The 62,421-nt window shown below is 52.0% G+C and overlaps 6 protein-coding genes across 6 annotated transcripts; 3 read left to right on the top strand and 3 right to left on the bottom strand.

Moving 5' to 3' along the window:
* Nucleotides 1-2,166: 2,166 nt before the first annotated feature.
* On the top strand, nt 2,167-3,024 carry NGA_2084000 (c2h2 zinc finger protein; the record flags this gene model as incomplete). The annotated part of the gene is made up of 1 exon (XM_005856280.1): nt 2,167-3,024. A coding segment is annotated over exon 1 (724 nt), but the record flags the coding sequence as incomplete, so codon positions are not given.
* An 18,955-nt stretch (nt 3,025-21,979) lies between these two features.
* NGA_2043200 (armadillo-like helical domain-containing protein) lies at nt 21,980-22,636 on the top strand (the record flags this gene model as incomplete). The annotated part of the gene is made up of 1 exon (XM_005856277.1): nt 21,980-22,636. A coding segment is annotated over one exon (657 nt), but the record flags the coding sequence as incomplete, so codon positions are not given.
* Nucleotides 22,637-26,433: 3,797 nt separating this feature from the next.
* UBE3C (ubiquitin-protein ligase E3 C) lies at nt 26,434-29,018 on the bottom strand (the record flags this gene model as incomplete). The annotated part of the gene is made up of 2 exons (XM_005856272.1): nt 26,434-28,558; nt 28,691-29,018. Coding segments are annotated over 2 exons (2,452 nt in total), but the record flags the coding sequence as incomplete, so codon positions are not given.
* Nucleotides 29,019-35,026: 6,008 nt separating this feature from the next.
* NGA_2014700 (uncharacterized protein) lies at nt 35,027-36,118 on the bottom strand. The gene has a single exon (XM_005856273.1). It carries the CDS (start codon nt 35,798-35,800, stop codon nt 35,090-35,092), a length of 711 nt encoding a protein of 236 aa, XP_005856335.1. The 5' UTR covers nt 35,801-36,118; the 3' UTR covers nt 35,027-35,089.
* An 8,647-nt stretch (nt 36,119-44,765) lies between these two features.
* On the top strand, nt 44,766-45,344 carry GCS1 (mannosyl-oligosaccharide glucosidase; the record flags this gene model as incomplete). The annotated part of the gene is made up of 2 exons (XM_005856283.1): nt 44,766-44,815; nt 44,958-45,344. Coding segments are annotated over 2 exons (331 nt in total), but the record flags the coding sequence as incomplete, so codon positions are not given.
* A 4,107-nt stretch (nt 45,345-49,451) lies between these two features.
* Nucleotides 49,452-50,409, bottom strand: NGA_2093900 (polycomb group ring finger protein 3; the record flags this gene model as incomplete). Its single annotated transcript, XM_005856281.1, has 1 exon — nt 49,452-50,409. A coding segment is annotated over one exon (914 nt), but the record flags the coding sequence as incomplete, so codon positions are not given.
* Nucleotides 50,410-62,421: the final 12,012 nt, after the last annotated feature.

Raw genomic sequence — 62,421 nt, 5'->3', positions numbered from 1 at the left:
TCCGCCCCCCCCTCCCCCCCCTCCTCCAGGAAGCCGAAGCCAGTAATTTTTGTGGGGTGGGGGAGAGCTGTTCCTGGCATGGCAGAGACCGTGGCCGTAAAGAAAAAACAGAGGGTCACTGGCCTCCGGATTCTGTCTTTAGAGTCTTCTCTCCTTCTTTGACATGCTTCCCTTACACCTCCCCCCTCTCCTCCCTAAGGACCCCTTTTCCCCCTCATCCCGCCTCGCGAGGCACCCCGGTCTCCAGCACGTCCGCCAACAGCGCGTCCACCTCTCCCAGGTCCTCCTCCAGCAGGCCTCTCTCCTCCCGCAGCCGCCGCCGGAGCCCGGGGCCTCTGCCCGCGAAGCTCTCGGTGATGTCTTCGACGAAGGGGCCCACCGCGGAGGTGCAGCCGATGAGAGAGACGGCGCTGCCCTTCTCTAGGCCCGTGGCGTCCTCAGCTTGTCCCAGGCCCGGGAGAGGCGGGGGGAGGGGGAGGGGGTCCGGTGAGACGAAGTTCAGGTGCGGCTGGAGCCAGTGGCAGTCCTTGAGCGCCTCTTCCAGGGAGGTGAGCACTGCCCACGGGGGCGATCGAAAGCCGTAGGCGCTGGCCAGCCCCGACAGCCGGCGCCTACGGACCGGATCCGCGACGAAAGCGGAGCTGCGGACGTGGGAGCGTGGCGCCAAGGAGACTAGGGAGGAGAGGAATTTGGCAGAGGGCGTGGCGGTGTCCTGGCTCTTGTCCCTTCCTTCCGGCCCGGGTCGCGCCTTCCACCAGGCGTCGGGCGCCTCGTCCCCGCGGCCGATCTCCACCGCCGCCAGGTCCCAGGCCCCCACCCTGATGCCCTGCGCCCACTCCCTCATGTGCACGCGCTCATCCTCCCGGTAGACGCCCGAGACGGCCTCCAGGGCTGTCGCCTGAACGGCGCTGGTGCGGTAAGCCTCCGAGGACCCCGCCAGTCCCTCAGGAAGGCCCGGGTCCCTGGAAGAGGGGATGAGGAGGCACCCTGCCTCCAACAGAGCCTTGACGCCCAGGGCGGCATCTGCCTTCCCCCAATCGTCCTGTCCGCGGGAAGGCGGGGAGTCGGGGGCCGCGAAGGCGTAGCAAGCCACCACCCCGCCGCGCACTTCCTCCGCGAACTCCTGTGCGGCGCTCACCCCCAAACTCGACGCCGGCCCCGCGAGGTCCAGCAGCAGGTGCAAGCCTTGCACTGCATCGCATTCCTCCAGTAGCCGATGCAGCTGGTCTGCTCCTCGGTCAGGACCCCAAGCCCCTGCGCCCAGGGCCATGTCGTGCGCCTTCCCCGCCTCCACGCAGTGTCGCTCTGGGTCCAGGGTCTCACCCCGCCAGGCCTGAGACCAGGACGCCGGGATCGGAGGAGACTGTCCGAGCGAGCCAATTCCATGGACTGCACGGGGTGGTCGGTCTCTCGCTACTGAGGCGCGGCCCATTTCATGGACTTGGGTTGCCCCGTCCCACAGCAAGGCCGCCTTTTCCTTTCCCAATCGCGCGGAGTATGACTCCTGCTGGTCATGACTCTCGTATTGTCGCGAACAAAAATAATTAATCTCCTCGCGGACATCAAAGAGAAGTAGTCGCGGGCGGCCTGCCTCGGTATAGACTTTACTGCGCCGATGGGCAAAGGGGCAAGTGTGGTTATCGAAGCTGACGACAGGGGTATCAGGTGCTTCTTTCAAACCAGAATCTGTCAATTGTAAGTTCCAAAAATGTGCCCCCACCCAGTTGGCATAAGAGCCCACTTGAATGGTCAGGACTTCTTTCATTTCGTAAATTGGATCACCGTCGAGTGATAACCTGCCATATAATGGCCGGAAATGAGACCGGCCCCAAAGCCTGACGAAGACAGCATAAGGTTGTGGAAGGGAAACCTGGGACCAGCACTTTACAGAAAGCTCTGCCTGTGCATGTGCGTAAGATGTGTCTGAGCCTCTCCTGATGCTTTGCTCTGCACGTGCCGGCACGCAGGGCAGGAGCAGCAGTAATTTACTACTCGCAAGCCCCCTGCCTGATCGGCGATGGCGGTGATCGTCGAGCATTTCCGGCCCTGGCCAAAGACAGGCAAAGCATCGTTAGAGTAGCGTCCTTACTCTTCCATTCCCCTTGAATGGATACAGACGGGTGGATGAATAGGCGGCTGTGTGGGTACTTTGTGATTCGTGAGGTTGAGTGAAATGCCGAGACGGCGGTGCGACCTCTCATATCGGAGCACACCTTCTACATCGGTGAAGCTGAACGCTCGAGTTGACAAAATCTCAATCTGAAAGAACTCATCCGTACTCTGCATGCGTAGCAGTCAGTATGGAAGATACTGGGCAGCCATCAATGGAGACTAACGGCGCAAATGGCAGCGGGCGGGCGCCCGTCACTGAGGCAGGCGGCGGACCCGACGCCCAGGACGGTCTTCGGAGGCCCGTGACGGCAGGACTTGAGCAGTCAGCTTGGACGCAACAAGAAAAACGAGTTATTAAATCTACTCGGTACAGGCAGCTTTGCGAGCTCGGTGGATCCGCCTCGTTTGAGCCTGCTTGCCTGGAGCGGCAAATAGTTGCGGCGGTTGCTCCTGACAGAGAGCTTCCCGCGGTGGTTGGGCGGATTCATGAAATATACGATGAAATTCGGCGCAACAAAAAGGATATGATAGACGGTGTTCCAGCACTGCGCGCGGTGAAGCAAAAGTGCACGAATACAAACTGCGACAATGATGACCCGAATGATTTCATTCCAAGCCGAGGGGGGGCCGTCGCTTGCATGCGGTGCGGGGACTGTCAGTCAGACTACGTGATCCATGAGGGCGAGATGTACCGGAATTTCGCGGGAGAGGAGGATCGCTCGCATCACGGTCCTGCTTTGAACCCTCTTTACTCGGCGTCATACAACCTGGGCACGCAATTTACGGGTCTGCGCGGTCAGAAACGCAACACAGGTCGGGAGACCGATTTCAGTGTCAGCAACATCGGGCGGGACGGGGCGGCGGTGGGGGGGACGATGGCTACACGTGTGGAGTACAAGGACGATCAGAAATCCAAGGCCTTCCGGATCATGCGTGAGCAAGGTGCCAACTTGGCTTTGCACGGGCTTGTCCGAAAGAAGGCTGCCGAGCTCTTCGCCGCCTACCGAGACGCTCGGGATCGCCTCTTTGATTTTGAGGCCGTGGTGGCTGCATGCTTGATAGCTGCGCATTTAGAGGTCCTGGTAGAGGAAGGCTCGGACGGCAGCGGCGTGACCTTCGCATTTGCGTGCCCGGGCTGCGGCCTAAGGGGCTTCACTGTCAAGCGCGACGCGGAGAAGCACTGCGTGGTGAGCACGGGGCCCGCGGGCAGCAGCGATAGCATGGAAGGCAGTTTGGAGCATTCGGCGGGGGCGGGAGGCAGGTCGCACGGCGGAGGCCGGCCTCAGAGCTGGCGAAAGGCAAGCTGCGAGGCGGCAGCAGACCCGGATGTGGCCAAGATGGGTCTGGCGGAGACGCGACGATTGCTTTTGTGGGTATCTGAAGGGGCGCCTTACCAGCAGGCGGCCGTGGACGGGGTTTGTGCTGGTTTGCAGGCCGAGATGCGGTCTCAGTCGGGCAAGGAGAGCGGCTCGGACGGTGAGGGCTCGGGGGACGGGCAGGCTCCGACAGAGGGGGAGGGGGACACGAGGGAGGTAGAGCGAGAGAGCGCCTTCAAGGCGGGGCAGTTGCTGGTCATGGCGAGCCTCAAGGTCCTGACACGCTGGTGCGGGGACGACTCGGAGGCCGGCCGCCTCTTCTTCGACTACCTCCAGGGCGTGAAGAAGCGCAAGATGGAGAGGGGCGCCCTGCTCGAGGAGGAGGAGCAGGATCGGAAGCGGCGGCGGCAATACGAAGAAAGGCCCATCTTCCAGGAGCTGTCTGTGTCGCTCAAGAGCGAGGGGGCAAGCAACAACAGTACAGACGCGACCACACCCGCAACAGTTTCATAGTGCAGCATGTTTCACGGGGCCGGCCCACGTGCAAAGCAATCCCAAATGTTTATAAATTTAATCAATAGCCCCGTGAGTCTAATCTGGAAAGGACTGTGGGTTTGACTTGTCACATTCCACTGATCCTCATGGCTTGCCTGGACCTGGGACGTCCGTCTTCTTGCTCGCCTTGCTTCTCGCCAACGATTGTATGTCGTCCACTTCCCGATTGCGCGGTGCCCTCATTTTTTATTTACATGCCCTGCACATGAGTCTCTTTTTCCTTTTCACGCTGCCATGCTAAATTTGCAAGCGTCTCCCATACATCTCTCAGTCCATCAACCTGCCAGGAGACAGTGTATGTCGGTCCGACCGCTTACACTACTACTGCACCCGGCCACCAAACCTTACGAGGCCCCCTACTTCCTTTTTGCCTCCATATGCCAAGGGACATGTCTGACAAGCATTTTTATCGCCCCATCCTCCTGTCCCGTCATATCAAGCCAAGCTTTGTGCCGGCACCGTAAAGAATCGTTACCTCCCAAGAGCGCTATCTCCAACCTCTCGTCATTAGGCCATGATCACACTCGTAAACAAAAATCAAACATCATTGCGCCAGCATTTTCCCATCACCATTCGCCGAGCGAGGCGTCGTCAGGGCCCCGACAGTCTTCACAGAGGGACTGGGCGTGAAAGATGCCTGCTGCTCGCCCCGCAACGGCTGAGGACGGAAGAAATCTTCAGGTGCCGCTCTCTCAAAAAAAGAATGAAATAATGGTGTAACAAGTGAGGGGACGATCTTCGAGACCACGCCTGCCGTGAGCAGGGACAAGAAGATGACGAGCGTGTAGGCGGACAAGAGCCCCATCCACAACGGGGCCGACATAGCTTTGATCGCCGCCTTATTTGTCCCAGGGGCCTCCCACACGAAGTCTTTCAGTGTTAAATGCTCAAGAAACAGCCCGCACAGCATGAGTTAAAGAGTAAATTATGTGCCGACTAACAATCGATAGATGGACCTTGGACTCAGTGTTGAAGTGGATCGTAGCACGTTCCTGTTGGTTTATAATCCAAGCTTTTTGCTTTACCTTTCGTATTGAGAATAGAAATGTTTGAGATAAATAAGAACAACAGGTGTTTATCATACTCTTGCTCTTAAACTAACTTGCGGCGCTCACGTGTGGTGAAAACGATAGTCCGTGAGGAGGCCCAACTTGCTTCAATGTTTGACATGTCACATCACGCACGTATCAAGGCACGTGCCGGGGAGAAAGTGACAAGTCTCGTCCCGCTTACATGCCTCTGAGTACTTTAAGGGACACCTTCGGCCTCAAATATAATTCTTTCTGACGGACGCACAGGTCCAATGTTTTGGAAACAGGCACAAGTGTTCTGTGGGATGGGAAAAGGAGATGTCGTTTCTCCGAGGAAAATTTCGCCTCGGCGAGGATCGCTACCAGTAGCGGCAATACGACGCACACAGCCCAATAGCGAAGCAATTTTCTACTGTCATGCACCTTGGGGATGACAATCGCGTTCCTTTTTACGTAGATCACAAATAGATTGTTTACTAATCAAGCATCATACTACTACTATCAACCTCCCGCCTCACTTCCCAAACCATGCTAGGGAGAAGGATACTTATCGCCCTAAGACACCCTTCGTAATGATTAGTAGCTGTTGGCCCTACGATTTATTCTTTGACCCACCTTCTTGATGACGGGGCCATCTACGCGAAATTCGTCCTCGCTCACGGCGGCGCACTGGCGGACCAGCGTCTTGAACGCTTTGAAGCAGCAAAACGATGTGGAGGTCGAGCCATTTCGTGGGATTATTCTAAGCTGTAAGTTCTACGCACTGATCAGTCACATTACCCTTGAATGTCTATAGGTTATATCATCATTTCGAAACATTGATGATGAAATTGCTGGGAAGTGTTCGGTTCATTGTAATTTACAGGGTGAAGCCACACAGCTGTCGCCTGCATTTCTAACTTCCTGTTGCCACTTGCTTATCATGTTGTCCACGGACTCACGCTGTACACGCTTGTACGCTTGCAAGTCACGTGCACGTGCATCTTTGGGCGGGTCGATGAAACTCTTTCCCTTTCTCTTTCCTTCGTCCCGACTACGCGCTATATGTCAGATACGGACCTTGCTCGGCAAAACCAAGTCCTCAAGGCCCATGTGGATCATCAGGAAAAAGAGTTGGTCACACTGCGACATGAAGCATTAGAGCAGAGGGACAGCAAGGGCCAAGGGGGGGCAGGTGCGTGCGGTGCCAAGGACGAGCAGACAAGGAAGCTGCAGAGCAAGGTCCAACGCTTGCAAGAAGAGCTTACCGACAAGTTGCGTCTGGAGGTGCAAGGGACAACTTCACAGCTCAATATGAGTAAGGAAATACAAGATTTGTTCCAAAAGTGGCAGCTTTCTCGAGCAGAAGCTGAAAAGTTGAGGACGGAGGTCGACGGGTTCCGGGCGCGAGAGGCTACGTTGGAGGCTCAGGCGGGTATGGCGACACGGGACCTGGAGATAGTCCAGGAGGAGTTGAAGCGTGTCCGGGCACGCTTGAACACTGTGGAAAAAGAGTACTTGGATGTACGTCGCCAGAACGAAGAGCTGGTGCGGCGGATGGTTGGGGAAAAGTCTCACAACGCGGAGGAAATGAATCGCATGACGGAGCTCGTTGAGCGGATGCGCGCACAGCTCAAGGCCCGAAACTTGGAGATTGAGAGCACTCAAGCAGTGGCCGCGGATGTAGAAATTGAGGCGGCACCATCTTCGGGGCTGAGGACTGACGAGCTACCCTCCCACTGCAACCAGCAGTTCCGAGCGCACGCTGCCGACGTGAACGACCTGGTCTACTGCGATACGGGCCAGTGGCTGGCGACGGCGGGCGGGGACGGCAAAGTGCGGGTGTGGGAGGCGGGAAGTGGGCGATTGAAAGCAACGCTGCATGGTCAGGACGTGATGCTCGGCTTAGACTTCCGCGGGGACTTTGTGGTTGGGGGGAGCAGCGATCATACGTGTAAGCTATGGAGTCTCGCCTCCGGGCGCTTGCACCGCACTTTCGTGGGCCATTCGGGCAACGTTTACGCGGTCAAGTTGATCGCTGGGGACTTGAGGGCGGTTCTGACAGGAGGAGCTGACCGCACGATTCGGCTGTGGGACGTAGGGCGGGCGAGTTGTCGGCAAATTCTGCGCTCTGGCTCGACCTGCAACGGTTTAGACATCGGAATGGACGGTCACGCGCCCGTGTCGGCGCATCAGGATGGCGGTCTCCGTTTCTGGGACCTGCGTGCTGGCAATCCCACTATGATCGTGCGCGCCTTCGAGACGCAAGCTACGTCGGTACAGTACGGACAAAACTTTACCGCCCTCGCAAACTCCCGTGACAACGCCTTGAAGATCATCGACACGAGGACATTCGAGACACTCCACGTGCTGCGCCACGAGGACTATCGAACCTTCTTAAATTGGTCCAGGGCTTGTTTCTCCCCGTCCAGTTCCTACGTCGCTGCAGGATCGGCCACTGGCCAGCTTTTTGTCTGGGAAACAGCTTCAGGCGAAATGAAATCGATCCTTTCTCACGCGCCGGACTCGAGGCATTCCTTTTCTTCTTCGCCAGAACATGATGAGCTGAGATGTCAAGGCATGTCCCTCTCGGCTTCGGGAGACAGGATCAGAACGAGCAGTGAGGCTTTGGACGGGAGTACAAGTGGCGCTGGTCAAAGGGGTGGAGGAGGAGGTATCATAAGCTGTGCCTGGAAGGCGTCGCGTTTGTCTGCGTGTACAAGAAGCGGTAACGTTTGTATCTGGAGTTAAGAGAATATTTCTCTGGTAACGAATCAAAGCACCTAATATGGACATTTCTGGCTAATTCTTTCTCGAGCCTTTTTCCTCAATCTCAAATTTCTCTAAAATATGTGTACGACATCCTTCACCGTGTCGCATGGTGTTATCCCGACAGCAACGCATTTAAAGCGGCTTGCAAGTCTCCTTGATGCTGAGCCAATGCTTGCTTTGCGGCAGTTTCTTGGAACCCCATTTGTGTAAGCTGTACTATCTTGACCTGATCAGTGTAAGGTGGGGCGACGGGCAACGCCTGAGCTTGCTCATAAGAAGGTGGTGGACCCGCAGGTGTCGGAGCTGAGAGACATGCAGGAGGGGGTGGGAGATTAGGAGGTGGCGGAGGTGGAGCTCCGCTTTGAGTGTTTCCATACTGCTGCTGGTAAGGTGGGGGGGGGCCGGGCGGAGGAGCGCTCGCATTGCCTTCTACCTGATGCTGTATGTTCAATTGGTCAAAAAGCTTTTTTGCAACATCTTGGTCCGCGCTCTCCTGTTGCTTTCGATGCGCTGCCCGTCCGAGCTCTATCTCAAAATCCCGACGCTGGATGTCTTGCGTGTAGACTTGGTCCTCCGCCACCAGGAGCAGTTGTTGTATACGTTTGCTCACCGAAGCGTAGAACTCCCGGCCTTCTGCCAGCTGGGCATGAAGCTCGTGACACTGCAATACCCCTGTTTCCAGTTGCTGCACCAGTCGGTCCCTCTCCAACAGAGACGGGTCGTCCTTTCGCCCTGCTTGAAACCGCTCGTTCTCTTGCAAAATCTCTCGCAGCAAGGGCTCTTGCCCCGCCGTCGAGACGGCCAACTCGCTTTTTAGGGCCTCCAACGACGCCATCTCCTCAGGAAGGGCCTCATCTGCGGCATCGCCTGCCACCAGGCGGCCCTTCAGCCTCAGGCAAACTGCCTCCGGTGCTGCCTTGGCCTTTTGTAAGATGGAATCTCTCTCATCCAAGAGCTTTGCCAAGCGCAACATGAGTGCGGACAGGCGCGACGTATCTACAACCACCGCGGAAGAAGAGCTGGCCGGCTGGACCAGGCGTGAATCCAGATCCCCGCGCGAGGCTCTCAACAGGGCAGAGACTTCCTCGAGCTCGTTGGACTGCAGCCGGGAGGCCAGGTACTCGTCGCTTTTCTGCGCCGCAGAGAACAGTGTCTGGAAATGTCGCACCTCCTTCCATGTGTCTGCCATCAGCTGAGCTGAGGATGTCCCCACCTCGTCCCAGGCGGCACCGTATTTGGCACGAAAGCCCTCACTTTTCGATTCCTCCTCTTTGAGCGTCTTCTCGATCTGCAAAAACGTCTCCGCAACCTGGCCGGCCGCCCTTTGGAGCTCGTCCACCTGGCCCTGCAAGTCTGGTATAGTTGAGTGCTTTTCTCTTAAGCCTTGCAGCTTCTTCCACGTTGCCTCCGGGAGCCCCGCGGGGCTCTCATGCGCCTGGAGGGAACCCGGCAATCCCACCTTCGCCAGCTGCTGCCGGGCGCTCTTGGAGGCCTCACGGCCCGCATGCTCCATCTCCGCAGCCAAGCTGCTGCATCGCCTCTCGACCCTTGTCAAGGTTTCCTTGACGGCCTTGGGCAAAATGTTCACAAAAAGAAGGGGCTGGGAGTCGCCTGTCGCAGCGAAAGGAAATTCCGGCTCCAATATTTTAACCATGCAAACTTTGCTGACAGGTTTCAAGGACGCCTCTGCTGGTATTGGCTCCAAATAAATTGTCGCGTTGTCTTTTTCCGCTACTGCTAGATTTCTGATGATCTTACTCTTCAGGAGCTCGGCCTTCCCGATGATGGCGGGGCCCATTTGCTGCCGCATGGCGGTCTCCAGCACACTCTCCACAGACCTGCGGGCCTGGCGGAGGCGGACGACTTCCTCCCCGTACCCCTTTCCGTTTTCCAAGGCATTTTCCTTGACCGCTTCCGCCTGATAGTATTGAGTCGCGGCAGAGTAGAAGTCTCGCTGGAAACGGAGCGTGACGGGCCACGAGCGGTCCAGGCCCGCGGACTCCATGGCAGTCGACTCGCCGTACTTGAGGGCCGCGCTGTACGTTTCTGCAGCCTGCGCTGCCAGTCGTGCCACCACGGACGATTTCATTCGTGAGCTTGCGCTGTTCTGGTCGGCAATTGCCTTCTCGTAGAAGCAGGCTTGCGCCTAGGTAGAGGAGTTGCTTCTCGTGACTGCTCCTTCAGGAATCGCATGACTTCAAACACTCATGGAAGCACATCACAATCTCGCACATATCATCCTCTTCTCTGAAATTACCTGTGCTAGCATAATGTTCTCCACCATCAGCAAACCCTCTTGCGTCAGCTCTGAGGGAAGATGGCAATTCAAGTTGACCACCACCTTCTCACGAAGGCACTTGAAGAGACCAGCCGCCAGTTGAAACTCCCGGCACGCGAGTCTCACCCCTTCAGCGGATGCACGATCTACTGAAGCAGCAATGTTGCTCCTGACGGCGCCCATGTTGAAGAGCACGCCGGCGAGCTCGAAGTTGAAGTCCATCTCGGCGGACTTCTTGGTCGGGCGGAAGGCGTCGTGCCAGGTGAAGGCCACCCGGACATGGTCCGCGTGGACTGGGAAGATGCCCTGGAGGCGGTCTACTTGAGTGTAATAGGCTTGGAGAGTTCTGACCGAGGCCTCTGTGGCAGCGCGAGCTTGCAGGGCCATGCTTCTCATGCGCTCCAGAGCCTTAAAGTCCCCATCGGCGGCCTCAGCCTCTTCCTGTGAGGAGGGGAAAATAGTTAATAGCAAAAATTTTCACTAAATGGAAATTTAAAGCATCCCATGTTTGTGCAATATGAGAACACTCCTTTGATAAAACGAGGGAATTGAGCATGACGAGAGAGAACGCGAGTAGGCTATTTCCGGCAAGCTGGGTTCCTGTGTGGCTCTAGTGACATACAGCCTCAGCGGATCACGCAGCGCATGGAGGACATTAATGTGGTAAAAATTGACCTTGTTTCCTCACCTTTGAGTATTCGTTCGACACGTACACCCTCAGAGGGTTGAAATTCACGCCCGTGCTGCTCTTCAGCGGGATGGGCAACATGGTTGACCTGCATTACGAGCGTGAGATAAAAAAAATGGTTTTACAAAACATCAGCCGGGCTTGTGCATGAAAAATCAAAAGTTTAAGGATAGGCTTGGGCTTCACGTTTTACCTTTAAAACTTTCCTTTCTCTCCTTCGTAAACCCCCCTGGCGCATAACTCGCGGGGATTCAAGCCTCCCTCAGAGGCTCTCGCCTTCTCCCCCTCTCCCCCCTGAAACAAGAGAAGACGCCAGGCGCGGTGGCCTTGATTCGACCGTGCCGTTGAGGAAGGAGAATGCGTGCATCATCCGATGCGCGAGAATGCTGCCGGACCAGCGCGATTCGTAGGCTCAGAGTGCATAAGTCATTGTATGCGCAAGGTTTCCCCTCTGGTTTAACCTCCCCGCGCGAAGAGACCCTCCTACTCCTGCGTGGGCGCTAGCTTGTAGCCCTATCAAGTAAATGGTCTCTGCCATCTTTAAAACGTCGATGATATCTGCAATAAAGCGCATGATAGAACTTGAAGCGAAAGTGACTTGTTTCGGACGCGCTTTTGAGTACGTGGTGCAGCTGCACGTTCACACATACCAATCCCACAATGGAAAGTCTGGGGATTTTTTCACATGTATAAGCTCGTCACAAATACGCGTTATCCACCAGTGATGGTCTGTTAGGGGCAGGGCGCTAAGGAGGATCGGTTTTGGGGGGAAGCTTACATGCGCTTGCCCTAATACTGAAATTGACAAGAAAGCATTACAACAGCCTTGACATGTTTAGCGGTTTGTTACTGAACTAATCTCCATCTGCATTCAATCATTGCAAAACGTGAGATTTCAACTTTGCTTACTTTGCCGCACGCAGCGATCTCCCAAGACGGACTGTAGCTGCTTTTTAAGTTGCTTCCGTCCTGCAGGAGGCCGCGCTATTTCTGGAAAACTTTTGGTGGGTGCTGCTCACTCCCTCTTCACTGCGTCTTGCTCTTCTTTTTGCCCCCGTCGGCGTTAATGCGAAGATCGACGCGCGCGAAAATCATGCAGACGAGAAAGAAGGAGAAGAAGGCAAGGACCAAATACAGAGGTTCCAGGAGCATGGCGCGCGTGGGGAAAGAATAGGAGAGTACCATGGGCTGCATGTGCTCTGCGACCACGTTTCTCTTTTTCAGAATCAGTACAGGACGACCTCCGCTCAAGGACGAGTCCAAGAACGTAAGTCGGTGGGTCTGGTGCTCTTCGTCCACTGAGAAGGGGATCTCCACGCGCACGTCTGCCGCCCACTCTGGCAGCACCACCTTGACCGTCAGATCCTCCACCCAGACCTCCGGGAAGGGAACAGAAAATGGCACTGTGAGGGTGAAGCGCCTCACACCACCGCTCGAAGGGCCGACCGTGAGGAGCTCCTGCACCGGCACGCTGTAGCCCTGATAGAATTGATTCTTCCAGCCCCCCACCAGCGGAAAGCGCGACTGCAAGTTCAATTCCACACCGTCCGGCCCGTGCTGGATCACAGAGGTGGAGATGTTCCCGATCTGGTCGCGGTAGTAGATGCTGCGGGCGCCGGGGGGGAGCACGGCCACCAGGCCTCGTACGGCGGATGGCGCTCCGCGGGCTTGGAAGTCGAGCCGAGAGAAACCTCCCTTCAGAGCCGCGCCCGCGTGCTTTACCTCCACGAAATCTTCAAAGGCCACATTGCCCCAGTGCGACACCTCGATCTCCCGGATAGCCTGCAGAGCCTTGACAAACGGGGCGTTGTTCTGGTAATGGATCGTGATCGGCGAAAGCGACGCTGCGGCTCCACCCTCGATGTCCGTGATAGGCCCGAACACCAGATCTTTGCCCGTTCTCGAGTAAGGGTCGCGCTTAGTAAAACTTTCGATGTGTGAGACTCCCAGCGCGAAAGTCGTGGTCTGCCGCGCCGTAGGGTAAAGGGAGGGGAACGTATGGCTATCGAGATACTGTACTAACTGATTCTCAGTCAATTCTATTTCGGCTGGCACTGGCACCAAGGCACCAGCAAGCGTACCAAATACAGTGAGCTTGGCTTCAGTCATGCCCTGAGGCACTTCCGCCTGGAAGTGGGCCAGCCCGTCCCCGGCATCGGGCAAACGAATCCAGGGAAGGGGCTGGTTGCCCATTGCGATTTGAAGGAAAGAGAGTTTGGGAGCCAAATGTTTCGCAAAGGAAACGACATATTTACCATTCAAGTCGTTGGCCAAAATCGTCATATCGATACGAACAACCGCTGAGCTCAAATCTATTTTGCGCACAACTTCTATGTTTTTCTGAGCCTGGGCGAAGAACGTGCAGGAACAAAGAAGGAGAAGAAGTCCAAGCGCCGACCTGCCGATATGAACGACGGGCAGCCGCGCCATCTCCGAAAACATGGTCACACTATCTGAATAATAGGATGTTGCACGTTGCGTGGAGGCATGTGAGTGTTGGGGAGCACCACGACGCGCACCCGTTCAAACAGGGGCAGTCTGGGCGAGCAAGCGGCGTCGCCGACTCGCTGCGGCCTGTGGAGCCAAGGCCGGGAACATTAATCTCGATGTGCACGCTAGGTCACTCCCAAGATGATGGCCCCGGGGGTCGGGCAAGGGGCTCACAAATTCTATCAGCGCTTCATTTGCACCTGAAAGCTTGGCATATCCACGTTTTTTGCACAGTTATGCGTGAATTTGTCGTCAAAGGACCTCCGGCGCGGATAATTTTTGGCCCTGGGTGCGTCTCGCGAGTAGGAGCAGCTGAAATTCGTACTTTAGGATGCAAACGCCTGGTTATGGTCGGCTCTGTGCGTTCATTAAAAAATATACCGGCTGTAGTTGCGCTGCAGTCCGAACTTGGCGATCTGGTGGTGGGGACCATCCCCCGCGTGAAAGAGAACGTCTACGGTGACCTTGTCGAGGAAGCTGGCAAAGAGGTGGGAAGGCTTAGGGCGGACGCATTGGTTGTGGTTGGGGGGGGCACGGCTTTGGGACTTGCGAAGGCACTCGCAAATTTGCTGCCGCTTTCTTCCACTGGACCCTCACAAATGCCATCGCCTTTGACGATTATCAGCATCCCCACTACCTATTCGGGATCGGAAGTCACGTCCTACCACGGAGTATCGGTAGTTCTCAATCCCGCAGCGCAAGCACTGATTGACAAAGATGCGAATAAGCCGCATGGCATCAAGGCTCGCAAGGTAGCCGTGCGCAATCAAGCTGTGCGGCCTGCCCTTGTTTTATACGACGCCCACTTTTTGCAGAGCCTGCCTTATCCTCTTACGATTTCGTCTCTGTTCAACGCTCTAGCCCACGCATTTGAGGCGCTTTGGGTCAATCCTATGCCCTCCCCCCAGGCGTGCTGGGCGGCGTCGGAAAGCGTCAACATCATTTTGCGGTATATTGGTAATTTGGACCCCTCCGGCAGGGTGGCAGACGCGAGTGAAAGCCTGGTGGTCGTGAACGAGCTTTTGTACGGAGCGTATCTGGCTGCTTACAGTCTCGATACCGAAGACTTGGGTCTGCAGCACCGGTTGGCTCACGTCCTGGGAGGAACGTACAGCGTGCCGCACGCTCAGGCGCACATGCTGCTTTTGCCGCACGTGCTCCGTTTCTACGAGGACGCCTGGGCTGATGGTGGCGAGAAGACGACACCCTTGAGCCACTTGAAGCTGGGCCAAGCTCCGTCGACGCAAAGTCTGGCTCGTTGCATTTTTGACATTCAGCGGTCACTCGTTCACTCAAAGCCACCTTTGAGCCTTCAGGACGTGGGGCTGGGCCAACCCGATCTGGAGGGTGTAGTGGACACGCTTCTCGAGCACGGCGGCATTCCCGTGCGCCAGGACGTTCCAATTAGCAAACCTCTCCTTCTGGGCCTGCTGCAGCATGCAATTAGTGGCGAGTCGCCGCCCTGGGAGGGACGGCCCGCATCACGGACACCGAGAATCTCCTATCTCTCAGACCAAGACTTCCGTGCCAAAGATCCCGAGGCGGCCAGCAAGATAATGGCGCGGCGGCACGGGCAACTGCTACATCTTGACCGCGTCCTCATGCATGCTCCCACCGTTGCTCAAGGGTGGAACGCCATGTTCGGCAGCTTGCGGTCCGGTCTCCGCTCCATAGATGGCCGCCTCCGCGAACTGGTCATCCTCCGCGTCGCTGTGGTGAACCAGGCCTACTACGAGTACTTCCAGCATTACCCTGTCTTTTTGAAAGAAGGCGGGAGTGTCCCCGAAGCAGAAGCTTTAGGAAACTGGAGAAGCGAGGCAAGCAAGCATTTATTCGGGGCAAAAGACCGGGCAGTGCTTGCTTACGTTGATGAAATGACTGGTCGTATTCAGGTGCAGGATAAGACGGTGAAGATACTATTTGCGACAGCATCCACCGAAGCACCTGAGTCATTCGTGGTGGAGCTGACCGCTCTTTGTGCAGGATATAATATGGTCTCCCGCTTCTTAGAGGCGCTGCATCTGACAGCCGAGTCAGAGAATTCCGCTGCGTTGCCGCGCATGCCTGTAGACATACATAGTACATTAGGCAATTGATCGGTGGTAATTGCTAGAATTTGTTGATAACGCTTCAAGTACAAACATTGGCGGGTATCGAGTCAACTAAGACACACGAAACGTCGCATTCGTACCCGAGTGATTCTTGAACTCCTTGCAGTCACAATACGTCTCTTACTTGGTCATGCAAGGAATAAGCCGTGTGAAAGATATACACGTCATGCTTCTAGGTTCATTTTATTCTTCTTTAAATGCTGAGATATTTGGCAAGATTCCTTGGCCCGTGCTACTTTACGGAGCTCCAGGACCTGTGATTCGGACCTCGAGCTAATCACATACATGGCTTTTGTGTGTTCACATTGACTTCACTTCACTACCCATCTCCTCTTTTTACATGAGACAACGTTTGTGCTCACGACATTGAATGCCGATGATGCTGCACCCTTCATTGCCGCTTCCAAAAGTCGCACTCTTTATCCACAAATTGAAGCCCGCCATCTCAGGCGACGTCCGACGTGCTGCTCAATATCAAACATCAGCTCCATATCCTCCTAGCATGGTTACCAGGTAAAAAGAGATTTAGTGCGCCGATATTAATGAGAGCAACAATATTCAAGCTGCCTGGAGAACAGAATTAAGCGGAGCCGGATAGTGTTGCAATTGCCACTCCTGTGCAGTGTAGTTGAAGCCAATTTCAGTGGTAGGCCAGTATTGGTAACAGGGTTTAAGAGTATAACTTTTGGGCTTTCCATCTAGATCAAGAGCTTTAATCCGGATGTTCGCATCATGAAGTGTATTCGTGGCTGTGCTCAAAAAAGCGTCCAGATTTGGCGTCAATATTCCGTTGATGGACTCTATAAAAATCGACGCGCGAAGCCCATACTTATGAGCGGGCGACCCAAAATGCCAACGAGAGACATATACACCTCCTTGAATCGGTTTATATCCCAAAAATGAGACCGCTAAATGGCTCTCCTGTATCATTAGACCACACCAAAGCAAGACCCGGTCGGTTCCAAGAGTTGAGAGAGGAGTTGTGTGGACTTGTACGCGTAATTCTTCGTGCTCGCGCAAGACAAGTAAAGTCAAGCCTTCCTTTTCTAGATTTTTCCGGGCAATATTGGTCTCATACGTTCCACACGTATCAGACTTGTCGTTTTCTAGTGCGAAGACAGCACGCTCCAGCTCCATCGGCCGCACCAACGGCTCTCCGTCCACGCTAAGAAGTACATCTCCAGTATGTATACATGGAACGAGCCCTGTTGGGACACGACGCACGACCAGCAAAGACGCTTCGCTCTCTGTCTCGTATATTTTTTTGCTGAGACGCTGAAATTGTGTCTCAGAAAGGCCCATTCCCGCTTTGACCTTTGAAAGCTGTAGCTGAGTGAATTTTAAAGGCAGCGAGTTTATCGAGCGAGGAGGGAATTTTTCACTCCTCAGATGTCGTACAATGTCCGATACGATCTCAGCCGAAACACTTCGATATATCTGTTTCGTGTCACCATCATGTGAGTAAGCGTAGCACAGCCGGATGGCCACTACTTTGTCGGATTCAGCACACTGTGTATCCATATTCTCAGCGTTGCTATGATTGCCAAAGGCTAGATCGCGGTTTGCGACGGAATCCTTTACAAACAGACCATTGGTCGCTGGGGCGTGGTCACAGTGGAAGATGCTGGCGTTGACGCTCACGTATGTCGGGGGCCGTCCGTCGGCCAGCTTAAGGGTCTCCTTTCTGGTGATGGTAGCGCGTTGCGTGACAGGAATGAAAGGCGGTGAGAGCCCGTGGAAGAGTAGCGAGTCCCCTACCCTGAGCGAAGGATTCTCAACAAAGCTCACTTCAGCAACCGTCACGAGCCCGCCTTGCGCTTCAGACTCTAGAAAGCTTGCATCGTACTGAAGCACTGATAGGTTGTGGAGTGGATGAACAAAAATGCATCTTGCTGGAACTTCCAAAACACCCCCGAAGGTCACGAGCCCGTCACCCAAAGTGGTAGGAGCGGTGCTTCGATCGACCAAGACGAGGCCCCGGGCCTGGTCTATGACAATGCCTGCCCCGATGTATTCGGCTCCGCTCATACCATCCACCAAATAAGGAACAGCGAAGGATACCATGACTAACGCATCCCTGGGACTGTTGCTTACAATTCTGCCGTCAGTTTCGGAGACAACTCTCTGCTGGGCCCATGCGAGACCTTTAGGGATACCGGCCACAGCGGGTACAGCCTCGCTTGCCGGAGGAAAAGACGTTGTCGAGGAGCTTCCATGGCTGCTCTTGCATGCTTGGAATGTCCAGCCGATGGTGCTGTCGAATGGGTCTCGAGCACGTACATAGCGACCGTGCGCAAACCACTTCTTGTCCACCTGAATGACGGAAGTGCGCACGCGGAACCGATCTGTCAGGCTGTGAAACCTGACGCTGGTGCGATGCCCATCGGAAAGGCTGGCAAACACCTCCTCCAAAATCGCTACCGTAGGCGTCGGCACTCCGCCCACACTCAAGATGATACAATGGATGGTGATCCCGGCGCGGCTGAACATGAAACCCGTGCTCGCCAGGTGGACGCCCGCGCCCGCCTCCAGATGGTAAGCCTTGGCGATGTGCAAGGTGACAGGATGAAGAACTGCTGAGCTGATGGTAAAGAGGGTGTCAGGCATCAAGGCGTGCAGATCTTGTATCACCATCGTCACCGCCCGATCCTCTCCGCCGCGCTGCACGTGCAGCGTCACCTCTTCGCCAACGTGGCCGTCCAAGTAAGCCTCTAGCGGCAGAAACGTGGTGCAAGAGGCACCCGCCACCTTCAGCAAAATATCTCCGGGTTCCAATAAAGCGTCCGCTGGTCCGCTCTTCAAACACTGATCCACCACGAGCATGCCGGTCTCTGAGGGATATTCTGCACGCACCGCAGCTTCAGCCTCGGCTGTCAGGCCCAGGCGACAGAGCTCATCGAAGGCCTTATGCTTGAAAATCACCTGCAGCGTGCCGCGGGGCACCAGAATCGAGGACGAGCAAATGGAGGAAGGTTCAGCTCCTCTCCCTTCCAGCCTATCCTCGAAGCATGGTGTGCTGCCTGGACCTTCCATCCACCCCACGATCATGTCCAAGGCCCGCTTGACGCCATGGAGGGGAAGGTAAAAGGAGGAAGCGGCACTTTTGGCTGCCCCGCAATTCAAAGCGACAGCCTTGCCATCTGAAGCTAGAACTGGTGAGCCTGAGGAACCGCCACTGGTGGAGGATGCTGCTGAGATGTAGAAAGTGTTCCCTGAGGTGCGAAGAGAGGGCATAAACAGAGAGAGTGAGGGCTTGATCGGGTAACAGCGCGGAAACGCTCCGTCAGTGCAATGCGGCCCACGAGAATTTGGGCCGGTGGATGAGGGGAATGGTCCTAGCAAAGACACTTACAGTCGTTGTAGCCACTCCCGTAGAAAGGGCTGTCACGATCTAGGCGCGCAATAATGCCCGGCAGTATTTGAATTTTCTCCCCAGCGTCGTTACCTGGATGAAATGAAGACAATAAAGAAAGGGCGGATCTATTCAAGCCATAAACTGACGAAACATTTGTGGCTCAGCATGTCACGCCCAAGGGGTCCACTCTCGCCTCTCCCGGTCCGCCATCCAGTTCTTAAAATCCTCAGACACGCATGCGAGGAAGGCCTTGCTTTTTCGTTCGACAACGTACCCATAATCCGAATTTCACGGCCGACACGCGCTCCATCTGGGTCGAGCTCTATCTCTTTGAGCTTCATGTATTTGATTTGTGAGGCATCGAAAGAGAGGAAGGCGAAGTCGTGGACAGGGTCCAGGTAGAGGACTTTCAGAGACACCTCCTCTTTGTTGTGTAACAGGCCGTCTACAACCGTCGGTGCTCCCCCACAGATCACATGGCGGTTAGTCAACACCAATCGGTGCTTGAGTGACACCACGAACCCACTGGCGTACGAATACTTGGAGCCCGTGGTCTCAAAGCTCGTGACTTGAAGGACTCGGATGTTTATCGCTGCGGAGTAAATTTTTAAGTAGTAAATCATGAAGGAAAAATACGAGATTCGTGAGTTTAATTATGCAAAAAAAGTTACGTACTTGAACTTCTTGCACCGAAGAAACGATGAAATGCATGTACACGCACCAGCTGGAATAGCAAGATCGAGACAGTGCTGCCAGTTTGTTAGGTGTCCTTTCTGCTGCTTCTGGTCTTCCTGCAGCCGCTCCTCTACCACGACCTTCTCAATCTGCTCACTCTGCTCTATTGCTGACCATTCCATAGGTAGTGGCATCGAGTCGACCATGGCCTCCACGGTGACGCGGAGCTGAGTGCGTAGGTGTGGATGGGGCACAGGCAAAGGGAAGCGTGAGCACCGCAAGTCTTTGTGACGAAGATTTTTTTCAGACAGAGGGTAGGTCGAGATTAGACTGACTTGCCGCAGCGTGCTTTGAGTTAATAGTACCATGCATGTCAGCCTCTGGTTCTCGCACGATGCAGACAGCTTAGACACGATCCGGCGGCGGCGGGAGCGGGCACGTCCGTCGCCGCCTCAATCCCATGTCTGGCGAGTGCCCTGCCCCGGGCATAGCCCAACAGCATCTCACAGAGTGTGCCTCCACCCCATGATCACAGAGCCTGGATGACAACATGAAAAAGGATAAGGAGGCTTGTCAGCGCCGATGCCAGAAGCTCCTCATCCGCGCGAGGCTGAGTGACGCGCTGCAACAAGAGCTGGCAGTGACGGGACTGGTGGCACTCGTCGAGGAAGGAAGCATCGATCTTGAAATCCTTCTCCAGCTTCTGGTAAGCTCAAAACCTGCTTTTGACCAGAGTTGCGCAGTAAACAATGAAAGGAGTCATGGAAAATATTCGCTGGCCATACACGGGGGCTTTATCCCGCCAGATGGGGATGCCGCAGAAGCTGTCAACCTCCCGCCGCTGGCGGTAGCCTCCGCTGTCTGTAGCGGGTTGGAAACATTGGTGGGCTGCAATAAAGGCGATGTGGGCACCATTATTAAACGACTTTTGGAAGTCGTGGAGGGAACCCTGCGCTCTGAGGTACTTCTCCGGTACCACCATCAACGAGGGCGAATCCAAAGCGTGCAAAGCGTCTTGGTAGCCACTCTGGCGAACTTGTCTCTCGAAGCAATGTTGAAAGAGAGTAGTGCAGGCAATATGGACGCAGCCCTACTCTGGTGTGAACAGGCCCCTTTGGTCTCGGCACTAGACTTTGATCGGAAATGCTTGATGCCCCTTGTCTTCGCGGAGGCTATACGCCTCCCGACCCGACCTTACTACCCACACATGGAGGTATTGCTCGTGGGAATTCAAATTCCAGTCATGGTGTCTGTTCTACTGAGTACGAAGACATGGGAAAAGGAGATATTTCTAAAAAATCTGGAGGGCATGCCTCTCGATCGCCTTCCACAGCCTCTGCTGGTGGCGCTCGCTTCAAGCTACATGGAGCTCATGAGGTTTTTGCCCGGCGCGAACATGCGTTTCTCAGAGGGAAGGGAGGTCGCTTCAATATCACACGAGCATAGAAATAATGAAGATGGGACGACGGGGATATCTTCACCGGTGACGGACGCCCAGGTTGTTCTGAGGGTGCTCAAGCTCCTCTTCCAGCTAGTCTGTCACCTTGAAGCACCCGCGGCAATACGGACCCTCGGCCGTGGGCTCGCACATCACCTCGTCGAATCCGCTCTGGATGTGGTCATTTGTGGCTCCATATTCACTCCGCTCCTCCTGCCCATCACCGCTATGCTGGAGGCCTTGGCTGAATTCGACGCCCTCGACTTGCTGGGTCCATTCCTGCCGGGGCTGGCTCATTTGTTGGCGGCTATGGGCAGAATTGGCATCTGTGGTCGCGAGCGCTCTAGGTTGCTTATCATTCTTCAGACTATAATAAGCGCATCCAACCCAGCGACCTCCGAGGACGGAGAGCAAAGAGAGCATTTCTGCCTCGCCCCCGACGCTTTGCGCCTGTGCCTGTACCCTCTCTTGAGCCTGACAAGTGTCACGAATGCGGCAGCCCCGCTGATTAATGTTATTGAACGGCGATTGTTTTTAAAGAAAGGATCCGTCTTATCCTCAGCATCGGGTTCACGTTGGGTCCTGTCTGTAAGTATGGAGGACCACAGCTGGGCAGGCACACCCGACTCTCTCGCGCTCCTAGTACACAGCTTGCGCACGGCACCGGAACATAAAGCTGCCACCACGTGGAGGAGAGAGTGGGCGCTTGTTCGGGTCATGGGTTTACTCTTCGAAGAGGACGAGAAAGGGCCGAATGGAAAGAACAGGGCCGAAATGGCAGTCGACATGCTGGGAGTCCTTGTGGATCAGGACAAGAAGGGTTTCCTAGGGCCCCGTCTTTTCCCTTCCATCCTGTATCGACTCAATCGATGTGGTATGAATACCATCACGCCCTCCGTGGCAAGATTACAATGCCGGCTGCTGGAATTTCTGCCCTCTTTAGGCTTGCACGGTGTCGGGGCCCAGTTGGTGCAAGCGCTTCTTCAGAGACTTGCATCGGCGCCGGGCATTGCCGAAGTCCATCGATTGGCGCGGTCGTCGGGATCAGCGTACAAATCTTTAACACACGAAGCTCTTTGTGCCACCAGTTTAGGAACCGCGGCAATCAGCTTGTCTGCTGCCCTGTATCGGTGCAACATGCGAACTCTTCCTCGCCTCCGGCAGCTGGTGCTGGCGGCGGACGCCGACATGAATGTGGGGACCAGTTCTCTCAGAGCGCTGGGAAATGAGGTAGACGAGTTCCGCCTAGCACGTGTACTGGCCATTTTGGACGTGGTACGTGAGGATCCTGAGGCTGGCTCCGAGTTCGTCGGCTTGCTTCAAACCTTCTTGATGGATCGTCAGTTGCCGGGTGTCGTGTCGACCGCTGTGGATTGTTTGACGTACTTATGCTCTGCCGACTGCCTGGACTTTAATGCGACTCTACGCATTATCCGTAAAGAAGGACGGCTAAATTTCAAACAACATCCTTCTGTTTTGATTAGTTTAGCGGATTTCTACGGGGCTGGGGCTGACATATTTTACTGCTCTGCAGAGAAGACACTTAGTGAAGGCGACGCAACAGAAGCAACCAGTGTGCCCGACAGTGTCCACGATGACTATGAAGAAAGGCTTCCTCGAATAAGTGAAGAGCACCTTCTTAGCTTGCACGATCACCTGTGGGACCTTGTTCAAGAGCCTCACGTTGCGGTACGAAGACAAACCTACTTGGCACTGACGGGGTACGTTCCAGCGCTACTAGCGTGTCAGGATGACAGGGTACCGGCAGATTTGCGGGAGCGTGTTTATCAGACCCTTCGGAAAGAATACCATGTCGATTCCCACAAGGGTTTGCAGGAACTACTCAAAGTAATTTTGGTGGCTGAGGCCGAGGATTCTGGTTCGTGGCGGCGCACCTTGCTGTTAACAGGGGGCGCCAAGAAATATGATGGTGGCGAGGTGACTTTCAATAAACCCTCGGGAAGAAGTATCAAGGCTCTTCCTAATGCAAATGAAATTCTGCAATTATATAAAAAACATCGAGGGGACATTCCAGGGTTGGCAGGTGCAACATTGTGTGCTATCAGTGGAAAGCGGTGGAACTCCGTTGGTGCGGCCGAAGAAATGGGAGACCTCAGTCTGCCAGAAATGATCGTTGACGTCTTGAGCGATGAGGATTTAGGTGGTCGGTCTTCTATACATCGTATTTTAGCAGTTCACGGGTTTCTGCGCTTTTTTCAGACCTTCGTACATGAGCAGCTTTGTCGGTATCCCGAGTCTTCGACGAAGACCATCAAGGCTATCGAGGAGATGGAAACATCTATTCGTACACTCGTTAAAAATTATGGAGAATTTAGTCGGGAAGCTGCAAATTGTTACCTGGCGTTGGCGGCATTGGTGAACGCCCTGCCCACCCAATTATCCTACAAGACGGTGGAGGTGGTTGCTAACTTGAGGGAGGCGGCCATTTCTGACATGATGACGGGGATTACTTCTGACGTTCCAAGCCTCTTTGTATCACTAGGCCTCTCAGCTCGATGCCTGGGTCCTGCCGACGGAAATTTAGTAGAGGCAATAGTTGAGGAGGTCTACATGGACCATGCTCAAAAGGCATTCACGGCTAGTCCGAATTGGGGTTGGTGCCGGTGGGGCGTCCTTGTTGGTTCGAGCGTAGCGACGGACTGGGTACGGCAGATTTCTTCTCCTGACATGGCTGCCTTGAGGCTTTTGCTCACTGTAACTAAAAATTGTTTAATGACCTTACAAGAGGAGGCGCTTCACTCCATTGCTGTCGCCCGCATGCTTCGAGAGCCCCTTGGAGCGTTTTCTGTGGCACTGTGGGCCTCACAGGAGAATCATGCGACGCATGATATCATCGAGTGGAGAGCAATCGATGTGAATAGGGATGCACCGTCAACTGCCAAGCATAATTTATCTCCATCATCGGATGCCATGAACAGATGCGGTGATCGGACGGCGGCTTTAGCTGGAGCATTATGGGGTTTGGCAATACTGGCTCCGAACTTGGCACATGCTGGTTTGGACGGTGTTTTGCTTCAACTCTACCACGTTTTACGCGCTGCAGCTCAAAAATATATAACACTCGTCTCTCCTGCCTTAAGTGTGGTATCTGTTTCGGCTATGAAGGCAAATTTACTCGCTTTGAGCGATGTACTCTTTCTCGTTCAAAATCTCATGTCCCACCTAACGGAGGCCGGTGAGGAGGAGTCAGACCAGGGGAGTGTTGGTACCGATAATCTTCTCGACGACGCTAATATTCTGCTTGGAGTTGCCCACCTCGCGGTCAGTCTACAAGGCGCCATGGCTTTTCCGAAGGGAGTCTCTGATGATCTTAGGCGCTACCTCTCCAAGAAGATGAGGAAGCTGTCAGGAGTCGGAAAGGAAGCCACGTCGGGAGATAACATACACGAAACATATTCACTATCCCTTTACCTAAGCGCCTTTACTCTTCTCGTAAACGGTGGACCGTTGGTTGATATTATGGGCACCGACTTAGGTGCGTCATTGAACGCCGAACGCACAACGGCGAACATGACGACGGAATTAGTGGGATTTTTGCGTAGAGATGTATCTCATTCGTGCAATCATCGTCAAAGCAATGGAGCAGCACGCATATTAGGATTGCTAGCAGCCTTGAAAGAGGAACATGATGCGGAGGAAAACGAGGGAAAAGGTGGAAGGGTAGAGGGGAAATCAATGGAGGGATTGACAAAAGGATCTCCTAGCGGGTCGTCACGAACAATGATGTGTCGTATAGACCCGTCGACATTTGGCTTGCCGAGCGAAGGTACTCTGCTGCGCCTTGTGTTGCACGATCTCTTGCGACTCGCAGTGGGAGAGGATAATATGGAGAGCAGCGTTGCAAATGCATTCATTGTATCTTCCTTAAGAGGCCTAGGAAGCTGTCGTACCTTCAAAGTTGAGCATAAACAGATGACATTAGCCCTGCAGAATTTGGTAAAATCAAGGCAACTACAGATCAAACTGAAGCAAGCGCAATGTGAGGATGCTTATGACAGTGCAGTGGTTATCCGGGCATGCATCATGTTTGCAGTGAAGATGGCCCCACATTCCGGAGCCTATGTTTCATGGCTATATGACTTTGCGGTAAACAGTCAAGATGAGGTCTTGGACTTAGTCTTCGACGTGTTGCATAGCTTTATTGGTCTCTTTCCTGCAAAACTTTGTGGACAGCTCCTGGAAAGGCTTTGGGATAAGTCTTTTGAGAAGGGGCGAAAAGAAGCTTTCACAATTTTACATGCTATTAAATTTTTAGATGCGCTGGGACGATCATGTAAATCCAGTGACAGTGACATGGACAGTGCCAGAATAGAGTCAGTGTGCACATTTGTTGTTACAGTCATATTAGGATTTCTCCCTTCTTTCTCCTCTATTTACCTTGAGGGAGAACTCATGTCTGAATGTCTACAAGACGAGCCAAATCAGGAGCCCATATGTCTAAATTTCTTGCAAGCGCTTGCGAATGTGCTAAGTGCTTTGACTAGATGTCATCCTACCCCAGAGCATGTGAAAGAGGATCTTCAGCAAGCGCTCACATTAAAAAGCCTTTCTGAGCCTGGAAAGGGAGCTGCTATTGTCATAATGATAGCTATGCTGATTGAAGAAGGAGCGATGCCTATTTCTGACCTCAAGTCCCTTCGGCATTTGGTAATTGGTCCCGCAACTCAATCGCTTTCGTACTTCTCTGAAAAGAATCGTCAATGCTTGATTCCTTGGATTGTCCGGCCTTTGTGGACATCAAGCGCTCAGGACAAAGCGGCAGCAAGGCGAGAATGGATCTTGGCCTTGCTGGACTACATAAACGTAGAACCCGAGAATCCTAGACACATGGTGATCCTGGTTTTCTTGCTAACAGGGAACATCTCGGGAAAGTTTCGAATAGAGTTGGACATTAAAAGGGTTACATTACTGCAGCCGCAACTACGCGCTGCCTTATGTCGAGCAGAAAATGTCGGTCAAATTGAGAATGAATTTATTGCAGAGGGTTGGACGCGACTTCATACAATACGAGAGGGCATAGCCACAGCTTTTCCTGACACGAGTGATGCGGACAAAAAATTGGAGTGGGGTATTCAAGTTGTGTCGCGAGCTGTAAAAGCACTACACAAAATTTCATGCACTGCGCGCCGGGAGAAGCGATTACTTCCCGAGATGCAGCAGTGGCAATATGGGAGTTGTAATATATCATCGCACTACGTCAATCTTTACGGCGCGTTGTTGGCAGGCATTGTCGCCGGTGCGACCCATAGAGGAGAACCACTCTTGTCGGATCAAATGCCACCCGCTGCCAAACGCTTCATTGCGGAATGGTGCGTGATAATGAGCGCAGCCAATTGCGAGAGAGAGAGTATGAAGTCCTTGGCGTAAAGTGATGTAATAGCTTTTAATACATTTGGAGCTGTCTTTACACCTCGAATACTTCTCTGATGATAAAGGCGATGTAGTCATTTGTATATCATGTTGTGTGCCTCTTGGACGTACATACCAAACCGGATCGCCGATTTGCCGTACAAAGAAAAATTTAACCAAATATAAACACTCAAAACCCCCTTTCTCTTGAATCATTCTTTGTTGACTTTTTAAGAAATTGGATCGAGAATCCAAACGTATTTCTCAGGTTAGCTCAAATCCTGCACCAGAGCTGATGGCTTGCAACAATTTGTTTTTGGCTGCAAGTTTACTTGTGTAGCATGGCCAAATAAGTTCGTTGAAACAAGTACGGGCCATTGGCAATCGTTTCTCACATCCCTGAGCTAAGGAAGCCCGAGTGATTGTGAAAACAGGGTCCAGATTCGTAAACCCTCCTAGCGGGGCTCGGTCCGAGGACGTGACAAAGTGCAAAAATTGTCTGCGCTTTTCATAATCAAGCTCTTCTAGCACATCCCAAAGTATGCGGACGGCTTTGTCTGCTCCCCGATATCCCTGTCCGTATCGAGAATGCCGTCTAAGATCTTCAACATCCCATTCTCCGCCTATGGAACCACTGACAAGCAGCTGAAGCTCGCACTCATTAAAGACTCTTAGCCATGATGGAGAAATAATTTGATGAAACCCGCGACAAAATGCTTTAGACTGTTCAGCAATTCTATCTACGACATGATGCTTCGTGACCAGTTGGATATACTCCAACCGATTTGCTTTTGACACGGGAATTTGGGCACCACCTTCTATTAGCTCTTCTTCATGCTGTCTTCCCAGGTCTTGGTGGGCGACGGCGAAACACAGTCCTAATTCGTCTAAAACTGCATCATCTTCGCAGCTCTGCAAATACAAAAGATTCTTATACAGCTCTTCAGATACATCGGAAAGGTCTTGAAGCATCTGCATATAGTCATAGTGCCCTCGCATATGCCCAAGTACCATAGGAAGAAACAATGGGGCTACCACGACGGATTCGTACATTGCTTTACCCACAATTTTGCCAGCAAACTCAAACAGAGTGGCGTAGTCATTATGAATCAAGGGAGCAATTGGATTAGGATACAAGAACCCCGAACGATTTGTTCTGAAGAGTCCGAAGGCTGGATCAAAAAGCAGGCGGCACGCATCTGTAATATAATCTTTCAATAGGCCACCTAAGTCGATTCCGCTTTCTTGTGTGCCAGCTTCGGATACATATACCACTACGATCCGTCGTTTTAAAAACTCTTCTGGTAACGAATTGAGCATAGATAAACCGTCGTCAAGGAGTGAAGCGCGCCGGATTTTGACTACGATTGGTGCTGAACGATTTTGGAATGTATCTTTGTCGCTTTGTATCCACTCTCGAAACAAGGTCAATCGCTCGGAAAATGGTATAGTGAAGGGCAGTAAGTGAAGCAAGAGCTTCGCCCTGGGTGACCAATGACGTGAGTCATGGCGTAAAAAAGTAAAATTCGCGTCACTTAACACCCAAACAGAGAGTGCGCAGAAAGCTTTCCGAGACCACCGATTGTACAAGGTAGCTAAAAAACGGCAAAGTGTCGTCAGGACAAAACGAGTGTAGCTAACATCCAATACAGCAGGCGAAACAGACGAGTCACTCGTTGATGTCTCAGCTGTAGTCATCGTAGTAGTAGGCATCAAAACCTTCTCATCTGTATGCGCTAAACAACCTTCGTAGCAGAAAACCTTGAGCGTCTTTACCAGATGCACAATGTGTGCTTGAGCCAATGGCAATCCTTTTCGGAAGTCTTCATTACTGAGAAGCGTAAATTCGTGTTGCAAGATGGCTGCCATTATAACCAAGGCCGAAATGAATGCATTTCCATGCATAGAACCCTCACCCGGTGCAAGCCATTGTATCCCTTTGATTTTGACCAAAGAGCTACCATATCGGGTAAGTAAGTGTACCCACAAAAACTTTGATGTTGGCCCTGAATACGCTACAGTGTTAAGAACTTGTCGCTTAACTGAGTTGTTGAAGGCTAGCCGTCTTTGCATATCGCTGCTGTAACACTTCCACAATATAACTGTTAGGAATTCACAAACGGAGTCCACCTCTTTAGCATTACTTTCAACAGTGAAAAGGAACGGATTATCAACCTTCGAAATTCCTCGATAAATGTACTCCTCCTGAACAATGTTAGAGTCGAACGTTGGTGCGGTATCGGCACCAAACAGCCGTCGTCCAAGCCTTGAGAACCAAGAGGCCGATTTGAGATCTTGGTGGGTCTTGTAGCTTGCATAGATCAAGTCAAGGGTCGAAGAGCGGCGTGCCTCAGCCACTTCCAACTTATCCCTTTGTCGTTGTGATGCCTGTCACATTCATACATCGCCAAACAAATGTTAAGTGGTTGACCTCTTAAATTCACACACTTTGTGCGAGAGAAAGGATTGAAGTGCACACACTTTCATCCATAATGCACAAGGCCCTTCTTCCTACCTTACCTTCAGGAAAGCATCAGCCCGTCGCTCGTCGAAAAACCCCATCCTTGTAATCCACAGCAGTAACGCCCTCAAAAAATCTTCTGAAAATACCGTTTGAAGGGTTGCGACAACCACAGGGTCTATGGCGTGTGTTGTTAGGCATGCACCTTTCTTTTCGAAGGAGATTACGCTCTCGCTTGATGCCACTAATGGAGGACACTGCCGAAGGAACCTGGCCAAGTATGTAAGTCCATCTACCCAAACATGCCTCAATTGGGCTATATCTAACTCGCATGAGGGCTTGGCGACGGTGGGAAGCACCGCTGCCAAGATGAATGACATATTTGAAACCACCCCGACAATGCTCGGCGCCGCAGGGAAAGGATTTGGGGGAAGGGTCGACAAGTCTACGATGCCCCAAGCAGAGACAAGTGCCTCCAGATACGGGGAATGATCAATATTAGCTCGACGTGAAAAAAGTGGAACACTCAGCAGAAGCCGCACATAGGCTGCGAATGTATCTCTACTTGCGTCAGTCATACTTCTTGCATTGCTCCTTCCTGGCCTACCTCTTTTGCTATCTAGAAATGTATTTTTATCGGACGAGCTAGATCGTAGCACTTCCGATAAAAACGCAAAGAATAAACAAAAAGTCTCACTGTCAGCTTCATCGTTGTAAAGATTCCTATGAGTATGTGTGAGGGGCTGCCCGCTTGGTTGAAAGAAAACAGTTTTGTAAGATATGCAGATATCTCTGGCGACGGGGAATATTCTAGAATTCGCGAAATCAGCGCAAAAATTGCGCCCTCTCCCTCCTTCAGCGCGACATGCCACGTAGAAGGAAGATAAGGTCTTCAAGGAAATGGCAAGCGGATCCTGTGAGACCAAAAATTATTGAGTCAAAATGATCACACCAAAATTTATTGACTGCGCGTGTGTTCTGACCCTCCCTAATGCGGACCTTGTCATCAAAAAAGTCGAGTTGTTGCATTGCATTCAACAGCAGGCTTAAAATCCGCTTCAGATGGACATCATTCTCTTCCAGCCAGAAGGCAAGCAGGCCGCCACCACGCCTGAAGTTAGGAAGCAATACGAGACGACAGAGCGCGACGAGCAAGTGCTGCTTTTTCTCTTGATTTAGCACTAATGAGCCCCCACTCTCATGGCGTCCAAATACCAGATATTGAAGGACCAAGCCACGTGACTGGCGCACCGGCAAAGCGAAAGAGACATCTCTGGCTGGTAAAACTGAGGGCGCCCCGCTCGAAGAACGGGATGTGTGGGGACCTGTGCCATTTCGCATGACCTTGTTTAGCATATACAAATCGTGCAGCCTTTTTGTTAGCTCTTTTAAGTGTGATCGACGTCCTATGTAACGCCTTAAGCATCTCCGGATACATTTCTGTGCCACCTTCTTCTGGATACGCTGCTCTCTTTCGCGCTCTCTTGCTTCTCGAGAAAGGCGCGTAGCGGAAAGCAGAGCTTCCCTAGTATTGTATGAAAAAAAAGCATTGATATTTGGAGCATATAAAGATCTTTACATTAGAATGCATGTGATTTCCTCCTGTCTACATCCAATTTCTTAGGAAGACAGCACCTACGGAGCATTGCTTTGGGGCTGTCGAAAAACAAGCCAGTTGAAGCATCCGATCTGATGTGATGTTCATCGAAAAACCAGAACACTTGGGTGGGTAGCCTCAGTTTTGTGGCAGATACGACCTGGTAAAAAAGCTGCTCACATGGGCCTAGAATATTACATACCTTTCGTTGCTTGTTACACTTGCATTCATCCCTGTTGAGCGACGCGGTCTTTCCATTCTCTTTGTACATGTTATCAGAAAATGTTAATACATTAAAGTTAAAAAGATGCCTGTGACGTGAAGCATAGAAAACGTTAAGCAGAGGAGTGGCGCTGCAGTCCGATGTCAAAGTCCGCGTGACCTCGCCCTGACTGCCTCGCGGCTGTCCCGTGCCGCCGGCCACATGCCTTGCGCGCTTCCAGTCTCCGGCTCTCTTCATACTTTTCCCGCATGACACTTTGCCACTCCGCTTGTTAGCATTAGGAGCTGCTCCCTCTTGCTTGGCCATGCACCAGCTTGTCCGGGCCTGGCTCCTTACGGCCCTGAGTAGAAAAGAGCACGAGCTCTGCTCAAGATCACCGCCACGTAGTCACGACGTCAGTCTTATCACCCAACATTTACAGCCCCATAGACAGAGTCATGGTGAACAGAATACATAGGCTTGCCCTCCTCCTTTCTTTGGCAGCCACTACTTCTGTACATGCCTTCATGCGAGTCTCGTGCGACCCAGAGCAGGCGTGGCGGATTTCACACATCTCACTGGCTGATTCGAAAGCGAGTACACAAACGAGGGCTGTGACAACGAATGTGCCGACTCCTAATTATGGGGACACGCAGGGTGCTGAGCTTTTTCTTGATGGCATCGCCGTTGCGGCAGGCGCCACACAGCTGGTAAGCGGTGTCAATTGGAAAATCAACAAAGGAGAACGTGTCGGCATTGTGGGAGGAAATGGGGCAGGCAAATCGACCGTCCTCAGCGTCATTGCAGGACACAATCTGCCAGAGGAGGGAAGTATAAGAGTGCATCCGCGAGCCACTTTGGGCTACTTGGTGCAAACTGCTGTCTCGGGTTCCGCACGTCCGCTGATCGAGGAGGCCATGTCTCAGATGACGGCCTTCCACGCAGCCCAAAAAGCCGTGGCAGAGGCGGAAGCCCGAGTAACGCGCGATCCAAGCGATGCAAACCTTTTGAGCCTGGAGCGAGCTCAGGCTGAGTGGATCGAGGCGGGAGGAGAGGATGTTGAACGCCGAGTGGGAAACATTTTAAACGGCCTGGGGTTTCAACGCTCTGACTACCCGCGGCCTTGCACTGACTTCAGCGGTGGCTGGCAGATGCGCATCGCCCTTGCGCGGTTATTGCTCGGAGAGCCGTCATTATTACTCCTCGACGAACCGACGAACCATCTGGACTCAGCGGCGAAGGAGTGGCTGATGCATTTTCTGTCTGGCTACACGGGAACCGTGCTTCTTGTCAGCCACGAGGAAGAGCTCTTAAGGGCCTTCCAGTGCACCACAGTGGCCGAGCTTCGGTTCCAGGCATTAGAACTCTACCGTTGCGGCTACGATCAGTTTCTTGCGCAACGAGAGGAGCGCGCGGAGGCCCTGGAAGCAGCAGCGGCGCGACAGGCCAAGGAGAGGGCCCGTGTGCAAGCCTTTATCGATCGCTTCGGTGCCAAGGCGACGATGGCCTCGGCGGCCAACTCTCGCAAGAAGACTTTAGAAAAAATGGCCATCATTGAAGCGCCTCTCGCGGCCGGGAAACGTCCACATCTCCGTTTCCCGCCCCCTCCCAAGGTTATGCCGGAGCTCGTGAAGCTGCAGAATGCCAGCTTCGGTTACCCACCCGCCCAGCCATTGGTGAAGGAAGTGGACTTCACGCTCACCCGGGGGACTCGTATGGTGTTATTGGGTCCCAATGGCTGTGGAAAATCCACTGTCCTCAAGGCTCTGACGGGTTCGCTTCCCGCTCTCAATGGAGCAAGCAGCGAACGGATTCTTGGCGAGGGCCTGGAGATGGGGGTTTTCACGCAGGACCTGGCGCAGGACTTGCCTCAGGAGCATATTGCGCTAGACTACGTCCTCTCCACCGTGCGCCAAAAAGATCTCAGTGTCAGCGACCAGCAAGCGCGTGGAGCGCTGGGGGCACTGGGACTGACGGGGGAAAAAGCCATGCGACCTATTTCGGCGCTTTCGGGCGGTGAGAAAGCTCGCGTGGCATTGAGCGTTTTCGCACTCTTGCCGCACAATCTGCTAGTGCTGGACGAGCCGAGCAACCATCTGGACGTGGCAACCATGGAGACGCTCAGTGAGGCGCTGGCCGAGTACCGGGGCACCCTAGTTGTCATTAGCCATAATAAGGCCTTTGTGGAGCGACTCAAGGTCACGCATGTGGGTCTTATCAAGAATCGACGGCTCGTTGTAGAGGAGCGCATGCTGCGCCCGTCTGACTGGTCATTTGACGCGCAGGGAGGCAGTGATGCTAGGGCGAGTCCGGTAGTTTCGACACGTGCAAAGGGCGAAGAATCAAGCACGAAAAGCAGCCGAAGCACAACCAGCGGGAGAGAAAAGAATGATGGCATCCCGGAGAAGCCCAAGATTACTTATCAAGAGCAAAGAGCGCGGTTCAAGAGAATATCAGCCGCCCCCAAGCGCATTGCAAAATTGCAGCAGATTATTGAGGATAAAGAAAAGAAGGCGGAAGAGTACGGGAAAAAAATGTATCACGCAGGATGTGATGTGGCAAAAGTAATGGAGCTGAATGAAAGAAAGGAAGCTCTTGCTTCGGAAGTAGAATCCTTGTACGCGGAGTGGGATGAGCTGGAGGCCCTCCTAGCCGAGACAGCCAGCGCTGGAGGTGCTTGAAAATGTGTGGATACACGCTTACGATATTACACCGGAGCAATACCGTACAAGGATGGATGTTGATATGATAGGGTCAATATTCTAAATTTCTCAAATATAAAGTGAAAAACGGTAGCTAACGGATCATCGTTCTATGTAAACCTTTGTCTCTTAAAGTTCTTCAGCGGCAGTAAAATGAAGACATGGGTTCCGCGGCTTGCTAATCGTTGCACCCTCTCTAAACGTCACAAGGATGGTGGGGAGATAACGCGGGCGTTGGTGTACTGAACTTCGAGGAGCCTCGTGTACGCGGGCAGCAGTGTCTCCGACCTCCTGCCTCTCGCCCGCGGCCTGGCCCTCCTTCCTCTTGATCTGCATACCACCTGGTCACCCTGTTATTTCTCCCAATTTATTCATATTCTAATGCTCCACTGCAACACAGCACGAAGCTAATCGCAAGAAGCTGTGCCGCACGTGCTCTGGCATCCCAGCTCCGCCTGGAGAAGGTCTTACCCGCCTAGGCGCACGCCTCACTGTCGCCGCGACTGTCCGCATTAAGACAGCATTGCAGCATGGCAAACCGTACGGACCCGACAGTAACTACTGTACATGGTACAAATCCACAATTTTTAATCGAAAAGATTTTGCGTCAGAAAATATACAACAGCCTGTACTGGAAGGAGCATTGCTTCGGTTTGACAGCCGAGACGCTCGTAGACAAAGCAGTGGGACTGAAAGCTTACGGTGGCCAGTACGGAGGCATGCAAAAGCCGACGAAATTCATGTGCCTGGTCCTCAAGATGCTTCAGCTTCAGCCCGAAAAAGAGATTGTGGTGGAGTTCATAAAAAATGAAGACTATAAATATCTGCGCGTGCTTGGCGCCTTCTACCTGCGCCTGGTGGGGAAACCGCTGGACATCTATCAGTACCTGGAGCCACTTTACAACGACTACCGAAAGCTCCGATTTCGGGGTGTTGCTGGATGGGCCCTTAAACACATGGACGAGTTCATTGAAGAGTTATTGACGAGCGATTACTGCTGTGACGTGGCTCTACCTCACCTTCCTAAGCGACATTTGTTAGAGGATCAAAAACTTTTGGCGCCACGGATCAGTGCCTTGGACGACGAGGACTTGGACACGTTTGAAAAGGACAATGAGACTGTGGATAAACAATCGGAAGACGAAGGGAACACGCAAAACGGCAGAGGCGGGGACCGGTGTGCGGAGAGCCAGGGCGGGGGAGAGCACGGCCCTCGGTCGGGGTTCCGAGAGGAGGTTGACACACGTGGTCAAGCACGTCATCGCCGGGACATCTCTGACTCGCCCTCCTCAGATTGTAGGCTGCGCCGACGGTCGCTGGACCGGTGGGAAGAAAGGAAGAAAATACGGAGAGAGGAGGATCATGAGGGGACCGATGAGGCCCGTCACCGACGTGAGCGCGGGGGTGGGGAGAGCAGTGCAGGGGGGCGGAGGGGGAGCTACCACCGGCGTAACCGAAGTAAGAGCCGGAGCCGCAGTCAGAAGCGTCGGCGTCGGCGGTCGTTTTCGAGTTCGCAGTCCCGCAGCGGATCTCCCCCTCGAGCTCGTCACCTCGGGTCTTCCGGCCGCTCCAGGCGCCGTCACGGGCGCTCGCGCTCATCTTCCGGCTATTCTTCGGCCTCTTCCGCAGGTAAAGGTCATTCTGCTAGCGAAAGGCGTAGAAAGAGGTCCAGAAAGGTCAAAAGCAACAAGGGACTCGTCATCAAAGGCCTGAAGCTGCACAAGCTAGCCTCCGCGAGCGCGGCTCCCCCTCCCTCTGGCATCCCTGGACGCTCCGACGACGGTCGTGTGCTTGATGGGGACAAGAAGTCTGTGAGCGAGTGGAATGAGATGCGGAGTAGGTTGGGTCTAAAGCCTTTGCGAGAGTAGAAGTGGTGAGGAAGAGCAAAAGAGAAGCCGGTTTCTAGCCTCTACGGGGTCCAGAAGGTTGACTTCTCATTGTTTCATTTACTTTGCACTCAATTTAAATTTTTATCCCGGATGGACGTGACTTTGGCATCGATCACGTCTGCAGGAGTGGCAGGGCGTGCTCTGCCCTCTTTTGAGGGCGACTGGGCTCCTTCCTCATGCCAGAAGAAATCCAGTAAGAAAGCAATGGTAGCCGTCGGAATGATGTCCGTGGATGGTAGCAACTCCTCCAACAAATTCACTGCAGCAAGAACATTATTTCCGTACAGGAGTCGAACGACTGCGGCACTCACAGGCGCCCATAGAAAGTCACTGACCTCACCGAGTCCTGGCACTAGAAGTGAACCATCACCTATTAAGTCAAGGATGATGCTGGCCATCAATTTGATCACCAAAGCCTTGGAAAACCTATATTCTTGAAACAGAGGATTTGATGCGATTAACAACGATGATCTCTTCGTCTTGAGATTGGTGTCCTTAGCTTCTCCACTTGAGGGCTTTCCGACTAGTACCCCAACTAGTAGAAAAGGTAGTCCGAGACTTAAGATGCCAACACCCGGAAAGAAAAGCGTGCGGAATCCATCCCGGAACGATTGCATATCAGCAGCAAGTTTCATTTTCCCGACAGATAGGACGGGGCGGGCATATAAGGAACGTGGCGTTTCGAACGCAGCGTTTACAGGGACCGACGTCCAGGCCTGCCCTCGAGGGTGAACGAGCAAAGTGTTCCCGACAAAAGCTCTTGATCTTCGCAATGGCATCCTGATCCTAATAAATCAATATGGTGCTTTCTTATCAATTAATTCCTTGTGTCGCAGGTTTGGTGATCGCTCACATTTATAAGGTGATGCTCTTGTCTTTTTAAACTGACGTCCTTCGTGATGGGAAGATGCACGTCTCCCTGAAGACTATTGTTTTTTTAAACTGTGGGACGCAGCAGGCAACTTTAAAGGAAGGAGAAATAAAGCTGTAGACGTAGAGGATGCGGGAAGGTTGTTTCGGGAGCTTTTGCACGGATTGCGATCCTCTTTTGAGCAGTTGCCTCTCTTGTAATGTGTGGCTTTTTGAGGTGCTGTGGTGCGAGAAGGCAAAATGGTCTGTTGATTAAGCACACGAGAGACATAAAAGCAAACGAAACTTGACATGCTCGCCCTCTCTGCAGGGAGATCGTGTCTGTTCCTTTCAATATATGTATATGTATATGTATATGTATAAACCCTTCTTTAGTATCCATTCAACTCTATCAAGCGTCCCGGGCCCGTCCGAGGCCCGTCTCGGGTCCGACAGAAAACAATGTGCCCTCTTGTCAAAAATCCTCCACAAATACAATTAAATATGTTCTTAGTCCTTTTACCAATTCGTTCAATAGAAATGAGATGTGAACACGCTACCGACGCGTTCAACGCGGAGGAGGGGTCACAAATTCCGCGGGATAGGCTGCATTCATTGCCTGGGGGGGCGGGAGGTTATGAACGGTTTATTTGGATGTATTCCCACCATGCGCATCCCATTTGGGGATGATCGTGTACATTTTTTGTCGCCCATCCCAAGCACTTGCCAACAGCAGAAGTGACTGCCTAAAGACGAGAGAAAAACTGTGCGCGAAAGAGTGTTTTATTGATTTTAAACCCTCCTCCCTCTTCCTCAACAGCTTATCGGTTTCCTCTTGAAGAACAATGACAACAGGTATTTGCAAGGGTGAAACAGCGTGGCTGCAAAAAAGTCTCACAGTGCAAGCAAAAGGTCGAGGTTGTCACCTCATCACGGACCAAATTTTGGCGGCTGTGCCTGAGCTACGCAAATTTTTAATAGGCACATTCAGTGTTTTTATTCAGCACACCTCGGCTTCCCTTTCTATCAACGAGAATGCTGATCCTACTGGTACGCCCCGTTGCTTTCTTGCGATCTTTTTTCTCCCTTTCAAACGTCCTGACTATATCCTCTCCTTTATCCCACGAAGTTCGCACGGACATGGAGAAAGCCTTAAATATGCTAGTCCCAGAGTCTTGGGCTACAGATGGCTTGCTCGACCATGTGTAAGCGCTAAGGAAGGGAAATGGATACTGTCCCGGAACTGCAAGAAAACTTATTATCTTGTCTTTGCACGCAGGGATGAAGGCCCGGACGATATTACAGGCCATGTAAAGTCGACTATCGTGGGAGCAAACCTGACGATTCCCGTCTCGAACGGCAGGCTGGCGCTGGTAAGGCCGCGTGCTTCACTTTGTGTGCAGGCTGTGTGGGAGAGGGATTTTTGGGGCGCTTGTAGCGGCAACCCTGAATAATGTGCTGACGCCCGCCACATTTATGCAATACAAGGGCAACTGGCAAGGAATCTACCTGTGCGAGCACCGTAATGCCGGTGGATTCGGCGGGGGTCACGCACGCCGCCTTGTCATCACGGTCCAGGGTCTGCTCTCGTCATCAGCCCACAAAAAGTAGAGTTGGCCTGGTGGCCAGGATTTTGGATGCGATCTTTGTACCGCGTGACAGATCAATTGGCGGAGATGATTGCATTACTTCTCCAAAGTCGATCAATAAGCTTTGGTTATGTTGAGCAAAAGTAATGTGAGGGATCGGAGGCTTGTGTCTGGCTGATCATATTCCATGGCCTTCTTCAATTCGTCCATGCAAATGAAAGAAGAATGTAGCACAGTTACAGCATACACGAGTCACGAAAATACATTTGCATAGTTCTTGAGGACCTTATACGTCTTTGCTCCTGTTGTGCGCGATGGTTTACACACTTAGACTGCTTATCAATTTATGTAGCCTTTCGATCATCATTGTCAAAGCGGCAATAAGAGCAGATAACTAATCGCAATAATGGCAGCCCCCTGCACTTGGTCAGCCCCGACGTCTTCCCAATGTGTGGAGCCTGGGGGTACTAAGTCGATGAGCGATAATAATGATGCAGAGGATAAAGGACTTCGGCCAAAGTGACCATTCTTACAGGAACTACGAGGACACAAAAAAAATTAGAAGCATTTTAAAGCCGCATCTTAAGAGCTTAAGTAGTGCCGTCGTTCTATCGGAAACCCTCTACTTATTTTTTAATTTTAGGGAGAGCACGCGTCTGAAGCTTCCGCTAAACCTTTATTGTGTCGATACACATGCCGCTCACGTTCCCAGGTGGCCACGCTAGGAACTTTCCAACCTAACAAAATTGAAGCGAAAGAGCGCGCAAGATTTTTTCCCCCGGGATACTTCACTTCTCCCCTAATTCTTTCCTTACCCAATGTTCTCGGATGCCCCATCGAACCGTTTCCGTTTCCTCCTCTTTTTTAATTTGTACTGGACGAGGCCGCTACTAAAACTCGGATGTCCTAAATTGTTCATGAGCCAAGCACGTTGCGCGAGAATCCACATGCTGAGTAAATAAGACATTAAAGATCCCGTCGGACCCGGTCATCCCCTTCATCGCTGCGAAGGCCGAGGCCTCTCTCTCCATCTGATCTGTCCTTCAACAGTTTTAGCGACCGTACGCGCAGGGGCTTCCAAGCACAGGGAGGTGGCGGGGACGGTCGGCCACGAAAGGAAGCATTAAATGACATGGAAGACGAACGCTTGGCAGTACAGATGCGTACGAGTAAGCTTGAAAAGCCAGAGGGACATGATGTACAACAAAGCAACCATATAAAATTATGGAGGAAAGAGGAGGACGAGGATCTAGCGTCGAGGCCGTTTCTTCCTCCGTTCGTCCAAGATAAAGCCGGGCGGGGGGGTTAGTTGATCTAGGAGGAGTGCTCAAGACTCCAGATGCATTCTTCTGTTGTTGCGTGCTCAAAAGTTCGCAACTTTCGGTTTGACTTTGTTGTGGCTGAGACCCTCATCCCGTATGTTGCGCACCGAAGGTCCCACGCATTTAAACCACCTTCCGTCTATGGGCCTACTTTTGGCGTTAGCACATAACATCTACCTGGCTTTGAAATCAAACATATGGTTCGCTTGAGATGCATCTTCCGAGTCATTGAATTCAGCCAGAAACGCATACTATTAAAGCTCAGTGGTGGATTCATCCCTTGAATGTTCGCTCATTTATTCTTACCTCACCAGCGTTGTCTCACAGTCTGAAAGGAATGAAAACCAGCCGTGTGGCAGCTCCATCAGGGGCAGGGGGCAAGGCGTCCTCATCTCTGAAGCATAACTCCTCTCAATTGTCTACGAAGACGAAGCCGCAATCTCAACGCTACGATTACCTTCTTATTTGCAGCTTTGTTTGCGCAGCGCTGGTTGCTCTTCTTGGTAAGTACAGTCGACCACTGCAGCGAGCAAAGAGGTCCGGGAAAGATCAGTTTAATGCTAAAAATTAGACTTTTGGACGTTATGCTTAGAAGGAAAAGTGCTGAAACACGGTGCCAATCTCTCATCAAAATGACAGCTTACATGTATTCCCCAGCGAAGATGGTGCGAACTACTCAGGACTTCATGAGAAGCCTTTTCCGCAAGGGTATCGAGTTTTCGGTCTCTACTGATAGGCACACTGGAAAAAGTATGAAACCCTTCCGGCGAGTACTTGCGGACGCGAACCCCTCGGAAGATGTGGCCCGGCCGACGGCTCGCCTGCTTGGCCATGGCCCCACCTTGGAGGACCTCAAGAGTGCGCCCTTTCGACCTCACGTCCTTACTGACTCCATCAATCCGCCCGTGACTCCGCACCACGAAGCCGATGTTTTGGGACTTTTCTTGTACAAGAATGGAGACTCCTCAAATCCTATTAACGTTGTCGTCCCGCGGGATCGGCTCTGCCGCTCCCCTCTCACTCTTGCTGCGACTCTGGGCGCCGAAGTCGACAAGGAGTGGGGCTGCGAGGGGCGAAGCAGCTGCCGAGTCTTTCTGCACAATGGCTGGGAGGTCTCTAACTGCGACGAACTTGTGGACGATGATAAGTTATGGTTGGTCCCCCGACACCGGGAGTTCATCTGGCCCACGTTCAAGCGGGGTCATCAGGTGGAAGTCAGGCACGTGGCTTCCGGCAACGGGGAGCCCATTATCGTCGAGACACTCTCCGAGTCCCCCAAGGTTTTCCGTCTGAACAACTTTTTCACGTCTCAGGAGGCTGACGAGCTTATCGCTCACACTCTGAACCTGAAGGACCCAGTAAACGGACTTCATCGCTCCACAACAGGACAGGGGGCGTCTGCGCAAGAAGATAGTCACCGCACGAGTGAAAATGCCTGGGACTTAAATTCCCCGGCATCGCTTCGTTTGAAACGACGCATTTTTGACCTTTTGGGCATTAGACCCTACAAAAACGCATGGGCAGACGGCTTGCAAATTCTACGTTACAACCTGACCAAGGCTTACAACAGTCACTTTGACTATCTGGAGCATCCAAAGGGCTCTCGCATGGACTCGGCCCGGCCTGGTGGTTCCAATCGTTTCGCCACCGTCGTCGTTTATTTGACAGACGTGGCCGCGGGGGGAGAGACAGTCTTTCCGGCAGGTAAAGCATTGGACGGCACGGACAAGAGCTATGGCGAGGCTCTGAAAGAGATGGAAAGCCAAGACATTGACTTGCGTGCCATCGGAATCAAGCCTGGCTCCTGGCAGGAACGTTTGGTTGTCGAGTGTCGCAGTAAACTAGCTGTCAGGCCTGTGAAGGCGCAGGCAGTTCTCTTCTACAATCAGCTACCAGAGGGTGGTCAGGACAACGCCTCGCTGCATGGAGGCTGCCCAGTGTTGGAGGGCGTCAAGTGGGCTGCAAATCTATGGGTTTGGAACGGAAATGTTCACGGGGACGAACATACAAGCCAAGTCGAGGAAGAGGACGACGGGAGCCTCACAGTCAACTTTCTGAGCACGAATAAAGGCTATAGCTTATACTGGGAGGACACTTTCTTTGCAGCCTTGCAGCCAGGGGTCCCCAAGAGCATGAATACCTTCGACGGTCATACCTTCCACATCTTCGAAGGCACCACTGAAAAGGAAAAAGGCAAGCTTGTTGCCACGTACGTCATGAAGAAACGCGCCAATCGTAAAGATATACCGACATACAGATTCTCTCCCACTGACAACTCAGAGGATAACGAAGATTTTACAGACGATGAAGACGACGAATGGGACAGCGAAGAAATGTCAGATGATGACGATTTTTCACCGGAGGAGGGGACGGATGAGCTTTGAAGATGCGCGAAGACTTGCCAGAAACGTGCTCCAAGCACGATTGCAAAATTCCGACCCTTAAGGACGGAAACGCTGTTCTCCCCGTGCATCTTGCCGTCATCGAGGAGGGGAAATTGTCCCTGAAGATACGGACTTTGAAAGCAATCAAGATCGACTCAAACGGCGAATGATATCATCCAGGATATAATTTTCTTCGAGTTCATTCAAGTTTTTGAGGATCGTATACTTCAATCCATACTCAGTATTTTGTGGCTGAGATAATTCTCAAATATCCTTTCGTCACGTACCAAAGATTTCGCAGGTTGATTCAATCTCTTTCAAGTTGATAGGATTGCGATATTCGAGAGGAGATTAGTGATATTTCAAACGATCTATCGAGAGGTGACCGCGTACCTCTATACACGATTTTCGGACACCTAGAAAACGGCCTCTCTATGGTGAGCTTTTGGAGTTTACCATGGGCGTGTATCCAACAGATATGTATCGAAAAAATTTACTTCCAAAGGTCTCAGCCACGGGTGGATTTAATATTCTTTCAGCTATTTCCGGCCCGTTTGTGTACCGGAATTGTGCTAGAGAAGGAAACATACGTACCTTGCGTCGATAGTGCTGTACAGATTCCAAGAGGAAGGAGCAAGGAGCACGCTCCGTTGCGCGCGTAGCTAGTTCTTCGCTTTTGCTTGCTCCTTCCTTGACATCGCCGAAAATCGCTTACTTCGGCCTCGGCACCTTCCGCCCCCGGCGTTCGAATTCCCTCAGAGCCCTCTGCAGCGCCTTCTCACCCGTGACTACTCCCACATCAGAGATCAGCCCCGCGGCCAGCATAATCTGACCAGCCTGTCAACAGCTCGCTTTATGTTTAAATGAGACAAATGTTTTGGCTGTTTCGAATTTTGGGGCTGTCCCTACTCCTTCTCCACGTTATCAGGGCCTTCAATGCACCAATATTGGGAACCCTAATTAACCCCGGAATAGATGCTTGTGCAACAGATCCAGAGGGCTGGATCAAAGGTCCTGTCATCTCAGACGCACAGGAGGATGCTGTGAGTAAGGTAAAGCCTGTAACGTTGAAAATGATCTGAGATATACACCGCACTGACCCCTTTCTACCGTCAATACCCAAGACCATTCAAAGTTGGAATTAAAGCGAGTACCTTCAGGCGTACACAAAGGATATTGATCATTGACTTGGCTGATTTTCAATCTGTATGTATGGCAGGTTTTGACAGCGCAGCATAATGTCACCTTTTTGTGGGGAACATACCAGCCTGGCCAATACTTTGGCGTCAAGTCCCGCACGACGCCCGCCACTGTGGCCGTTGGTCTACTTTGGCATGGTCCTGAGCATGGTATAGCTGATGCTCGGAGTGAGTGCCGCCAAGAGGACCGTATCAAGAAGTACGGATGGACTCAACACGATGGGCGGCATTACGGACGACAAGTGATCAATGACGCAGCCCAGAATGTGAATCTCGTAACGGAATATGTGCGTTTGAGAAGTGAAGAAGAAGGGTATTGGGGTGCCCGCATCCTCGTACATCCTGATCGACAAGCTACGGACGGTGTCGTTGACAGGGAAGTGGCTACAAAGGGCAAAAAGGCTCAGAGCAAGAAGAGTGAAGGGCTGAGCGGGAAAGACCAGAGAGCGGTGTTTCTGTACGTGGCTATAGACTGCGATGGGGCTGTGAGTGCCAGCAATTGCTTGGAGAATGGGGCCGAAGGGCTTGATATCTTGATAGACCGCCGCAAAAGGAGTGGAGCTGCATTCATCCGTGGAAAGACCTCTGATCTTGGCGATTTCACGCTGGAGGTGGGCGTTACATCACTGACCGCCACCGTAGACATTCAGAGAGACATCAGCGGGAGTGGCGCAGACGGCGCGAAAGACACTTCTCCAGATTCCCCACCTGCGCTTTCCATTACCTACTGGGGAGGTGCCAACGTATTGCTCGCAGACCTGAAAGCCAGGCTGGTGGGTGAGGCCCGGCCTGCTCCGCTGAAAGGAAATCGCCAAGCACAGCACAACCGTGGCAAGTCTAGCGTATTGCCAGATGAAATACCGGCGAATAGCAATGTAGTGGTGCTTCGCGTTGCCAGCTCGGGGTCGTTCCAAATTGACGCGAGGTTGCGTCCTCGGACGCCGCAGGAGAGGGAGAAGGGCGGAGATGACGATGACGATGAGCCGGGATCGGAAGATGTTGCAGAGATAGAAAGTTTGCTTGATCGCACGACTCGCCGAGGACTAGAGGAATTCAAAGAAAGGTTTGCGTCGGTTTTCCCCCTCAGCCAGCATGGCTACAGGGGACGCAATTTTACGAGTGAAGAGATAGAGGCCGCCGAGGCGGCTTTCAGTAATCTGATTGGCGGAGTGGGTTTCTTTCATGGTCGTACGCCAATCAGAGGTCAATTTGAATGGGAGGAAGGCGGGAGTGGAGGAACCAGAGTACTGGATTCTTTTCCTACCAGCCTGTTTTCTGCTGTGCCTTCCCGCAGCTTTTTCCCGCGAGGCTTTTTGTGGGACGAGGGCTTTCATCAGCTAATCTTGCATAAATGGGACTCGGAACTGACCTATGACGTCTTCTTGCACTGGCTCTCGAATATGCATGCACATGAGAAGTGCCAAGACCTGGGCTGGATCCCTCGTGAAATCGCTCTGGGCGAGCAAGCTCGTCGTCGTATCCCCGCCGAGTTCTTGCCACAGGACGTAGCTGTGGCAAACCCTCCATCATTTCTGCTGACTCTCGAGGACATGTTGACTTTATCGGGGGCTTCAGCCGACCAGTGTGAAGTAAAAGATGAGGACGGAAGGAGATCGCAAATATCCAGCATGTCAAGGCAATCAGACTTTTTAGAGGCCATTCAAGATCGTTTGGAACGGTGGTTATTGTGGCTCTTGAGCTCACAGCGTGGTGAAAATCTGGGTAGTTTTCGCTGGCGTGGGCGAGGTGATCCCAAAGAGAAGCTGATGGCTACTACCTTCGCCTCTGGACTGGATGACTTCCCGCGTGCGTCGGAGCCCGGGCCGGAAGAGCGTCATGTCGATCTTCTTTGCTGGATTATAAAGGGTTGCCAAATTCTCTCGCAGCTTGCTTTTGAGCGAGCAGCACATTCGCTTGGGGAAGCAGAAAAAGTGCAGCAGAAGAGAGGCAAGAAGTACGCTACAGTGGCGGAGGAGCTCCTTGGAGCATTGGATGACTTGCATTGGAACGAGACCTTGGGGGGATACTTCGACTATGGAATGCACTCAGAGGACGGATACATTGGCGAGACCTACCCTGTTCGATGTGGAAACCCCACAAGTAAAACAGTGACCAACGTACGCGTAGAGCGAAGCATTCTTATGCAGTGGGACGATGAAGGGGGGGAGGGAGAGACGAAAATTTGCCCGCCCGATTTTCCGACCCCTTTGGGAATGCTTTCACAGGAAGCCACGCTTGAATACTTTAGGGGTCCGGAAATTGCTGCACAGCATGTGCCAAGGAGAGGTTATGTGACCCTCTTTCCCCTTTTGCTGGGTTTGTTGCCCGCTGACAGCCACCGGATAAGGCCTCTTCTAGACTCCCTGAAGGATCCTGCCCAGCTCTGGAGCCCATACGGGATCCGCTCTCTCTCTGCGTCAGATCCCTTTTACCACAAGGAAAACGCACCCGGTAAGTCTTCGCGCTCTGCAGACTGAAATTGCTTGGTTATCGAAGCTTGCACCTTATTTACTAGATATAGCCATGATTGTGGGTGGCGAAGTGTGGATGCTGAGCTTCTTTTTAATATGTTGTTTCCCTTACTGTCCACTAGGCGATGCTCCGTATTGGCGTGGATACGTGTGGATTAATGCAAATTACTTGATCCTTCGCTCCCTCTGGCACCTTACCCGCACTGTTGGCCCTTACCAAAGTGAAGCGAAGGAGCTCTACACTAGATTAAGAGATGCCCTTCTACGTACAATTTTGGGCCAGTACCAGACGACAGGCTACTTTTGGGAGCAGTATAGTGATGTTGATGGACAAGGAATGCGATGTCATCCATTTACGGGATGGACAGCGTTGGTCTTGAATATCATGGCGGAGGACTTCTAAGGATAGGCCAACAACAACAAATTCACTAGATATTTGGACATGCGCGAATAAACTAGGAAGTCTAGTGATGGCATCGATAATTGCGTCTACGAAGAAATAAAGAAACTCTCTTCCGTGTCTTTCATTCTCAATCGAGAATCTGGCAGCTCAAAGTTCCCAGAGTCAAACAGAAGAGCAACAGTAAATGAAAGATCGTATCTGGCGGCACAGTACACCTTTTTTTGTACACGCTCACCCAACCTTTCTTTTATGCATCAAAACAGGGTAGATGAAACAATTACCTTTGCCCTCGCTGCAGATATTTCGGCAACTTGTTGATCACGGACCAAAAATCGCCACCACTTCGTCTAAAGGCGGGTTTAATCTTACGTATTCCGAAATATTGCAAGAATCGGCAGTGATCGCAGCCCGTCTGGGAAGAACAGTCATTTCGTCGCCATCCACGAGTCCTTCTACATTCCGACCAATTGCTCTGCTAGCTCCACAAGATCACACCTTCTGTCTTGGATTTATGGGTGTCCTGCAAGCCGGAGGTGCTGTTGTACCAATCTACTCGCGCAGTCCACAGCGTGAGATTGAATTTATCTTGCAAGATTCTGGTTGCGCCCAGGTATTATTGCATCCTGAATTTCGCTCCAATCTCACCCCCTTGCTCCGCGGATCGAAGGGTCTTGACATTGAAGTTGTAGACCTGATTCCAGGCACAGATCAATCAGACCTCGAGAAGATAGCTGCGATGAGGATGGGAAAAGATAAGGCTGCCATGTTGGGGCATCAATACAGTGAAATCGTGGAGTGGATTGAATCGTCAGAAAATGCGGACGCTGTAGTCGTCTACACAAGTGGAACAACAGGCCGGCCGAAGGGTGTTGTCAAAACCCATGCTCAGCTCGCAGAGATGTGCAAGGGTGTGGTGAAGGCCTGGAACTACGCTCCTACCGACCGTGTCCTGGAGTTTCTCCCCCTCCACCATCTTCATGGATTACTGAACAAGTGTCTGGCAGTCTTGTGGGCTGGTGGTGTTGTCGAGTTTCTTGGATCAGCCAACGCAAATGCCATCTGGGATCGATTGGCCGATCCTACAAAGCCGATGCTTTCCATGTTCCATGCAGTGCCCACCATTTATGCATTGATGCTCGAGGAGCTGGAATCGGGTCGAATGGACGAAGCCTCCCAGAAGCGAGCCTTGCAGCATTTGCGCCAGATGCGCCTGATTGTAAGCGGATCGGCTGCTCTTCCTCAGTGTCGCTTCTTGAAATGGGAGGCCTTGACAGGTCATCGCATATTAGAGAGGTATGGTACAACAGAGGCGGGCATGATCCTCAGCAATCCGTTGACACCAGTCAGTTCTCGATTTCCTGGCCACGTGGGTGCTCCTTTCCCGGGGGTGGATGTTCGACTAGTAGATCCGGAGACAGAAGCGGATGTGACAAGGGAGCCGGGGAAGCAGGGAGAGGTGCGTGTCCGCTCGGAACACGGCCTCTTCAGTCGCTATCACAACCGAAGTGAAGTCACACGCAAGGCCTTCGACGAGGATAATTGGTACAAGACGGGGGATTTGGGCAAATATGACCCTGAGAAAGGGTTTAAAATTGTGGGTCGCTTGTCTGCTGATATACTCAATTCTGGAGGTTACAAAATAAGTGCTCTAGAAATTGAGGCAGCAATTCAAGAGCACGAGCAAGTAGCTGAGGTTGTCGTGCTTGGAAGATGCCATTCAAAGTGGGGTGACGAGGTGGTAGCAGTGGTAAGGATTAAAGAGACTGCCATGCGTAGCGCAAATGTAAGCGGAAACCCGCTTGAAAAGCGCACCGGACTTTTAACCACTGAAGGTCTCCACGACTTTCTGGCCAGTCGTTTGGCTTCGCACATGTTACCTCGTACAATGTATATAGTCAATTTGATACCAAAAAATGCTATGGGCAAGGTTGATAAGAGAGTATTGCTTGAACAGCTAGGAAAATAAAATGTCATGGAAACTGTCTTGAACAGAGCAGGCATGCGAAATGAGGTAGTACGAATGATTTTGGTGATTTTCTTTGTCGGAGATGCGGATGGATGAGACTGTACAAGGACACAAGCGAAAAACAGTGAATGCTACACTGCACAGCATTAGTTGAATCATGGCATCCCCTCATATTTTACGATGCAAGTGGTCGCGGCGATTGGATAGCGTCGCTGGAAGCCTCTCTGACCGTCAGGCTGACACTACCCGGAGCAGAAGTGGGAGAGTTGAAACTGGGAGACGTGCATACAACATCAGACCCCAATTGAGTGGGGCCTCCACAATGCTTCGTATTCGCTCACATGCTGAAATCGTCAAATTTTATGATGCTTACAGTAGTTCTATTCTAGGCCACCCAGTGTAAACGCCCGCCTGTGCAGGGTATCTTCATAATTTTCCTCCTCCGTTCTACTTTCTGAGGTGTGAACAAAATGAGTCCAACTAATCGAAAGAGAGGTAACGACGGCTCAAAATCGCATTCAGACGCATCTTGCAAGCTGGACACGACGATGGGTGACCCGACTGAGAAGCAAGGCAAGGGCAAGCGACCCCTAGTCAACACATACCAGTCAGCTGGAACGCCGTTGGAGCGCCAAAGGGACGAGAAGTCACGAGTCTTGTACGAGAATGGGTTGGGCCCCAGTTCAATCCATAAATTGACGGACAAGCGACTGAAAAGCAGGCTAAAGAGAACTGAGAAGAGATACCGAGAAGCAGCCTTAGAGGCTGCGCGTTTTGATATGCTCTTGCCACATGAGGCAGGTTACCTGGAGCAAGAGGGCCTCTTGGACCAATCTTGGAAGTTGACGCAACGCGATATGAAGCGCCACGTGGATTTGCAGACCACAAATCAGTTTTTCCACCTTGATTTGCCGGTTTTGGGGCCTTACACGCTGGACTGGGCACGCAATGGTCGACACCTTTTGTTGGGCGGACGCCAGGGACATGTTGCGGTAATCGACTCCCTACGCACGGATGTGACACGCGAGCTTCATTTGCGGACACCCGTACGAGACTTGGCTTTTCTGCACAATGAAGGCATGTTTGCTGTGGCCCAAAAGAAGTACGTGTATCTTTACGATAATCAAGGACTGGAGCTACACTGTCTGCGGGGCCACATTGACCCAAACCGCCTTGCATTTTTGCCCTACCATTATTTGCTTGCCTCCGTGGGACGAGCTGGTTGGCTAAAATACCAAGATGTATCCACAGGAAAATTGGTGGCAGAGTGTAACACCAGAAAGGGCGTCTGTCTGGCTATCAGGCAAAACCCTTTCAACGCCGTCCTGCATCTTGGCCACGCCTCAGGGGTTGTGTCTTTATGGAGCCCCAGCATGGGACAGTCCCTTGTTTCCATGCTTTGCCACCGCGGTCCTGTCTCAGGCATAGCAATCGATCGCGAAGGACGCTACATGGCGTCGGCTGGGATGGATGGGGAGGTGAAGGTCTGGGACCTTCGCCTCTACAAGCAGCTACACCACTACACTTTTACTACCGCTCCCTCCAGTATAGATATCAGTCAACGAGGCTTACTTGCTGTAGGATTTGGCTGCCATGTGACCGTTTGGAAAGATGCTCTTGCGCAAAAGGCGCATTCGCCTTACGTCCGTCACGACATCCCGGGGAACGCGGTGGACACGCTGCGTTTCAGGCCTTTTGAGGACGTACTTGGCATCGGGCACAAGGGCGGATACGTCTCCATGGTTGTACCGGGGGCGGGAGAGCCCAACTTTGATAGCTTAGAGGCGAACCCATTCCAGTCGCGGAAGCAGCGTCGAGAGGCGGAAGTACACGGCCTGCTGGACAAGTTGGCGCCGGAAACGATCACGTTAGACCCTCGCAGTATCGGGGCCGTGGATCGGCAGCCCGACGAGTTGATGAAGGAGCAGCGGGATATGATGGGAGAAGCAGACCGACGTCCTGTTAAGCCCAAAAAGGAGAAAAACCGAATGCGGGGCAAAAATAAGCTCGGCAAAAAGTTGAAACGAAAGCAGATGAACGTGGTGGACGAGAAGACTTTAATTTTGAAACAGAAATTGGCTGATGCCCGGAAGGTAGATAAAGAAAAGAGAGCGGTCGAAAGTCGCAGCGAGCAAGTCGACCGGGCACCGCGTGCTCTCAAGCGTTTTTTCTAAGACTTTCGCGACACAATGGTCTATTTTTTTAAAAAAGTAAATATATATATATACATATTGGATTTCTCGCAGCAAAAGAGGATCTTTTGTATTTTTTTCAAACCACTTCTACTCTTTTCACCCCTTTCTCACGACTTTCTTCTTTTGATAATGCAAAGTCAAAGGAGTTCCATTGCTTCCCCACACAGTTCGCTCAATAAAGTACAGAGAGTGATGTCCTGGGATAGCCTTACCCCTGCACAGCAATTCGATGTCTCCAGCGCCTGAGGAATCGACTTCCAGATTGAGCGAGGCAACCAAGACATGACATAAATGTGACACTAGAGTTCGGCGCTGCACTTTCAGATAAGGCAGTTCTAAAGGTGGGAGTGCGCTTGTAATTTTTGCGGATTTGTCCAGTACCATTTCCTCGTTGACACAATCACCAGTAAGCATGGGTAGACACAAAACAATCAAGTCCTGGTCTAGCGGGGTGTCGAGCACAGAAGTCTCCACTCGTTGCTTCGCTTGTTGCTCATTTGCGGGCCGAGGAACTCGTGGAAAAAATTGTACAGAGGACGAAAACGGGCAGCTTAGCCCTTGCTCTCGGTAAAAGGCTTCCTCCCGGCTGCGTTCATCCTCCAAAACTTGAGGCAGAAGTTTGACCATTAAATCTTTAAGCTGGATATCAGGCCGTCCGACAGAGCTCAACTTTGCTCCTATATAATGCTGACATTTCTCGTTCGGACACCTACTGTCCCTTTGCCGCAAGTTGCGAATTAAACAGTCCTTGCAGTAGCGGCGGAAAAGGCAGCACGTGAGCAAGTAGGGGTCTCGCAGGTAACCAGCGCAAAGATTGCAAGTCAAGAAAGGCTTCAGCAATCCAGCCCGCACAGTCCCGAATTCAGTAGGCTCATTTTCCACTCCTATCATCAACTGAGTTGTCAAAGGCGAAGATGTCGTGGACGGCCCAGTGTTAAAAGCATCATCTTTCCAATCGTCAGGGGACATCGAGCTAGTCGCTTGGCTCCTTGTCTCTGCTGCTAGTCGTCCTTGCTGCTTCATTGAAATGCATTTAAAAGGTCGACAGAGGAGCAAAGATTGAAGCCTGTGTGTTGATTTAGTTTATTTTTACTCCACATGTTTGGTATTGTTGTCATGACCCTTTGCCGTGGCCCAACGGGGCTTCGAGGGTCGCCTCGCTGCTTTCACTAGTCGAAGACTCTTGGGAAGTATCCCCAGGAGATGCCAGGAGGTTAGAGACTGCTGCTTTCATGACCAAAAGCTCTTTATGCACAGTATGGTAGCATACTAGCTAGCTAGACACACATCGAGTTGAGGTTGTACCTAGACATATCAAATGATATGATGCCAAGCTACAGAAAGTTACGAGCTTAGGAGGTACCCTCGAGGCCGATAGAAATTTTCTATGTGGCCTGTCTCCTAAGAAAGAGATGGGCCGCATCCTCAGACACCTGAGACATGGCAAGGCAATCCGACCAGTTTTTCGAAGTCGTGGATCATAATAGGAACGAACATGCGTTCCACTTATCGATTGGCTCGGTGTGCTGCAGTAATATAATAAGATACAAGAAAAGTAATAATGTCGCCCATGTTCTGTTTGCACGGCACGTCTCTCCAAGACAGCAAGTTGGCGACGTGTTCTATGTAGATGTCTGAGAGATCAATGAAAAAAAGAAAGAAGTGAAATGACAGGAAATCAAAATGAGAAAAGTTAAAGTCAAGAAAATTTTAAAATTCGTGTTATGCTGTATTTATATCGCAGACACACTGGGGACGTGATAATAATCATGCCAATTAAGAAACCAAAGATCAACAAAGGATTCCATGGTGAAGGTCAAGAAATCAAGACTTCTCGTTTGTGTGCAAATCATTCCTTCCGTAATGTGGGAAAATGGGCATCTGATAAAAGTTGTTGGAAGAAGATGTGGTGCATGAGGTTGGCAGGCCTTTCACCTCGTTTTGACAGAGGTCTCAAAATATTCGGTCGCAGATTACGTCATTCCCTGCCTGCCCCCATGTTTGACTTCGCCACCGATATTGCATACTCTGCCTGTACATAGAAATATATCGGAAAGTGAGCTATAAGCGCCAGGCAAAAGGTATGAAAAATACCGTACTTATTTTTTTTTCAAACTAGCGGTTCGACGTACCCTGTTTTTCGCCAGAGCACCCGCGTCAATACCGTCGTAAAGGAAGCGCGGCTCGACAACACGGTAGTCATCCAGTAGGGCTCGCAGCCATGCGCCCGTCCTCTTTCTCTTCAAGGTTTCTGCTATCCATTTTTCAGATACTGCGAGTCCTGGTTGCAACAAGACAAGTGTAGCGTCCCGCAGCGACATCGTCTGCTTACCGCCTGCGGCTACAAGCAGCCTCGCTAATATGCGATGCGACGGCGTTTCACACGGACCCACGTAAACAAGCTCCTCTGTGGCAATGTGACGACTTTCCGCATTGACACGGCGCTGAAAGCGGCTGATAATGTATCGATTCTCTGGGAGGAGCGTTTCTTTACTGGCGCTGTCCGAAAGCCAGTCAGCGGTAACAATATGCGCTCCCGTGCAAAGAGCGAAAAGAATTTTAAGCGTACGCCGACACTCCCGCTCCTTGGGAACCAAAAGGTGTGTGAAAGTCGCAGAGGGGTCATCTGTGTGCAGCATTCTTGGCCCTAAGGAGATCCCACAGACATTGCCCCCCTCGAAAAGAAAATTCTTCTCAAGTTTTCGCGCCTCCGCGGCCAAGGTTGAGCGCACATCGTTGTCTACACCAGAAACGGCTAACAGCATTCGGGGCTCCGGCGCGTCTTCCTGTTTCTGATGTGTTCCTAGGGGAAGCTCTTCGACTTTACCCTTGTGGCGCACCTTAAAAGAAGACGAGGGAAGAGCTGAGGACGTGGGCTCAGACTTCCTATTGGTAGCATCAATAAGCTTGGGGCGCATGCTTGCTTTCTCATCATTGTGCGAGATACGGCTCCTCCGTGCCTGAGCTGAAGGGTCATGGCGTAGCTTTTTGTGAGGCGGTAAGGCAAATGAAGTTGACGTCATCCTTGCCTTTCCGTTCGACTGCGCGTCATTCAGATCCATAGGGGCTTCTTCACGCTGCAAAAGACACACATCACATACTTTCGCTCGCGCACGGTTCTTGAATGTGCAGCGTGCACAATGCCAGCCGTCAGAGCACATTGTGGTGAATGCCGAATCGGGCTTTCGTTTCTCTGTTTCCACTTTCTCCTCAGGCTGAATTTTCCTACCATTGACTTTATATGCCACTCCTTTCGGGTTTGCTACTTTCCCTTTGGTAAGACCAGAAGCTCGAGGGGCTCTCAAAGTGATATTGGCACCATCGTTCGGATCGCCAAGTTGTGCTTGCGTGTACCTCTTCTCCCCGTCCTCGTTCATAGGCACCAGGCTGGTATCATTTTGATCAAGCTCTTCAGCCAGATATCTTTTAGCCACCATTATGGAACTGTGTAAGCTTGTTTTACAGTTGTCGTTGGATCCATCCACGGCAGAAAATTCATGTGACATGCTATCCTCCCCTGTCGACTGCTGCGGCGTCACGTGACTATTCCTGGCGAGTTCATGACCGACGCTATCATTTATACTCCGTTGAAGTCGGCTGCAAGTTTCAGCTTGCTCTATCTTGGGCGATAAATCTCGTTGATAACGAAGCTTTTTCGCGGCAGCCGAGGAGCGCCGTCGTCCCCGAATACGGCGACTGGCCTCCTGCTGTAAGAGGGGGTCTTTCATCTGTGATGAGCTAAAGCATTTAGCAGAAGGCGAAGGCAATTTTGCGTGCTCATTGTCCAGTGTTTCGTACGATGTCTTATTGCTGCGCCGGCGTCTTGCGGCTGAAGTGCTCGTGTATTTCTCCCTTTTCTTGAGGTTAAAGGCTGGCGGCGATGGTGCCACAGGCTCGAAGCAGACCGTAGAGACACGTTCGCCTATAGCTTTACAAACTTCCAGCCACTCTGATGTGACCAGTCGTTTTTGCGAGGCACGCGCTTCAGTATAAATCGCATAGTCGACATTCGACGAGAGGAAGACGTGAGAGCTAGCGGCTATGCGCCTGGTTGTACTGCCGCCGAGCTCTTTGACCTGTTTCTCGACTGCAGAGCTGACGTCCAAGCCGTCTTCCAGAAACACGTGGCAGTACGCAACGACACCTTTAAGGATCGGCGTGACATTCGCTGGTGCCATATATAGACCTCTCTTTGTTGGCTACCCACAATTGGATGTCTCAGCAAAATCAGATCAGGGAAGGGCAGAAATGAAACAGAGCGAGATGTAAGTTGAAAAATGTATGATAGTTAGCATTGTCCGAGGCTGTCGGCGCTTCATTTAGACGCCCTAACGTGTAAACGTCGAGAACATAAACGGGACTGGTACGCTTGAGGTGGAAAAAGCGATCCCGGCGACGAAGAGGCGGGAAAAAAATATGCCTTAGAAGCAGGGACAGGGACCACGGCAAGAGACATCCACAGAAACTTACGCAACAAATCAAAACAAATGTGTGTAATGAAATGAAAGGAGGATGAGGATGTGAAACCGAAATAAGGTACTATTCCCACGAGGAGGCATACCTCGAGGAAATATACGATGAAAGCTTTTGGGAGAGGGCGGAAGCGAGACGTGAGCGAGAGCGGCTAAGCGCAAGTAGCCCCCATGTAGGCACTGCGATGTTTTTCTCATTGCTCTTTGTATTTTGAACCGATATGGACACATCACGTGATTCGCTCCTGTGCGCTGAAGCTACAGCTGTTTCATTGGCGTCGGGGTTGTCAGTCGTTCGACAGGCCTGCCTTCTTCCTTCCGACGCGGATATATCTGATACCTCCCCATCCAATCCACACTTTCCCCCCCTCGTGATCATTCTGTGTCGCAAACCATTTACAGCTATGGATATGACTTCTCAGGACTATATCACGTCAATAGCAGCGCTCAACTCGACACAGCTAACAGGAGATGCGTTGCATCGGGCCAACAATTCGAGAAACAGTACTATGGAGGACATGCATGTTTACTTGCAGCGTTTGGGTCTTGCGGAAAGCTTACCTAAACTGCCAATTTTGCATGTGGCAGGATCCAAAGGTAAAGGCTCCACATGCGCTTTTGCTGAAGCTGTCCTGTGCAAGCAGGGCGTCCGAACAGCGCTATTTACGTCGCCGCATTTGGTACGTGTCAATGAACGGATTCGATTAAATGGAGAGCCACTCACAGATAAGCAATGGAGCCTGCACTTTTGGACTGTTTGGAACCGTCTCCAAGATAGGAGATCAACTGGATTGCAACGGTCAGCGGACGCCTCACTGTTGAAGTCTTCGTCGTCATCCGCGGCTTCGGGGGCATCAACAACTCGAATTGCGGAGCCAGACGTAACTCCTGGTTATTTTCGCCTTTTGACTCTTTTGGCTTTTTGGGTGGCGATTAGCGAGCAAGTGGACGTGTTGATACTTGAAGTAGGCGTAGGAGGACGATTTGATGCTACCAATGTAGTGCCAAAGCCCGTTGCCTGCGCTATCACGACATTGGACTTGGAACACACCGATCTGCTGGGCAGCACAATCGAAGAGATTGCTTGGGAGAAAGGAGGCATCATCAAGCCTGGAACGCCGTGTTTTCTTGAACCTCAACCAACAGAGTATCAGTCATCAATACTGCGCGTCCTGCGGGCGTGTGTCTTGGATGCCCCTGGCGCTGAGCTTCACGTTGTGAAGCCGTTGCCGGGCGATGTAAAACTTGGTATCGCTGGTGACTTTCAAGCCATGAATGCTGCTCTGGCCTTGGCATTGGTGAGAGAATATAACGTCTACTCGAGGCGGTGTTCAAGATCGACAATCGAAGGAAGTGTTGCGGAGGGCATTGTGCAAGACCCTCGTGCCGAGTCATGTGTTGCCTGGGTCGACGTCTACCCTTACATTTCGACCGACCGCCCGGCTGTGAGCCAGGGACTTCAATCTTGTACATGGCCCGGGCGATGCCAGCGTCTTGATTGGGGATCGTCTTGCAGCTTCTTTATTGATGGGGCTCACACCGTGGAGAGCATACAGAGCGCAGTCGCATGGTTCAAAGGCCAGGCCTTGTCAAGGCCCCGTGCTCTTCTATTTTATTGCGGCGAGGGAAAAACCGCGCCGGAGTTGCTGGCGCATCTGGTGACTCTGGGTTCAGCAACATCAAGCACCCCGTACTCGAAATTCTCTTTGGCATTTTTTTGTCCTGTGGACTGCGCCAAGCCCACCTTAAGTCGCGCCCGCTCTGCACGCGCCCTTTTATTGGAGCATAATGAGGGATTTTCTCACGCCAGGCAGTTGGACCAATCAGTGCTACATGCTTTGTGTGACGCAGTGGAGAACATGAATGCGCAAAACTCCTCAAATACACCTTCTCTGCTTTGGCAGCAGACCTTGCGGGACACCTGGCGCATCCTGTCGGCTTATCGTCTCTTTGCTCAAGACAAAGAGAGCGAAAATGAAAGCATCTCAGGGATTGGTTTCTCGGATTCTAATGCTGAGGTACGGGAAGGCGGCGGCCACGGAGGCAGAGTTACCAAGTGGTCTTCATGGATTGAGCTGGCAGATCAACAAACGCGGAGTAAAGTTTTTCCCTCGGTAGCGGCAGCGATGGGTGAGATTGACGCCATGACAAATATAGAACCCTTCGATGTGCTCGTTACAGGGTCTTTGTACCTAGTGGGAAACGTGCTAAACTACGTCGAACGTATTCCGTCGCCATTCTCAAACAGCAAAAAAAAATAAAACTAGACGAAATATTCCACAAATAATAGGTAACAAACACACTTTGAGGCTTGAAGGTAAAATTCTTTTTCCGCCCCTCCCTGTCCCTCTCGTACTATTTGACACCATTCACCAGCCCCCTGGTCCTCCCTCCTCTACAAATCATTCACTGGAATGCATCAGCCAACGCAGAAACACTCGCCAACCCTTCGTACGAGAGCACTGGCTCACTTAATGCTCTTAACCTGAAATAATGGTCTGAGAAGACTATAGGGGCAAAAATACCTCCGAGCACCACTGGCCCCGTACGTCCAAAAAAGAGGTGTCCTTCAAACACTAGCCAATAAGGACCTTTGTGTTTGTTAGAAACTTGTATGGAGGAATTTCCATGTTTAGAGGTGCTGGCCCCTTGCGGATTCTGCCAGACACGTCATAGTGGGAGCCATGGCACGGGCAAAACCAACCATGGTAATCACCGGCATTGGCGATGGGCACGCAGCCCAAATGCGTGCAGATACCGACAATAATGAGCCATTCCGGCTGCTGTGCCCGCGCGGCATCAGGCTCAGCATCTCGAAGTTCATTCATATTGACAGCTGTTTCCCTATCGATCTCCGCTGGAGTGCGATGCCGAATGAAAATAGGCTTGCCGCGCCACTTTACCGTAATACCTTGTCCAAGAGGGATATCTCCGATATCGAATTCTGCATTGGCCAACGCCAGTACATCAGCGGACGCACTCATGGTTGAAACGAATTTTAAGGCTACCAGGCGAGCAGCTGAGGCATATATGAATCGGGCTCCACCCAAGACAAAATAGGTGAAATCCCGTTTATTAGGGTCGCCCGGCTTTTTATGTAGCTTATCCTTCTCATAGTAATTGTCAAAAGATTCCATTTTATCCACAGGTCCTGCGCTGGTTTGACTCGCATGATGGCGTACCGCCGCCATACTCCCTAAGAAACCAGAGTCGAAGGGATAGGGTAGGATACATTCCGAGATGTTGAAAGGTTTGATTAGGTAGCGCTATCTCAAATTCCAAGACCCTATATCCTCTTCTTTTAAAACACATAGAAATCTCAAACGACTCGCGAGTCGATTGACCGATGGACCTTGCCAGGATAACTCATGCTCTGTCTGACTGGCCGGTTCCTCTCTCCTACCTCGATGAACCCATGTGGTCGCGGACGTCCTCGCAGCCGCCTGCGACACACCAGAACTGACAAATTTAGAGAACATATTCCACCAGAGGCTGCTCTAAGAGTGTGTTCATGATTGGGAAAGTGTTCGTGGATGAGATTTAGATGTCTGGGCTGCCGCTAGCAAGCGATGAGAGGTGTGCCATGTCCCCGTGTGTCACACTGCGTCCATGCCGACGCCGACTAACTCCTGAAGTCCTTTAAATAGCCCCATTAAATTGTACGCCACCACAGTGTGATGCAGTACGGCACTCAAGGTCCCCGTTGCAGGTTCTCGAGCGGTGATTCATGTCTCCGGGCGAGGAGTCGGCTTGGCGTCAGGAAAGGCTTGCTCGCTCAGCCGGGCTAGCGCAACCAGCACAAATGCTGCCTCCTTTAGGTCGCTCAAGTTATGACCGATTGTGCCCAATTGTGCCGCTTCGTTTTATGCTATCGACCCATTTCCCGCGAACGCTACTTCACGCCTCGAAGTCATGCAGGAAAAAAAATCCAGCACTTCAGTGACTTAACGGTGCATACGGGTCTGCCTCCACCTCGTGGTCCTGACCTTACCCTCCTCGTCGCACATGTTCGATGTGTTGTTGCCCGCCTCGCCACAGAGGTCATCTCGTCTCGTCCCGTCCTATTGGCTTCATCTCTTAATTATTTCATATCTTTATTTTTCATCCCCGTCAGCAGATCTTTGTGGATTTCCTCGATCAATTGTGCCATATTTTATCGTGTACCCGCAACCTATCTACCATGATCTACCTTGTAAGTACGAGGGCACCCTGTTGGGAGTTCTACTATCTCCTCTTTTTACCCTTTTCCTTAGTCGTCTAGCACAATGGAGATTGGCACAACTCTTGAATATTTGGACCCCTCCCCTAACGATTTTCTTGCCTTGCGAGCTCCCGAGTTGACCCAGACGTGACCCGTTTTTAGACAGAAATCCTTGTTCATCTGTTTTGAGACTATGCAAACTTCCAAATTTCTTGTCTCCTAATCCTAAATTTTCCCATACACGTGTGTGCAGGTTACTTCAAATCTTTTTTTGTCCTTCCTGCGCGGCAACACGCAAGAATCTCATTCTGGAAAGTCCGGAAAGGCCCTGGTTGGCAATGATGGTGTCATAGATTCTAGCCGGGACCTCGATGGGTGAACTTAGTTGGAATGCTTTCTTCTCAGGGATCGAGAGAACGAAATAATCTGATGAAGGGCGACAGCGATTTGGTTCGCGTGTTTTAGAGCCAGTGAAAGAAGAAACGGCAAGTACCAGATAGTCTTTCGGCGGAGGGCCTGGCTACGTGGCATCTTGGAACGCAGAAACTTCTTCAGCTATATTTTTTTGTCACCGCACCAATCTCACTCTTTTCTGTTGGATCTTGAAAGGTCAATTTGCTAGGTATATTTGCATTCATTAGCTGACTAGAATTCATAGACTCTCACTCGTCCATGTCTGAAAAAGATGAGACCTCACCTCCAGACATTTTTCGTGATTCGTTCGCGTACTTTTGAGCTATTTTCATAATCGAATCTCTAGTTTTCCGACATTTTTCGGCCTGTAGCTCCTCCATCCATTTTTCTCTTTTCCGTCTTTCCAGCTCCCTTCCCACAAGCTTTTGAAAGCGTAAGTTCCCCGAAGATCGATGTCTCGCTGTCGCTGTCGATTCCTCTACTGTCACCACGACCCTCAATCGCAGCCTCCTCTTCTGCTTGGGAGGAAATGCGACCCCGCTTTCTCGTGCCGCGTCGTCGATGGCTCTGTTCGCCACCGCGTGTCGCCTTAGATTCTCTCCATGATACCATTCCTTCCTTTTCTTCCTCCTCTTCACTGCTGTCTGCCTCGTCGATCGCATCCTGCATCTCATGCACTGAAGGCAGCAACGAGCTCGAGCGCCGCCGCGAGGCCAACGACGTTGTTCTTCTCCCACCCATGCGTGAACAGGCTTCTATTGATTGCAGCATCCTGTTTCCATCCCCGTCGCTTTCCTCATGGCATGATGACAAACCGACCTCTTTACCATCCTCAAATGAGCGAATAGATTCTTCCTCGTCAATGCTGGCAGCACCACTTGCTAAACATCCTTCTTCCACACGTGCTCTGCGCTTCAAGTCACCTGGAAATGAGATTGGATGGTTCATTCGGTTCGTTCCATTCTTCGTTTGGCCGACACAGCTCGTGGGAAGGCCTAATCGCTTCTTCGAACTTGTACTCAGGGCGTGCGGGTGATCATTCCCATCTTTGTCTTTCGAGGGTGTGCGAGAGGTCCGAATAGGTGCCCCTGAGGCCAAGGCCCCCGCTCCACCAAAATGACCATAAAGTTCGTGGTAGAAGTTCAGGTAGGCGATTCCGTCCTGAGTGAGGTCTACCTCTTCCTCCTCTGCAGCTATCAGCTGTCGTTCGTGCTCCACCTGCCGTTTGACAGGCTCAGGCAATTTCGCCGTTCTTTCACGGAAGAGCTGAACTACCTCGCGCGTGCGGCTTTCGGGAAGCTTGGGCATGTAACATCGCAGGACGTCTAAAAAGGTAAAGTTTTTGGGTGCCTCGTCCAGAGCGAATGCGATACCACTTTTTATAAAGCGCACAAATGAGTCTGCGGCAGGAGTCTCATCCTTCACCCGCCCAACCCCTAGAGTTTGGGCCATTCGCGTGCCCAATCGCAGTATTTTTTCCATCGCAGCCGCTGCAGCAGCATCTGCTACCTCATAATCCTCGTCGGCCTCGCCTCCTCCCAGTGCTCGCTCTTCAATAGGCTTTTGAAACCATTTATGAAAGCAAGACCGGAGGGTAGTCATCTGTACCTCCAAATATAATTTCACGTCTAAGTCCTTGAGTTGCTTCATCAAGAAGCGCACACTCTCGGTAGATTCTCGCCCAGAGTCCACGAAGTGGGCCGCTATTGCAGCAGCCTGCCGTCGATTGATGCTCTCAGTGGTGTAAAGGACTGACCGAATGAGAGGATCTAGAAGGTCTCTACGCAGTATCTCGTCCGCTGCCTGAAGATCTTCTTCAGATCCTTGTGCTTTTGCTGTTGCCACTGCCTCTTCGTAGCGTGCCTCCTCCGTCTGGAAAAAGGTTTGCAGCAGGCGCAGAAAATCTGGTTCTGGTGTCCATGCTACGCGACAGAGGATCTGGTACCGAGAGCAAAGTGGTCGGAACAAGAAGCGTAGATCACTTACAAGGACATAAGCAGCCTTCTTCAGAGCTTCTATGGCATCAATTATCGCTCTAAAAGACTCGTTTTCCCGAGTTCTCACTGTATGGGCCGAAAAGGCATTTCCTGAGCGACAGCCATTGTGGGATTTGTTGTTGTCTGTCCCTTCCAATTCAGCCTTGTCCTCGCTTCCTTCTCCATTTTCATTGCTGCAGCTGGGCCTATTCAGAGACAAAACGGCGCTCAAGGCCCCCAGCAATGTATTGCGCTGAGCAAGTATAGCGTTCGCCTCTTTCTCCCCGACGTTGTCAATATTATCACAATCGCTACTCTCAATTAGGTCAAGCATTACATCGTCTTTGTCACTTTCCCCCTTCTTCTCAATTTCTCCGAAATGACTCGGACCATGCTTATGAGAATTATCCATAGCTTCAAGTTTTTTGTTCGCGGGCCTCTTGGCTTGAGCCAAAAAGATCAGCCCACGCGTAGAGTGAAGTAGGACCACATACAATAGATACAATCCTTCGCGGACGACGCGGACAACGAGCTGGAGGTGCTCCGTGCTCCCGGTCCAGTTCTGCACTTCCCGAAGACGGGCCAGTAACACCTTTTGAACACATGACGTGACCTCTAAGAGTCTCCCGTCTTCGTTTTCACCCAGGTAATCAGTGATGTCTATTTGCTTTGCCAGCGTTCCTAGCTGCAGGAGGACCAGACCAGTTGAAAAGTCCGTGTCCTCGCAACCAGCTCTCCGGCGCCTTTTGTTTTCCTTGGTTCCGGCGCCGTCCCTGGCTGTTTCAACAGCGCCGAGACGTCGCAAAAGCTCGGCGACAATTGAGTAAAGAACGGCGCCAACATTGTGAAGGCGGCCACACTCTTCTTCATCGCGTTGAAGTAAGTGGGAGAGAGATCGAGCGATATCTTGAAGCACTGCTCCGTCTGTAGCCTTCAAATACGTGCCTCTCAAAAGTTTGAGAAGCGCCTCAAAATGGCCTCTATTGCGCTTATTTGCTATGGCGCTTGCTTGGAGGTATTGAGGTAATCCAACCAAGCCCGCCATTTTTCCCGGATCCGTTTGAAATCGGCTGAGAACTTTGGGTAAATCCTCCACGGCGCCTGAAGTAAAAGCCTCGACGGCCGCCTCCAGCACTTGTCCCCGGTGCCGTGCCTCCCGCATATCCGCCGGTTTCGCACTGCCAGAAAAATTTCTACCTCGGTCACTAGCGGCGGAGTTGTTGCCTTGCTTGGGGCTTGCGAAAGAGGTCGCACGTTTCACACTGGCGCCTAGCACTCGAATGAGAAGAGACTGTTCGTGATCTGAAAGTCTCATGTCAGTGGAGGTGCTCCCAGCTCGAAGAGAGGAAGAAGCAGCACTTTCATCGCCAAGAAGATGGAAATACGTGGGCCAATCGTACAGAAAATCGCCATCAGGGTGCCTTTCAAAGGCTTCAACGCAAGCTGCGACGAGCTCCTCATGCTCGGGGGCCCAACGCTCCCTCTCACCGAGGTGGTAGTCTAAAAATTGCACCACTGTTACGAGACGCTTTATCACACCGCGGCGGCGGGCTCCACCTTGTCTACCTGTGCTGTCACGCCTCAATTGCTGCTTCGTTTTGACTACCGGCACAGTTTCTTTACTTTTCTCCTTCTCCGGACTTCCACCAGAGCTGGCTCCCTCATCGATTTCTTTCTCGCCCTGCCTGCTTTCCTCATCCTCACCGTCCGTCAACTCGTTGAATCCATCCACGTGGTCCGTGAAAAAGAGCATGGCCTGCTCTCGCGTGCGCACGTCCCACGCGGGGTCGAGCAGCAACTCGTCAACCTCATCCAGGAGCTCCTGCGAGGCCTCATCGAGATAGCCCGCACCCTGCAGGAGACGCAGCACCTGGATGGCCGTGCGCTTTACACCTTCGTCCACGTCATGCACCAGGTCCTCCAACCGCTTCAGAAACCGAGCAGTGAAGTTCTCCAGCT

The sequence above is a fragment of the Nannochloropsis gaditana genome, assembly GCF_000240725.1.
Source record: "Nannochloropsis gaditana CCMP526 unplaced genomic scaffold scaffold011, whole genome shotgun sequence".
Classification (NCBI taxonomy): domain Eukaryota; class Eustigmatophyceae; order Eustigmatales; family Monodopsidaceae; genus Microchloropsis; species Microchloropsis gaditana.
This window is presented reverse-complemented; position numbering and strand designations above follow the sequence as displayed.

Excerpts from the sequence above, each read along its gene's own strand:
- NGA_2014700 (XM_005856273.1), bottom strand. The coding sequence starts at position 35,800 with ATGCCATTGCGAAGATCAAGAGCTTTTGTCGGGAACACTTTGCTCGTT.